The 71,657-nt window shown below is 47.3% G+C and overlaps 2 protein-coding genes across 2 annotated transcripts; one reads left to right on the top strand and one right to left on the bottom strand.

The window, feature by feature from the left end:
* The first annotated feature begins 30,876 nt into the window (after positions 1 to 30,876).
* On the top strand, positions 30,877 to 43,909 carry CAV3 (caveolin 3). Its single transcript, XM_054595774.1, has 2 exons — positions 30,877 to 31,114; positions 43,164 to 43,909. Exons 1-2 carry the CDS (start codon positions 31,001 to 31,003, stop codon positions 43,503 to 43,505), a joined length of 456 nt encoding a protein of 151 aa, XP_054451749.1. The 5' UTR covers positions 30,877 to 31,000; the 3' UTR covers positions 43,506 to 43,909.
* Positions 43,910 to 50,602: 6,693 nt separating this feature from the next.
* OXTR (oxytocin receptor) lies at positions 50,603 to 70,397 on the bottom strand. Its single transcript, XM_054594911.1, has 2 exons — positions 69,337 to 70,397; positions 50,603 to 50,948 (listed from the first exon to the last, which is right to left on the bottom strand). Exons 1-2 carry the CDS (start codon positions 70,253 to 70,255, stop codon positions 50,701 to 50,703), a joined length of 1,167 nt encoding a protein of 388 aa, XP_054450886.1. The 5' UTR covers positions 70,256 to 70,397; the 3' UTR covers positions 50,603 to 50,700.
* Between the last annotated feature and the right edge of the window lie 1,260 nt (positions 70,398 to 71,657).

Genomic DNA, 71,657 nt, shown 5'->3' with positions numbered 1-71,657 from the left:
GACCTCTCCAAGAACACTCTCAACCTTCCAGTCCCTGTTCCCTCCCCATTAGCTCCAAACACAAACCAGCAAAAACTCCTGCTTCACTTGAAATGTCTCAACAAATTAAATACCATTACTATTAATGAAGCAAGGCTACAGAGATTTTAGATGACAATAATTTCTTTTTCCCTGCAAGGGAAATTGAATCTTTATTTTATTCAATTTATTTGTTTGCCCCAGTTTTTCTCTCATGGGCTAGAAGTGGTAACCAAAAGGTAATCAAGATCATTTTTGACACCAAGGCCATTGCGTGCCATTTTTATGGGACAAAAATGTGAAATGATGTACAAGGGATACTTACGTGTTTTCAGGAAAATTAGAGGGATAACTTACTCCCCCAAATATTTAAAGTCAATCTGCTATAAGTTGTCTTGGCCACTAAGTCAAGCTTGAGTTCCAAAGCACTTCTGGAACATCTGGAAAAGATAGAGCACTGGAGAGACAAGGGTCCTAACAGAGTTTTAAATGTGCTTTTCTGCCACAATATCAGGAAAAAAAGTTTATATCCTGAATTCCCCCTGCAGACACATTCAATGAAATGATTTTTTTAAAGCAAGAACATCACCAAATCTAAACACTAATAAGAAAATTTTAACATGGATACAATGCATCTATAGATACATTTTGGTTATAATTTATTGACATATGAAATACTAAGAAATGAGACCGATATTTATTTCACAAAGTTGCACAATCAACGTACTCAAAGTTTCAAATATATATGCTAAGTATGCCAAGTATCTTAGGTCAGACTCCCAAGAAGCAGACCCTAGGTGAGGGCTCATGTGCAAGGGATTTATTAAGGAGAAACTAATGGAGTGAGGAAAAGCAGGAGGGGCAAAGGGGAAAAGCAGGGTGAAGGGGCCATTTAAGCAGGTCCTGGCCTTGTGCTGGTCCCCCGGGGATCCCTGGAGGATAAGTTATAGCTTGGAACTTATTCCTCCACCCTAAAGTGGGGCCTGGACCTTCATACCCAGCCCAACAGTCACTGGCCTCAGCCACCTCTAGGTGCTACAAACTCCCAGAAGGCACTTCTCTCTGCACCTGTGCAGAGGGCCCCAGACACACAAGGCTGGTCCTAGAAGAAACAACAGGTGCAAATTATGGAGGCAAAGCACACAGAACCTGTGACACAAATATTCGAACCCAGAGAAGAGATCCAGAGTCTCCAAGACAAGCACTGAGAGCATCCACTACACCAACCTATGTGGAAAGTTAACACTTTAGAAAAGGTCTTTCCCTGAGTATTCCAAAGAAAGATGACTGACCTTCACTGATTCCAGCCAAGGTAATTTCCCTTTGGCAATAAACAAACCAGTATGCTAGGATTAGCACTCAACTCTTCACACAAAAAGGTAAATGATCTGATGTTTAAACACACTACTTTTTATGTATTGGCTATCTTGTTAGCTAGCTCAAGCTCCCCACACAGATTTTCACTCTGATGTTTGACAATGATAACACATCCTTAAAAAATTCATCTTCTCTTGGATTTTTTGTTGCAAATGCTGACCTTGAACATGGCATTGCTGAAATAGCATCAGTAGACTGCCAATCTTACTTTTTCTAATTAAGGTCTTTCCCTCAAAGAATTTTGACAGTACTTCAAAGACATCTTCTTTAATGTAGCCTAAGTAAACAAGCATCAAGCACAATTTTTCTTTAAGGGTGACGAATTAACCTTGAAATTTGATTTTCTCAGCTAAGTCATCTTTTCAGCCATTGACTGTAAAAGCAAACAAAACAATACTCTGGGATTTATTTTTAATTTTCTCTCCAAGTGAAGTTTTGTCAGTGCTCAGAGTTCATGGTTTTCATGAGTCTCTTCAACAATATGAAATTCTTGTCACTCTTTGTGATTTTTTTTTTAAATAGCTATTTCAGATGTTCATTACCTCAGGTGATTCATGGTTTTATATTCTAGTTCAATACAGCCTCATATGCCGAAGAGAATTGTCGCTTATATTTTTTTAAAAAAGAAAGAAATCTGTCAGTTTTTTAAGGTTTGTCTCTGTAACTCAAAGCTGAGCCGCCTCCTCTTGTCAGTGTTCAGTGGGGTCATGAATAAAGTGATCACAGTGGCGAGTACGGAGGTTATGCCTGGAGTCTGCATCAATGGGCCGCCATCCTTCACACTTGACTCCCAGAGGCGCCACTGAGTGCCACATCTTCCAGGAGCCTAGACAAAAGAAGGGTCCCTCATATGGCGCTACTCCCCAGGGTGATCAGGCAGTTACCTCATACCAGGTGATTATATTAGATACCAACTGTAATGGGAGGGGCAGTGTTTTGTTTTTAATCGTTTAGACTCCAACTCTGGATACAGATTTGCCTTCCCTTTGCACAGTGTTTTGGTGAACTACCATCTGTAGACTAGCAGAATCCTTTATCCACCATCAGAATATTCCATTCAGCATGGCTTCTAATCAAAGAGCTCACTGCAGAGAAATTAAGTGTGGCTATGGCCCATGCTCATGGATGGAATTCACTGGTCTTTCCCTGTTCCTCATCATCCTGAAGCAGCAGACTTGATGGAATAGAATGGGCTTATGAGGACTAAGTTACTAGCACTATGTAGGTGGCAATACTCTACAGGGTTGGGGCAGCATTTGCCAGGAAGCTGCTGAGGCTCTAACCCAGCATCCATTATACAGCACAGATTTTCCCATAGCCAGGATTTACAAGTTCAGCAATCAAGGGTGGAGGGGGTGTGGCACCGTTCACCATCACCAAAGTTACCCTGTTGATCCACAAGCACAATTTATGCTTCATGTCCATGTGACCTCATGGTGAGCTAGTCTAGGAGTCATCACTCCAAAGGGAAGAAAACATCCACCCAGGAGACACATTAATTTCACTGGAGTGGAAATTAAGACGGCGCCCCCAGGGCTTACAGCTCCTCAGGACTCCGAATCAGCAGGCAACAAGGGAGTTTGTGAGCCGTCCATGGTGATCGATCCTGATTCCCATGGGGTAACTGGACCGTTGTTTCCCAGTGGATGTACGGAATACAGGAGATTCCATAGGACTTTCTTAGTATTACCATGGCCTGTGATGACCGTCAGCGCAAAGTTTCAAGAAGGAAATCCAGGCATGATTAGTGATGACCCTGACCCTTAGGAAAGAGAGTCAGGGTCAGTCATCCAGCCAAGCAAAAGCCACAGCCAGCTCAGGGGCTTCCAAAGAGCAAAGGGCAATGGATGAAAGCAGTTCTAAATACAAGCTCCAAAAGAGTGACAAGCTACAAAAGTATAAATTTGGTTGCTACAAATCTTTCTTATTCAGTTATGAATAAATGTGTTTGCATATATTTTACATGTTTGTCAAATTTGCATAAGTGTAAAAAAAGGTTGTGTGACACGTGAAGAAAAAGAAAGCTGACCCTCCTCATGTCAGTCTCCACGTCCCCTTCCACTCAAATGAAACTCCAGTTTAACATAATAAAAAACAGTGAAAAGCAATTTTAATTATTTATACTTTGTTGTATTGTTTAAGTTATAAAAGTAATATATCACATCCAAGGGATACAAGAGTCAACATGAAAGAGCTTGTACTAGGCAAGGCTGGAATAATTGGAGCAATAATATGAGTAATGAGTAGCTATAATACTTATTTTAACCCCCCAAAAATATATAAATAAATTAATTAATTAATATCTGCCCATCCTGATGTAAAAACACTGAATAAATAAATAAATGAGGGGAAAGTGATAACTGCCTTACAGAAGAATTCCAATTAAATGGAGAAGGAACGGGGGGAAATAGAAAGCAGCCGTCAGAGCACCACAGCAAAAATGGCTGCAAGATGTGCTGATGAAAACTAAAATTAGTGGGCGAAAGTTTAGGAGAAACAGGATGTCTGATAGCCTCAGAGAACAGCACCCCCGCTCCCACCCCGCCACCATATTTATTAATTATAAAACGGGAGATGGCAACTTCGCAGTGAAGAGGGCTGGCAGATACCACATGATCAAAGTTATCCTCAACAGTAATAGACATACGAGTACCATGTACCCCAGTATTACGCCCTGAAAAGGGCTCCTCACCCCTGTGGCATTCCTTCCCCAAATCCATAACCTCAATTTGTCTAATCATGAGAAAATATTACACAAATCCACATTAAGGAACAGTCTACAAATACCTGATCAGTGCTCTTCAAAACTACCAAGGTCATAAAAGAGAAGACTGAGAAACCATCACATGTTGAGAGGAGACCACAGAGACACGATGATGAAATGTAATGTGGGATCCCGGATGGGGTCCTGGAACAGAACGTGGGCTTCGGTGGGAAAACTGGGGAGATCTGAATAAGGTTTGTAGTCTACTTCATCGTCTTGTACCAGTATTAATTCTCACTTTTGATCTATGTACCACATTAACATTATGGGAGGCTGAGTGAAGGGTATATGAGAGCTCTCTTTTCAACTCTCCTGTAAGTCTACAATTATTTTAAACAATTTTTAAAAAATAGTATATGCTTATTGTAACAAGTCAAGCCAAATGGGAAGTATAAAGAAAAACTTCACCCTCCTTTCCCTACCCATTCCACCTCTTGACTGGACAATTTAGTGTTAATTTTATGGTTCCTTTTGCATATAAAAATATATACAGGCGTATATATAAACCTATACATATGCCTGTATTGAGGTTTGTTCCCCCTCTGCTTTTTATTTGTGTGTTTTTAAAAATTGGTTGTTCTGAAAAGCAAAGTAAATATTTTCTGATTTAACTTTTACAGAAATCCCTTTAAAAGGCTCCTACGGTGAAGGAGTTAAGAAGTACTAATTGGCAGTCATAAAATAGTCACAGGGATGTAAAGTACAGCATAGGAAATATAGTCAACAATGTCGTAATAATTACAGACGGTGCCAGGTGGGTGCTGGAAATACCAGGGGACGGGGGAGAGCACTTAGTTAAGTACATGATTGTCTAACTACGATGCGGTACACCTGAAACTAATACAAAATAATGTTGAATGCAAACTGTAATTGAAAAGTAAAATTTAAAAAAGAAAGGGGTCCACAGGGACCTTCTGTTGTAGGATGCCCATCAACACAGGTGGGATTCCCCACTCCGCCCCACACTCTGGATTTATTTCTGGGGCTTTTACAGTCCCTGCTCAACAACCTTTTCTCTATCTCCTCTGTATTCCTTACCTCCATGGTTCTAACCGAAAGTGATTTCCTTGCCTGTTTATTCATCTCAGCACTGCCCTCCATCCCCAGCCTTCTAAACCTACGCTGTTTCGTCCATTCTTCCGCGACTGCCTCCCTACCCTTCCAGTGGAAACCCATTCAACCTTCTCCGTTCCTGCACATGCCCCAGTCTACTTCTTAGCATGAGCTCCATCAACCGAGTCAGCTTCCTTCAAAATATCTGGCAGAGAAGCTGTAAATACATCAATATCTTTGTTTCTGCCACACTATAATTGATTCAAATGTTTCTTAAGTCAAGAGGGCTATGTGGTGGCATTGCTCAGGATTTCTAGAAATAACTCATCCCCCCAAAATTATATTTTAGTCTTTGCAATCAGCATGGATTCATATTTGACATGAGCCTTAGAAATCTGGGAGAAAAGGGTGGTTGCTGCCATAATCAGCATGAAGGAGGAGGGGGCGCACAGCAATGAAGGGTGGGGCTGGTCACTCTTTCAGGGTGAAGGATGGTGTCGGTGATGGCCTGTTGGTGGCAGAGCGGTCCCAGGAATCCCCTTATCCTCAGGACCACTCTTGCTTGCCTCCCTCCCAGTAGGTACTGTATGATCCCCTCTCTCTGTCTAATGGAATGAAAAAGCAGATCTGTGTGCCCTTACTCTGATTTCTTTTGGGCAAAAGTAGTGGGGAAGACGGGATTCTAACTCATGGGAGGATGTCATAAAATAATTGTTCTTGAAATTTAACTGTAGCAACCACAAACAAATCTAATTTTATTTGACACCAGCCAGGCCTGGCACTGAATCTCAGTCTTCCAATTAGCTTGCTGTGTGACCCTGGGAAAATTATTTTCCCTCTCTGAGTCTAATTTCCTCATATGCAAAAAGATAATATTATTCGTCTTACATGGTTGCTGTGAGAGTTAAAGACAGAATGTATGTAAAGTACCTATGTTAGAGCTTAGCATTTAAACCACCCCCCCCCCCCCATCTTTAAAGGATAAGTTACACGAACCACTCATTGAAATAGAGAAAGAGAAAGAGATGTGTATATGACAGTTAGAGACATCTTGGTTATCCGACAAGGTCATATATATATGGAAGTGCCCACCCACTCAGTTTTGCTAGAAACATGAGCAGACACCACACTCCTAAAAAAGCCTCTCGACGCGCCCGCAGGTGCCAAGCCCTGGCCGTTGGCCGCTGCGGTGACTGGGGCTGCGTTGTTCTCAGGCGATAACTGGGGCAATTTTCCAAAGACAATGTGAGTCAGATTTTACTTCCTATTTGTAAATCATCTCAGTGAGTTCAATGAGCTTCCTTTCTTTAAGAAACCAAAACAGAAAAAAAAAAAAAAACCACATATTTTGAATAAGTAATGGAAAGGGGGAAATTCCATATTTTGAAAAAGTAATTCACTGCACTCATATTCACCACCCACTGCTCCTTGAATTAGTGGGAACAGGTGAAATTAAATAGGTTCTACCAGTGGTGAAACCCAGCCCAGGTCTGTTTTATACATGATATCTAGATTATCTGAATGAATCCTCACAAGGACACTTCAAAAGGAGGACTGTGATTATCCCATTTTTCTTGAGGAATTAGGCTCACAAAGTTATAATGCACACAATGTGCTTAGCAGAGCATTAGCACAGAGTAAATGTGCAACATGTCATAGTTACTGATAATAATAATGATTATTTACTAAGATGTCGCACCTCGTTATTGGCAAAGCCAGGGTATTTTAAATATACACATTTGACTCCTAAAACCATGTGCTTTCCAGTACTTTGCACAGACTTGACAATTTACCTCATTCATTTTTTTCCTGCATTCAAATGGCAAATCTTTTCTGGGCGCCTACTTTCATCTTCCTCTGCAACAGCGCCTTACCATTTGCAAGGTCTCCTCGGTTTGACACCTCCTTTGAGTTCCAATCTTGTAAGGTAAGCGGAGGAGAAATTGTCCTCCTCATTTTTCAAATGAGGACACTGAAGCTCAGGAAGTCTTCACAGAATTCCTAAAAACACCTTTTCCTCAGCATTCATGCACATGCACGCGCGCACACACAAACACACACACACGCACCCGACGCCCTGGGGTTAACATCATTCTTTTTTTTTCTTTAATTACAGAATTACTATATATTGACTTATGAAACTGGAAAATTACAAAAGCTATGATAAAGTTCAATTTTCCAGTAAGCGCGCTCATCAAAGGTAGCAGATTGGTGGACCAAGTGCTAAAGCCAAACCACCAAAAAAAAAAAAAAAAAAAAAAAGTTTGGGCCCAAACAATGTTTTAAAGAGTGTAAATTAGTTGCTAATGTTTAAAAGTTGGAGGATTTCATATTAATACATGATTTCCAGCTTCTCTCTTAAAATGTGAAAGGCTACCGATACATGGCAACGTCTGGCACCTCACCAGAGGGCACGTTCTCTCCAATCTGTCTCGGTCCCCACCCCTTCCTATTGTTACATCTGGTCTGAACCCCAAGTTTCCATCCACCATCGGCTCCTGTAGTCATCAGTCATAATCATCGAGCAAATCTTTCCTGTCCTTTGTCTATACAAATAACTTTTGTACATTTGAGATCATCCTGTAGTAACAATTTTCACTTGCGTTTTTTATCATCAACAATTTCCCACATTGTTAGAAATTCTCTAAAAACTACCATTGTTATACAGTATTCCATGCAGTTTAACGTATTTTTGACTTTTTGCCATTACAAATGACTGTGATGATCTCTTTTAGATTTCTCAGATTGGGACATGTCTATGTATGTGAGCCTCAGATGACTGGAATAGCTCCGCTCATCCGAGTCTCCAGTTCTGGGACTGATCCTGTCTCCCTCCAATGCTATCCATGACCTATGACCTTGGCTACAGTGGCTACTGCTTCTTAATAACCGACCAACAAGTCTCAGGACTCCGAGTTCAGGTTCTGAAGTGGTTCTCCCTGGAGTCCGCATATTTACCTGTCTTCAGACATGAAAGAAGGGGTCACCTGGGTGCGATGCCACATGGAAGGGAGCCAGCAGGAGCCTCCCGGGCCACCAGCTCCCATTCCCCACGCTGCCCCTTAACACGGGGCGATCCTGCAGTGATCTAGCCCATCTGCCGTTCCCTCCACCCTTTGGAGTCAGACTTTTACACTTACCCACTGTGGAAAATGTCACTTAATCTGGGAATTTCACCTTTCAGAACATGACTCAGAATAAAGAAAAAAGCCAAAAGGAACTTGGCGAAGTCAAAGCTATTGTCGTCACCAAGTACATGCCGCAAAGCGTTTGCTCACAGCCATGACTCATACTTGAGACAGATTTTAACAAGGTTAGTTATCTGGCATCCCAGATCACAGCTGATTAGAAATTGTGAACTTAGAGGCATCAGAAATTAGAGAGGTGGCTGATAGGGGTGTGGGGGAGTGCCCGTTGACAGTGAGGAAAGAAATGAAAAAGCTGTTAGAAAGAAGCCAAAAGGAAAAAAAAGACCCACAGCAATCTTGAGGCCAGTGATAAGAGACATCATCTGGATGAGAAAGGGTAGTAAGTAATGCCAAAAAGAGAAGGCCACCAATGAGCCAGAACGCAATTTCATTTAGCTCAGGACTGAGCTGGATCTGGACTGCCCAAGGCTTTGAGGGGTAGAATGACCTCTCTGAGGACACACAGTAAGTAGCACCATGGACTAGAGGCAGATCCCTGAGACTCCACACTGGCTGCAGCCCCCGATCCTTCCCTGCACTCAGGGTTATGTTCGGAGGTGCACACGGGCTGGGGCAGCCTCAGAGTGCGGAGCATGTGAAAACTGGGGCTGGCATTCCAACCAGATGCCCCTGTGGCTTCTGCAGAAGCTGAACGTGACCCAGCAATGGTGAAACAGCTTGGACTGACTTCTCACTCAGTCCCAAGCTCCACCTGCACCCTGACTGGCTGGAATTTATTAACCCCCTAAACCCCACTCAGTTATCATGTGGAGATATTTGTCCCTGTTTTACCTGCCTTGTGGGCAATCTCAATGACTAAATTTAACACATGAGCAATTTCAAAGCTGTTGTTGCTGTGTGGGGAGACAGCACAACAGTGGGAAAAGGATCGGACCTGCTGGCTTATAAATGGGAGATAATGCTCCATATTGCACTCGATCATCTAGCCAGCCTGCGGGATTATACGGAACGTTTGCTCTGTGACAAATGCGTGTTCGAGGGGCTTTGTTCTAAAACAGTGCAAAGGGACAATTATAAAAGAGACATGAGCCAGTCACTCTATCAAATAGTAATCCTGGAGTTATCCTTTTGGCCAAGCAATATTTATGATAAATATATAATTTTTGCACTTAATGCATCTTTTCTGAGAATTACAATGCCAATGTGCCTGTTGTGGTGACTTTTGCTTTAATCCTGAGGAGGTTTGCCTGTCAACACCACTCCATCTCTATTAAGGCAGGCCAACTGGAGACTGGGTAAGAAAACTGAGGCCAAAATGGTAAAGGGATTTGCCCAGCCGGGTGACTGAACAGCAAAGACGAGATTTAGATCCAAACTCTCTCTGCTTCAAAGGCTTTGTCAGCATAATGATGGCTCTAAGAGACAGAGGCTGAGAGAAGACCAGGGCCCCAAAGCCATGGGCATTTTAAATGATGCTGTCCATCTAAAATGGGGTTGAACATGTTATCCTCTTAATGAGCACCTAACTTTATTTGGGAAAATATCTTGATGAGACATTTGGGGAGAAGAAGGATCACATGAGGCCATGTAGACAGAAGCAGCAAATTGCTATTTCTTGGAATTGCCCAAGAATGTGCAGATAAGGAAGGAAGGGGGAAAGAAATGGAGAGAAGATGCCCAGAAATCTGACATTAGAATCACACTGTATGAAATGCCTGCAGGGGGCTGTCCTGGGGCTCACGCAGAGATGGCCCACAGTTCAGCCAGGATGCAGCCACCCCATCCCTCCCCTCTCCTTCTACATCCTCACAGTGAAAAGCCTAACACATTTGTAAGTTTCCCTTTGTGCTTCGGATTTGATCATGAGAGAAATTCAAGTTCCATGTCTGGGCCCATTAAGTGCAAAATAGAGTAAACAGCATGACCGATAAGTTAAGAGAAGTCACCCAAAAAAGGAATCTCTCCCAGGAACTCACTGAGGCTTTGGGGAGGGGTTTAGACTTCCATGGAGAATGGTTAAGATGGGGCTCCATGTTAATATTACCTCCATGGCAAGGGACAAGGGACCCCTCCTGGCATCTGGTTACAAGGCATTTTGAAAAAAATGTGATTGTCTACTCCCTGGACTTTTTCAACATGTAGTAGAGGAAGCAAACACAGAAACCACCAAGTCCAGCAGTCGCCCTAAGCAGCCCTAACGCGCAGCAGCCCCACCGGTCAACGTGACTCCCCTTCCGTTCTGCACTCCAACACTTGGGATGGAGTATTATCTCAGGGACCTATATTGGAGTTAATTCGAAATAAGAGTTCCATCTGCAAGAGAAACAGGAATTTAAGAGTGTAGCTCCGAAAATGGAGCACCAGCTCCTGGGTCCATCGGTGAGTGATGGGATGGTCTCTTTAAAGAGGTGAGAAGGGGGCAGGGAACAGGGCTTCGGAAAGCAGGGACAGTGCTTTAGCAGCATTGCCGCTGCCGTGGGAGAGCCCCGGCCGGCCGGGGCGTCAGCGGCCTGGGCTCTCGTCCTGCCCCTGCCTCCTCGCCTTCGCTGAGTCACCTTGGGAAAGTCATTTTGGGCCAGTGTCTTCTTCTGTAAAATAACTACAATGACATCTTCTCTCCCAGTTTTAAAGCAAATTCAAAATGAATGTGCAGTGTAGAATGGCGGCACATTCCGAAGTAGCAAGCAGGCAGGCTTGAAAAGCGTGCCCACCCTGCTCATCTCCCCCGTGGCAGCTAGAACGGGAGAAAAGTCAGAGAAAGCCCCGGGCCTTTGTTCTAAAGGCCACCCCCACCATGTGCCAGGGACAGGTATAAAGCATGACGTGGAATAACCATGCTCCAGGCTGAGTGGGACCTTTAAAGCAACAAGAATGATGGTGGCAATAGCGACAAGAGAAACTAAATGTGTACATGAGCCAGTCGCCGTTAAAATGCGTGTTGCGTGTATTATCTCATTTAAGCCTGCCAGCAATCCGAAGAGGTTGGTACTATGATTATTAGTGCCATTTTTGCAGCGAAGGAAACTGAGGATCTTGCTCAAAGTCATGCAGCTCGTAAATGTCAGAGCCACGATCTGAACCTGGATGCCCTGCCCCCAGAATCCATGTTCTTAGGCACTATGCTACAAAAATGGTTATTATAAATGATAATGTTGTATCATAGTTATTAATACAATTACACCATCATAATAAAATAACAATAATTATTATTATCCATGGCATTAGTTCCCCCCACAGCTCAATGAGGAGGGCATTTTATCAATAGGGAAACTGAGGCTCAGGGAACCACTCGGAGTCCAAGGGTCAAAGTTAAGATGTAACCTCCTGAACACACATACTTCCAGAGGTGTAGTCAGCAGACACAAGCTCAAAGAAGATTTTAAAACAATAATAAAAATGATCACCTTAAGATACCACCTGACTCAGGGCGACCCACCCGCAGCTGGTACATGTCTTGTGGACTTAAAGTCCAAATGTAGAAAGGCAGGTTACTCCTAGCTTCCATGGCATACATAGTGACAGGAAGCGCAAGTAGGCTTCTCTGGCCCCCTGAATCCAGGTGCAGATGGCTGGGTTGAGGTAAAATTTACAAAGCAAAAGTGGTGAGAATAAAAGAAGGTTTCAGCTTTCTTCAGATAAATTCCCAGAAGCAGAATCACTGGGTAATAAGGCAGTTCCATTTTTAATTTTTTCAGGTAATGCCATTCTGTTTTCCACAGTGGCTGCATCCAATCTTCATTCCTACCAACAATGCGCAAGGTATAAAGCATGACGTGGTTCCTCCACATCTTCACACATCCTCACCAGCACTTGTTGTTTGTCTATTTATTGATGACAGCCATTCTGACAGGTGTGAAGTGATATCTCATTGTGGCTTTAATTTGCATTACACAATGGAATACTACTCAGCCATAAAAAAGAAGAAAAAATTTGCCCTTTGCAACAGCATGGATGGACCTGGAGAACATTATGCTAAGTGAAATAAGACAGTCAGAGAAAGGCAAATACCATATGATTTCACTCATGTGTGGAATCTAATGGACAAACCGAACTAACCAGCAAAATAGAGACAGACCCAGGGAGAGAGAGCAGGCTGACCACTCTGGGGGTGGTCCATCAGGAGGGTGGAGGGATCGAGCCTAAAAAGAAAAGGACTCATGGACGCGGGCGTCTGTGTGGCAACTGCAGAGGGGAGGGGTAGAGGTGGAGAAAGGAATTGGGGGGATAAATGGTAATGGGAAAAAACACAATAAAAAATGAAGCATTAAAAAAAGGTTTCAGTCCAATAAGGAAAATTAATATAATCTGAAAGGTGAAAAGGGAAGAATAAAGAATATCTTCAGTTGTGAACACAATTTTTTTAATAGAAAAGATGCTGGCCAATTGTTTTCTCCAGGTATCTAGAAAGGTACAAGAATGGAAAAGATTTTAGCTGGGAAGAAAAAAAGCATGTCTCCCATGTAAGCTGATAAAATACTAGCAAAACAACCAAACTAGCAGATTTAAGCAGAGAATAAAAATGAAAAGGTTATTCAGTAGCTCACAGAATCTTCAGGGAGGGGTCAGACAACTAGGTTTGCCCAGCCAGGATCAGTGTTGTAAATCATGTCACAAAACTGGGCCGATGAAGGTGCTACTGCAGCTGCCACTGGCCACGGACACTACTACTACACCCCACCACTCCCGCATGGGGTGGGCATTGCCCCGAGAATTGGTGCCGCTGGCAACTGAGTGTGGCCACCGCTGCCTGCCTCACTTCTCCCATCACCAGCATCCAAATCAAAGGTGTGGTTGCATTTGATTGGAGGGTTCCAGGTCACGTGCCCACACCTCAGCTGCAAAGGTGGCTGGGAAGAGAGTGGCTGACATTTTAGCATAGGGTGACCAACTCATCCTGATTTGCCTGGGACAGCTCCAGTGTTTAAACTGCAAGCTCCATATCCTGGGACTCCCTCTGTCCCAGTTAGGACAACTGATGACCCTTTGATGGGATGGTGAGCTCCAGCGGGTGAGGTAGGGAGGACACGATGCTCCAACACGCCGGAAGTCCACATCCTGAGAGGCCAAAAAGAATGGGAAATACCCCCAACATTCTCCAAAAGATGCCAGAAAGATTCCAGTCCTGATGGATTTCAGGAAGAAAGGACATCTGCCTGAAGGCAGGGAAGTAGGCTGAGTGAACTCTTACACATTTCCTCAGCTACAGAATTCTAGAATTCTGGCGTACCATGAACTTGTAATGCTGCAATGATTCTTTCCAATGATGACTTTTGCAGGCACTGGAACCATCACACAGAACTGTTACACAGAGCTCCAGTGCTGCTAGGGGCCCAACCAAAGTGAATTTAATAACCCGAAACACAACATTGTTTTTCATTCCACTGGGCTAAACAGGATGATTCAGGATAAAAATCACTTCCCAAAAGTAAGCCTCACCCTGCAAGTCTTCCTAGAGTCTAGATTGCTACCCACCGAGGACATGAAGCAGGTACAGGGGCTGGATTGTGAGTATATTGATTGCTCATCTGCCCAGCAAGCATTCTTTCCCTAATCCTCCTCCTCTCCTGAGGGGGTTAGGGAGTCCCACCTCACACCGAGCCCCATGGCTAGGACCCCAATGCGGCCATTCATAGAACCCCATTGCCCAGACCCAGCTAGCATGACCCAAGCCAGGTCAATCAGGCCCTCCCCTGAGGTTTGCTCATTTTGACCTGGGACAGAGAAGCCCCGCCTTGGGCTCTTAGCATCAGAAGAACTTGAAGCTAAGATCTAGACAGCCATCGGTCCTATTCTGTGGAGAAAGCCTGTTGGCAGCAAGAAATGGAGCCCTTGGGAGATTAGCAGAGATCCGAGAGGTGGGGAGTGAGACACAGCAAATGTCCTAGTGACATCAAACCCCTGCTCTGGTCCCTGAGGTCCTGGTTCCTGCAAGATACTCCCCATTCCTTTCTAGCCTGTGAACCCACAAGGTCTCCTTGCTTCTAGTAAAGCCCTTGAATAACATGCAAGCCGAAAGTATGGGAGTTATAGAGTCGCTGATAGTCAATAACTGGAATGGTTACACTCTATAAATTGCTCTGGGCATGTTGGTGCAAAGGCAGCCACATCAAATGGAAGGCAAAGCCAAAGTTCAACCAGTTTATACTAACACTCTCATCTATTTAAAAAATACATATGTTTATTGATTTTAGAGAATGAGGAAGGGGGGGGAGAGAGAGAGAGGAAGAAAGAGAGCAAGAGAGAAACATCGATTGGTTGCTTCCTATACCTGCCCTGATCAGTGATTGAACCTGCGACCTCGGTATGTGCCATGATCAGGAACCGAACCCCCCAGCCTTTTGGTTTACAGGCCGACATTCCCACCAGCCGAGCCACCCAGCCAGGGCAACACTCCCATCTCAACAACCTCTCTGAAACTGAGTCAACTCCACTAAAAACGGGCTAATAAATAGAGCCACCTTCAGAGGGTTGTTGTGTGACTCAGATGAGATAACACACAGAAAACCCTTCCATTTTGAAGATTTGATAACTTTGGGTTATAATCCAAACTCTTGATGTGAGGCAGCTGAGGTCCAATGAAGTGAGCTGTGACCCTCTCAGGTTACACAGCTGGTAAGGACAGGTTGCAGTCTCAGCCAGGCTACAGACTCCAAGTCCAGTGCTCCTTCTGCACCGGCACCAGCTCATGAAGGAAGGAGTTGCCCAGGTGATCTGGTACCGATGGAAGAAGAAATCAATGAACTGACAAGAGGCACAGATGAGGGAGTGATGGCAACCAATTCATTTCATTGCAAATTAAACTTCCAATATTCTAAGTGCTCAGCCTCCGGTAACACCATGAATTTTTCAGCCATCGCGAGTTAGAGGTACAGAGAGTAACATCATTATAGCCTTCAGTTTAAAAACTAGATTGAGCTGGGAGAAAAACATTAGCCACGTGGGAGCAAACAAATATATCAGAGAGTTAGTATCTACATAAAGAGCTGATACAAATAATTAAAATGTGGGAAAAAATGAGAAGAAAATTTCCCCAGGAGAGAAAAGAAGCGTCGACTAACATAGAAAAAATGTTTGGCATGGCATTTATTATGCTCAGTGAAATAAGTCAGGCAGAGAAAGACAAATACCATATGATCTCACTTATGTGTGAAATCTAATCAAAATAATTAAACAAACAAAATGGAAACAGAAGCATAGATACATAGTATAGGCTAAGAGTTGTGAGCCGGGCAGGGGTTGAGGGGCTGGGCGAAAAAAGGTGAGCGGATTAAGCAAAAACTATATATGATACGTTGACATGGACAACAGTATGGTGATAGCCAGAGAGAAAGGGATTTGGGGGAGGTGAAAGGGCGCAAAGGAGGGACAAATAGGAAAGAAATGAGACTTGACCTTGGGTAGTGAGCACACAGTGCAGTGTGCAGATAGATGATGTTTGATTGAGGTGTACCCTTGAAACCTGTATGGTTTTATTATCAATGTCGCCCTAATAGACTCAATAAAAAACAAATAAATAAATCATTTTTAAAATGTTTGGCATCACAAATTACCAAAGAAATGTAAGTAGAATCCATGATGTACCAACATGATACATATTAAGTTAGCAAAAATCATAAATAATGATGAAGCCGAATGATGACAAAGTTGTAGGAAAATTGGTAAGTTCAAATGATGCTAATGGCAGGATATGTTGGAAAGCAACTTGGAAGTGTTTCTTGAACCATAAAATTATAGGTACCCTATAACCCGGTGACCACGCTCCCCAGAATTTTCTCTAAAAGAATCTGAACACCCAATGTCCAGAGATGTTGGCACTGCAGCATAATTTAATGAGGCACCAAGAAAAGTTTAAAAAACAATCTAGTTTTGTTTTTTAACACAAAAAAAAAATAGAGTTCAACAAATTATAATATGCCCTCCTAATGGAATGTTTTGGAGCCATTTAAAATGACAATAGGATTATGTAACAACTTAGGAAATGTTTTTAATATGCCTGGCGAAAAAGGAAAAAAAAATGTATAGAGGTGAGTTACAATTATGGGAAGTTTTAATTGTCAGGGGGTGCAAGAATAAAAGGAGCTCAAAATAATGCTGTAAGCCGGTTGGGTAGTGGGGAGCGGGTGATTCTCAGCTTCTCATCAAGGAATTGGAGTCGGTGTCTGTCTCCCGCTCCCTCAGCAGTTAGGGGGGTAAATGAGATTCTCTGTGAGAAGAACTGTGCGCAGGGCAGGCCCCGGCCAGGCTCCTCCTCCCTTCTCCCGGCGGCGCAGGGTTCCAGGCGGGTGAGACCTGCAGGGGCAGGGAGCCCGCAGTGAAAGGAAAATGCCTTGGTGGAAGTCAGATGTGGACAGTGCCTTCTGGCCTGCACAGCCCACACCCAGTTTATCAAAAGGCCCTGCATCCTTTTCCCCCAGGAGACCCAGACTTTCACCCAGAGATTTGTCCAGAAGACAGAGCCACAGGAGCCCCCTGCAGAGAGGGAGCCTGAGGGTCATGCACTAACCCCGTAGTCCCCGGGGGTTTCAGTCTGTAAAGGACCTCTGAGTCTTTGGTTTCCTCTGAGGCTCACAAGAGCTGTGGAAGGAGGTGGAATGGAGCGTATCCCCTGAGGAGGAAACTGAGGCTCAGAGAAGCGAACCACCCTCCCCAGGGTTGCACAGCCTGTAAGCGGCAGAGATGGCAGAAGCCAGGCTGGTGACTCCGAAGCCCACATTCTGTTGCTGAAGAGGGAAGTTACTAGCAGAAGCTGAGTTGCTCCCTCAAAGCCCAATTCCCTTTGAAACCTCCATAGCAAGGAGACATCTGGATTCACCAGAAATTTCCCAAGGGAAAGAACACTTGCTGTCTAGACCTGAGCTTTCCAGACTTGAACATAATACTCACCTTGAGGTCCCTGGGCTCCATCCCTGAGTTTCCACGTCAGTAGGCCCAGGGCGGGGCCTAAGACTTTGCCTGTCTGACAAGCTTCCAGAGGACGCTGCCAGCCTGAGGACCACACTCTGAGAACCAGTGGGCTGGAAGTCTTGATCTTGATAAGTGTTTGAGCTTAAAGATGGACTTGGGACAGAAAGGAGGAGCGGTCTTCATGGAAACCAAGGAGAAAATGCACCCTTTTGGTTCCAGTGCAGGGAAGTGAATGAGAGCAGAGGATGGAGCAGAGGGAGGAAGAACGTGGCCTTGAGAAGGAACCTCTCCCGCACCTGAGCACCAACTTGCATTAAAGCCATTAGAATCGCGAGTGCTCAGTGTGAGTGGTTTGGAGAATGTGGGGATTGAGGGGGTGAGTGATTGAGTGTCATGTGAGAATATGGGTGGGACACACAGCCAACAGTGGGCAGATGGACAGGCTAGCGATCTGGACTCCAGCTACCTGGTAATTAGTGGGATGGGCTTTGGAGGTCCAAGGCTGTGTTATCAGGGGACGGAGGATATGCCACAAAGCTCCTGTGGGCAGAGCCAGCTGACATACAAATCAGGTGAATGGCTGGAGAGGGCAGTCTTTCGTGGCACCTCTCATGTACTGGCACAATGTCATTGTCATGCTTTAATGAATATGGTGTGAATGAAATGACCTCATTCCATGGCTGCACTGCCCTCTGGGCACAGGGCAGTGAGGCTGCAGACCTGGGCCAGAACCCTGAACTGCGGCAGCCTGAGGTCCTACCAGGGGAGACAAATTCCTTCAGAGAGGGCTTTAGCATCTTCCGGAACTGTCTGTTGAAATGTCCTCAGAAAGTTGCTTTACCCATGCACTCAACAAATATTTACAGAGCATCAGCCAGGTAGTTAGAACTTTTGACAGTCATGAGCTAATGTTTTAGTGGGTTTTAATTGACAACCGGCCTCTCTTGTTTTAATTTAAGATGGTCAGCAGAGTGAAGAAGCAGGGAGCTGAATTAATAACTTGAGAAACTGGGAATTCCATTCAAGTTGTTAGAAGGCTAAAGCTGTTATGACGGGTGGAGGTACTTGTCAGAGAGGCCAGCATGGCTCAGAAATGTCCGTCTGCGATGTGGCTCTGCGGAGCCGGAGTCCTCGCGCCAAGTGTCGAAGGAGTGTATCAGGGTGTGAGTTTGGGGGAAGGGGAGCGGCAGCACGGAACACAGGAAAGATGGGGACTCAGGTGGCCTAGGTGTTCTGCAAATGGTCTCTCTGACAGGCGCTGCGAAGAACAAACCCCTGGAGATCCTGGTGGGAGCGGTGAGGAGCTAGGGTCGGTTCTTCCGGAAGCCCACCCCAGACGTCCCGGAGGCCTCCATTGCTAAGAAAAGCGTGTCTGCAGTCAGCTTGAGAGTGGTCTTGCATGTCCCGTTGGGCTAGAAAGTTTTCAAAAGCACAAATGGCAACAGAAAGGGGTGAGGAAAGCTCTCTAACAAATAAACCTGGTGTTCAGGTTTACCTGGTCTCCAGATTCATGAAAATGCAGAGGCTGGAGCTCCTGAGTGGGAGCACCTGGGTGGTGGGGGTGTTATGGCTGTGGATTCTCTAATAACCATGTTTCTTTTTCCATTCCAGACAAGAAAATGCTGTTTTCTTTCCATACCTTGCAATTTCTCGAGTTTGTCACCCCCGCCTGTGCAATCAGGCAACCAAGACTTAGCGGTTCTGCTGCTACTTCTCTGAGGTTCCTTCAGCTGATTCATTAGCACCTTGAAACGCTGGCATATCCTCAAAAACGACTCACCTCCTTCTTTCCCAGGGGCCTTACTGTGTGCCGACAGGTGAGTTTCCAAGGCTGCATTTGCTCTGGAGGGTCTGCCCTGGGGGATGGGACTCCTTCCTGACAAATGATCGTGCCAGGGTGACAAGGTGTCATCGTCTGAAACAGGGTTTGTGAACCCTGGCACTGCTGACTTTTGGACCATATAGTCCTTTGTTGGGGGACTGTCTTGTGCATTGTAGGATGTTCAGCAGCATCCCTGTCTACCTGATGCAAGGCAGTTTTGCTCAGTTTGGGTTCCCCAGAAGAAGACCCTGAGGCAAGTATTTCAGCACAAGGAGCCTATGTGGGAGATGCAAGAAAAGCCAATAGGGCACTATGTGTGGAAGTTATATAACAAAAAAACAGATGCCATAGAAAGTGTGTTACCAAGCTGCCACTGTGGATGACTAGTGTGTAATCCTGCTGGAGACCTCTAGGAGGCAGTGTTGACATAATCCTCCCAGGCCTCTCTGAAGGCAGGGATATTGAACTTCCTGTCTATCAGTGCTTTCTGGCTTCTCCCACTCACCAGGACCTCTCCCCAGCACCTTCTCACCCAGCTGTATCCCAAAGTATTCCCTAGGATTCCATCCCCAAAGTATACCTTAGAATGTCACTTTCATAATGTGAAAGTCTAGAGATTGCTCACATGATCAGACCCAGAATCTCTCATCTCACACTTCATGCAAGGACCCTACAACCCTCCTTTGCAAAAATAGTCCCAGAGTTCCTGTGTAGCATCTCTGCCCTCTCCACCAAAAGGCCATCTGCAGCTGCAAACCATAGGTCATCCTGTTTTCTTTCAGAACCACCCTGTGGCCCGAGGGGAAGCTTGGGCATTGCTGAGTTCACAGCACAACCACTTAGCAGCTGTGTGACCTCTAGCAAATTAGTGTACCTCTGGAAACTCAGTAGCTCCCACCTTCTTCTGAGAGTTATGCTGGAAATCCGATGCGAGTGGATACAGTGCACCAGCACAGTGCCTGGTGTCGAATCATCAGTCTACTCACTCAACAAATACATAACTAACAAATGGCACTCCCTCCATTTGAAAAAACATTACTGTCCTTAATTAACAACAATGACTAATGCATTGCGCTCTTGCCATGTATGGGGCACTGCTGTGCTTTCTATGCATTAATTCATGTGTTCACTCACTCAGTCCTGGGAGTGAGGAAACATCGTCACCCACTTAACAGAGGAGGAAATTGAGACATGGCAAGATTAAATCACTTGCCTGAAGTCACACTGAATATGTGGCAGAGCCTGGATGAATCTGGATTTATACGGCCCAAATTATATCTCATTGTCTCAGAAACACACATCTCAAGATTCCCTGTGTTTAACAGAAATGTATGACCCATTGTATGGGTCAATTCAAAAGCACTCAGAATCCAGCGGAAAGCTGCCCTGTCTCTTGACTCAGCTCTGACATGAGTCATTCTTGTGCACTACGGCAGCCACCCCTACTCCTTTCCAGAAGCTAAGAGCAAGCAGATACTGTCAGCTGCCTCCCTCCTGGTGGAGCAGACATTGAATTTGACTGGAGCTGGACCCACATTCACAATCCTTGCCTTGTGCCCATGGGAAACAAGCCCAGAGAGGCCAGGGGCCCAGACCTGTATAGCTCACGGGGACCTATGCAGCGGCTGGCAGAAGTAACGGCTGCTTGAGTGTAGTTGGTAGGGTAATGATAGTGGTGTAATAATTGATAGTTTTAATTTGGGCATTTCACCTAAAATGTCATATGGTATGTTTGAGTGTTATATCGTTATGTTACAGAATTACATCCTTCTGATTTTGTAATAACAGAGTTTGTAATTAAAAAAAAAAAAAATAGGGGCCTTATTTGTGCGGGACCTGTATAACAAAGCACAACTTTTTTCTATCATTCTCCATTCACAGAATTTTCTGGCTGAGCATTTCTACTCTTATTTCCTTCCCAGACATGAATCGATATGATATTACCTCCACATTGTATGGGGTAATTTATTCACTTAACAAATATGTAGAGAGCCCCTGAGAGTGCCAGACACTAGTCTCCAAAAAGCTAAATGCAAAGAAACAACTTAGCCTCAGTTCTTATTCATTTTTCCTGAATCAATTTCTTCCCAAAATCTCTTTTGTTCTCCTAACGGGTCAGTACAGTTAATTCCTCAGAACGTACTGTCAGAAACCTTGAAAGGCTGAGTAACTCCCCAGCTAACTTGACTTTTTTAAAAAGAAAGAGTCTCCTCCTGTTCGGATCCCTTTAGATAAATCCACCCCCACCCACCAAGCCCGCCCTGGGGCAGCACAAAAGGCCACTAGTTTTCCCTCCACATGTCCTCTCCTTTAATGGTCTGTCCTCCTCTCGTGGTTTGCAAGCTGTCTTTCTCCAGCCTCCCCTGGTCTCCTTGCCCCAAGCCCAAAGCTGCTTTCTCCCCAGCACCTCTCCAGGGCAGGGTGCCTACTGCCTGCCTCCGATGTGCTTTCCCCACACCACCAAGCAATTCTGTGACACCAGCTGAGTGTCTTATAATTTAACTGAATTCTGACACTAACTACCTGGAATTAGCCTCAGACCCCACAGGTTAAGGGCTCAGTCCCACAAGACTGTCCCCCCACATACATTTCAGATGCCAGTCACAAATCTGGGTTGTCACCTGGGCTTCTGACCAACTGACTATAGATTGCAGGTCCCCACAACCCCCTCCTTGGGTTCCATTAATTTTCTAGAGCAACTCACAGAACTCAAAAAAAGCAGTTTACTTACTAGATCACCAGTATATTATGAAAGGATATCACTCAGGAACAACCTGATGGAAAAGATGCATTGAGCGGGGTACAGAGGAAGTGAATGGAGCGTCCTGGACCTCTCTAAATACCCCACCCTCCCTGAGTCCCCACATGTTCACCAACCAGGAAGCTCTCAGATCTTTGTCCTTTGGGGTTTTTATGAAGGTTTCGTTACATACGCAAGGTTATTAAATCGCTGGCCACTGGTGACAGAACTCAATATCCAGGATGTTGGGGGTGTGGGAATATGCCAGGAAAGGGGACAAAGACCGAATTACTTGTTATTATACATCACAGTGTCACGCTGCCCCTTTCCCCCATCCATGGCCCATCCTTCTTCCCCAACTTCCTTGGCTGCAGGGAACCAGCCAACCAGACCACTCTTTGCCTGGACCACTTAATGCGGATAAAATCAAGGTCTGTCCACAGGGTATCTTCTTTGCCCTAATAAAATTAATTCCCACAACATGAAAGTACACAAACAGCAGATGTATATATGCATGTTGGTAACAATGAAAACAACTTAATGCCAGCTCAGCAGCATATTAAAATGAAATATTACATGATACCCTCACATATCTGAGCAAAACAAAGTCTTCCCATATATCTGAACACAATAATGACCAACTATAAACCACAAAAATCCTATTTCAATAAGAATGGCTTTTATTTATTGTGCAGAAGTGCCAAGTCCATCAGATAAATGCAACCTAAGGGATCAGTCTCCTTTGCTGCCTCAGTTTAATGATACCACAGAATGTCTCAAAATGTTTCTTCCTGGCTGCACAAGGACTCTTTTTTTCCTAAAACACTCTACTAAACTTCTGACAGTGATTTCCTACACATCCTATTATCTTTGTTTCCTTTTAGCTGGGGTTAAATTTAAACTAGTAATGGTTAGGACATCTTATTTCCTTCCAGTCCCTCTGCAGCGAACCCTCACTTCTCGTCCTGACACCGGCCAGGGTAACTTCCAAAGGCCGTCTCCCTAATTTCCAATCTGTCAAGCTTCTTTCTCATTATAAATATATAGCTTGTAACTCTTCTGGTCTGAGTTTGGAAAAGGATGTGCTGTTCCCCATGAAAGAACTACATCTACGCAATTTCATAAAAATATTGGCCTTTTTGTTCTTGGGAAGTCAGCTGTTCTTCTTACTCACACTGTTTTAGCCTCTGTCATTTTTATACTAAATACAGCCCCCTCCTCCCCATGACAACAGGCACATTGGGACATGTGAAGCTTTATGAAGATGATGAGGGGTCACAGAGAGGAGTCACATTGCATAGCAGATGGCACTCACCTCAAATCTCCACCATGAATGCCTTTACTCCCTCAGTTGGTCTCCTGGGCCCAAATCACCACAGGGCCCCATGGCCTTGCCCTCCCTTTCCCCACTGCTGGACTGCCGGTGCTAAGACGGGGAATCTTTGAGAGGAGGAGCTTTCAAAAGTACTGGTGCCGGGTTCCAACCTGGAGATGCTGCTGTCCATCACTGATCTGGAGTGTGGCCTGGGCATGGAGATTCTTCAAGCCCCTGAGGACTACAGCCCTGTATGCCTGCTCTGCCCCTCCTCACTTAGGCCGAGCCATTTGGCAACATCCCCAAGCCTGCAACCCAGCTTCTCTCGGGGGTAATAGGGCACATGACTCCCTCAGACCCCGCCACTTCTAATTGTCTCCCACATTAAGACTGAGCATCCCTTGCTACCATCGTTACTGTTTGCTCTGTTAGTTTTCCCACAGCTAAGAGGAAAGGGATATGTTTCTTTTTTCCAGGCCTATCAAGAGAGAATTAGCCACCAACACCCTGTGTTTCTCCCATCTGGCCTACTTCATTCCCTTCCCCTAAGGCCATGTAGGCTTCTGACTTTGGAATTGTACTCATGCCATCATATTAGTTTCATTCCTATGTTACAGGTCAGAACACTCACGCTCTAAGTCATAAATTCATAACTGGTAGATCCGCTCAGGTCAGTTTGACTAGGAAGCCCACGCTCTTAAGACCTACAGAATTCTGCATTCTCTACTGAGCTACCTACACTATTCTACTCTCCAAGAGCTCTGGCTGTTGGAAAGTCCCTCCTTATGTGAAGTCCAAAATCTGCTTTTCATCCACAAACATAGCATTCATGTGAAAGGAGGAGGAGGGAGGGAGGGTCTGAGGACTGGATGCATTTCAGCTGCCCAGTAGGCTCTGCTCAGCTGGGGGCCAGCAGTGTCTTTCTTTGCTGTTTGGACAGACTGCCCTGGCACAAGAGGCCCCAGAACTCCTGCAGAGCCAGAGGCTGCGGGTTTGAAAGGAATCAGGTACTCATATGCAAGCAGGCAAAAAACAAAATATCCCTGGAGACCAGAAGTGTGGAGTTTGAGAGAGCCTGCATGGGCAGAAGCAAGGCAAGAGCCTAGAGCACAGCCCTGATGTGGAACAGAGGCTGAAGGGATGCACTTTGAAGACAGAGGCAGGCACCACGAACCAGAGAACACATGTGGCCTCTATAAGATAGAAAGGCAGGGAAATGGATTCTGCTGGCCTGCCAACTCCAGAAATATAAGATGGACATGCCTTATTATTTTACAATAAGTTTTCATTCACTACAGCAGCAAAAGGAAACCAAGAGTTAGAAGTTTGTGTCCACCTTGTATTTGTTTTGCAGGGTTGTAACAAAGTGGCTCAAACAACAGAAATATATTCTGTTATGGTTCTAGAGGTTACAAGTCCAAGATCAAGGCATCTGAAGGGCTGTGCTCCCTCTGAAGGCACTAATGAAGGGTCTCTTCCAGGTGTTTCTCTAAACTTCTGGTGTTCCTTGGCTATGGCAGCAGAACTCGAATCTTCACCTGCTTTTCCCCCTGTGTGGGTGGCTATCTGTGTGTCAACATTTCCGCCTTTTTGCAAGGGCACAGTCATATGGGATGAAGGTCCACCCTAATGAACTCCTCTTAACTTGATCATCTACAAAGACTCTAGTTCTAAATAAGGTCATCTTCAAAGATATTGGTGGATAGGACTTCAATATCTTCTGGAATAAATGCAGTTCAACCCATACACAATGTTACTCATTGGTAACAATTAAAACAACTTAATGAAAGTTACTCATGAAAGTTCCTCACCTTTACAAAACTGGGGAGAGGAAGCCAATAATTCCTTCCCTGTCAAATCCAGCAACCCTACCATCTCCCTACTGCTCTTGCCTCACTCAGGTAATGGGGTCCACCCAGCTGTTCACTGGGCCTTCATCACACTTTGAGGGGTCTGTGGGTGCTGGAGTGTCCCTCTCACCTCCTACAAGGCAGTGAAATGCTTCCAGGCAGGAATCATGTTGGTCCCTCCTCCTGTGGCTTTCTTCCAATCTTTGCTTCCTGCCTACCATGTGCAGACAGTGATGGGTGGGCCCTCTGTTGGTCACTGTCTTTTGTTGGCTGCCTCCCCCACAGAACTGTGCAATCTGCCAGATCAGGGCCCCAGTCATCTTTTCCATCGTACCCTCAGCACCTGTGATGTGTCCACACCCGGGAAGTGTGCATTGAAATAATGCCTTGTTTATCTTTGCTTCCCATCCGCTGAGCCCAGCAAAAACAGCAGCACTCGGTTGCTCCGTATTGAATGGAAAAACAGCCCCAGGAAAGCTTCCTTGACACAGAGAAGCTGAGCTCAACCTGCTTTCAAACCAGGCATTGTTCATGAAGTGTGGGCATTCTCAGAATCACCAGCACTTCACCAGAAGTTCAGCTCCACAGCTCAGGGGGGATTATATTGGAGCCGATTCTTTCTGAAGCCAAGATATAGGTCCTACAGGAGACAAAGTAGACAATCACAGGAACATCTTAGCCCCTGTGTAAACTCAGCAAAATGATGTTTCAGACCAAAATGTCACCTCCAGGGCACCATGTCTCTGGGACCCCAGTGAGCATCTGGATCAGCCACCATACAGCTCAAAGAGAAATGCAGAAATCCAGCCTGCCCAACCCCTTTCAGACATCAGGTCTCTATGAATGAATGAAGACTGTGCTGAACGCAGAAGCTCCTGCTGTTCTCAGAGATCAAGCAGAAAGAAAAAAAGCCAGTGTTTTTCCCATCCATGCACGTGCACAGCCCCTTCCCTTCCCAGGAGCCTGCTCCAGTGTGGTCTCAACAATGTGGTCACTCTGGGTCCTTGCAGTTGGCAAAGTTTCCACCTCTTTTCTCTCACCCAGGAGGCAAATTAGACTCCATCTGAGCAGCGCCAGAGCCAGTCTTCCCTGTTTTGGCAACTACCTTTGAGGGGAAGAGGGCAAGTTGGGTTCATTCCCTCCAAAGAGACGTAAGGATTCAAGGCATCCTGATGAGGTACAGGACTCAAGGCAGAGGTATTCTTCCCCCAGCTTGGAGAAGGCAGGAGAGCAAAGGTGTGGTGGCTCAACCATGGCCTGCAGCTGGCAGACATGACCCCGAGCGGCTCCGTCCTAGGGTGGCCCTGATGACCCATCTCAGGACTCTAAAGCAGGGTCGGCAAACGGCAGCCCACAGGCCAAAATCTGGCAGCCACTTACGTTTATAAATAAAGTTTTACTGGAACACAACCTTGCCCCTTGATTTCCATCCTGCCCGTGACTGCTCATGTGCTACAATGGTAGAGTTGAATCACTGTGACAGGGACAGCATGGCCTGCAGAGCCTAGAACTTGGGTCAATTTCATGGTCATGGAACCCACCGGCCCCCCCGGCTTAGAAGAGGCCCACAAGCATGGTTTAACACTCTGCTGTTGCTGTCTTGAAATTCTCAATCCCTTTTTGAACAAGGACCCTGCATTTTTGTTTTTCACCAGGTCCTGTATATTATGTAGCCAGATCTGCCTAAAATATTTACTCTCTGTCACCAAAGTTTGCCTCTCCCTTGGCTTTTCCAATCCTAGACTGCCTTTCACTCTCTGCCTCAATAATTTTGGCCTCAGGAAGCTCACCCTTTTCTGAAGCAACCCGTTACACTTCTGGAAAACTGAGGGTCAGTTTCTCTGATACCTTTAACGGTACTCCAATGAGCTATCATTACCAAGAGGGCCTACTATGAGCCAGGCACTGGGTGAGTGAAGCTAAAGACTTCCATTTAATCACCAGTCCTTGGAACCATCCAGAATAAATCTCATCCCTTAAATCTTCAGGGATTTGAGTTAAGTTCTTCTGTCCCTCCTCCCTGAATCTTCTCTTTCCAGCCCAAAGTTCTGTTTCTCAGAAGATGTTTCAAGCTCCTGCCTCATCTTACCCTCTTTCATTAAGATCTAGTTTCTCAAGTCCCCTGTTAAATCATGGAGCTCAAACAAGCCTCCAAGCCTAGTATGACCAGTGCAGAGTTAAGTAAAAGAGTCACCTCCACTCTCTTAATGCATCCTGAGATCACAATGTCCTTTTGGGAAGCGTTCCAAAAATCTCCAAAATATCTGGTAGAAATCAGGTACCAAAGTCCAGTAAGAAGAGATGATTTTCTTACCCTGATTATATAGATGAGTAAAGCAAAGCTTGGGGGAGAATCACCTGCGGACTGGCATGTGGCCAGTTTCTCCCAGTTCCCTCCCCAAATCCCCAGCTCCCCCCTCTACCAACCAAGACTCTTTAACTGTCAGCATCTGCATCTGTAAAATGCAGAACATGGGTCTCTTCCAGCTCTGTAATGCTGAGACTTATCTTCTAAGTGCATACTCTGAAAGCCAAGTAGTGAATAGAAAATAGAAGTTCTCTGCCTAGATCTAAAACTCGTAGGGGGACAAAACACATCTTTTTACAGGTTAGAACAGGAGGCACAGAGAAGGTAAATACCTGAGCCAGGGTCACCGAGCTGGTTAGTCATGAGGCCAAGAAAAGACCTCAAGACTAACAGTTCCTGGATGAAGTGATCTTTGCACTCCATCATTTTTGGATTCTCATAATGAAATGAGAGACAGCTCTGCCTCTCTGACTCTAATCATTCTTCTGGTCCAGCTGAAGCTCCACCGCCTTCGGAAAGCACTCCAGGATCACCTCAGGCCACCGCAGCCCCATCCTCTGAAATTCAAATCCGCATGGGCCATCCCACAGCCACGGCCCTCATCATCGAGCATCCGCTCAAAGCTGCAACGCTTCCCCCGACAAATGAACCAACTCACACGCACCATGGGGTTTGAGCATAACACCAGCACTTGGTGAACCTCGACAAGCAGTAGTAGCTTTGACTTCTAGTGTCTCTCATGGTCCGTTATTGTGACAGTGAAAAAAGGTACCTCCAAATTTAGTGACATTAAAAAAAAGTCTTATGCTCATGGATACTGTGATACATATTTTCAAAAGACACAAGAAAAAACAAACAGTTTGTCTCTGTTCCATGATGTCTGGGCTGCAGCTGGAAAATGGAAAGGTCTAGGAGTGACCTGAAGACAGGACTGGAAGCATCCAAAGCCTCATTCACTCACACGCCTGAAGGGTGATGTTGGACGACAGCCGGGGGCCTCAGTTCCTCTCCTGTGGTCTCTCCACATGGGCTAGTTTGGGCCTCCTCGCAATGTGGCAGCTGAGTCCCAAAGACAAGGATCCTGAGAGGACAGAGCAGGAAGCTGTATCTTTCTATGCCCTAGCCCAGTCACGTCACATCAGTTGTGCTGCACTCTGCGAGTCAGAGTAATCTAAACCCCTGCCCAGATTAAAGGGGAGGAGCACAGACCCATCTCTTGGTGGAAGGAGTGTCGGTCCCATTGTAAGAGCATCGATGCAACCATCTTTGAAAAATACAATCTTCCATAATCATTACTATCCTCTGCTACCATCACTTCTCCTTTAGGATGAGCCTCTTCCAGGTGGCTCCCCAATCCTTGTGACGATACTGTTGCCCCAGCAGCAGCTCCAGATTTGGCTGCCCCAGCGTTTCACCGCAGGTCTGATCCGTGTCTTGACAAAGCTCAAGCTCAGGTCAGATCCCTGCCATATTCCACATGAACACAAGAAATAACATTCTTTCTTTGTCCAACTGCTTTGCAGAAGGAAGTACATATCCCTAGGACAGGGCCCAGAGAGAGGGATTGAAAAAAAACAACCACAACAGGCAATTCCTAAAAGATTTAGCAACAGAGTTTTCTAGTTGCCAATCATTTATCCCTAGTGAGACTGTGGGGACTGACAATGTGCTCAGGTAAAGGTCTACACAGCTTCCTTTGCCAAGAGGGGTGACCAATGAGAAATAAACAGAAGTTGTCAAGTGGGACCTCTGGAAAAGCTTTCTACTGGCGCTGATGCTGCTGACAGATGTCTTTTTCTTCCGCTGACCTTTCCTTTATTCTCATCTAGACTCAGATATGATGGCTGGAAGAACATCAGTTATCTTGTACCTATGAGGTGGCTCTGAGAATAGCAGGACAGAAAGATGGAAGTCTGGGTGCCTAATGATATCATGTAGCCACCGTAACAGTTCTGAACTACCTATTTGTATTATGAAAGGGGAGGGAGACGGGGGCGGGGGGAAGAGAGAGACAGAGAGAGAGAGAGAGAGAGAGATCCTACCTTGTATAAGCCACTGTTATTTTGCACCATTTGTTAGTAAGTGGTCAAGCACAATTACTGATAAAGCACTTATTGCCTCCAAAATTTGATCACTCTTCCTGCCTCAAAACTCACCCACTTTCAATCGCCAGTGATGTTCCTCACACACAAATCTGATAAAGACATTCTTCTGTGCTGAAGTCTTCAACGGCTTCCCAACACCTCTAGATAAAACCCATACTCTTTGGTTTGACATTCAGGATCCTTCACCCTCAGGCCCCAGTGGAACCGTATCTCCTGCTCTACCTCCCAGACAACCCGTGCTCCAGCCACCACACACTTATCAGCATTCTAGTTCACACCAGTCCTCTGATGTCTATAGCCTTTTTATGTGATGAACTCCTGCTTGTTCTTAACATCGAATTATAAGGTCACCTCCTCCAGGAAGCCTTCCCTGATGAACTCAGAGTAAGCCATTGTCTCTTATGGACTTCTAAGGCAAGCTCTTTGTAAAGTATCTCTTATCTGTAGCACTTGCCATACTGTATTATAATTACTTATTTTGGATCAGTCTGTTTCCCTAGACTATGATGAGTTCCTTAAGGCAGGGACAGAGCCTGAAGGGTCTGCTTAGCTCCGGCTGTTAGCAAATCCTGAATGAATGCATAGGTGGGTGGATAAATGGATGCATAGACCCTGGAAACTGGGCATGCAGTCTTCGTTCTTCATGTCATGGATGCTTTGAGTGATGGCTGAGTTGGAAGAGGATACAGAAAAACTGAGCAGACAGCTAAGAGAGGTGCACCTGAGTGTTGCCCATGGCCCATGTATATCTTGGAAGTTATCACTAGAGGTAGTAGAAAGGGCAGCTTAAACATGGAATTCACATCTTCTCCATGTGGTGCAAAGAAGGCAGAGGAGGGTGGGCAACCCCATTAGTGGTCTCCTTCGCTGTATCATCCCTGGCTCCACCACATGCCACAGCCTATCAACTCTCTGTCCCGGAGAAAACCCCAGAAGTGGGAAAATCTCAGCTCTGCTCCAGGCCACCAAATAGTGGGGCCAGGTACAAACTACTCTAACACAGGTTCCTCCCAGACCTTTCAGTTCCTTTGTAAAGCCCTTTCTCACACATGAACTTGTCTCCTCCTTTCCACAAGGGTAAGCAGAGCCCCAGTTATTATTATTAGGGCCCATTTTATAGGTGGGGGCATATGGTGGCTCAGAGAGGGGAGGTATGTCCAGCTCACACAGCCAGCAAGAAGCAGAACTGGGGCCCTACCCCCAGACCCCACCCCCAGGAGCTCAAATGCTGACGCAGTGGGACAAATTCCAGGACCTCACATTCACAGCGGAGCTATGCTGCCCGGTGGCAGCAGCGGATGCCAGGCCCCCTGCTCCTTGCATGAGGCCCAGTGCCCACAACAGCCCCCTTTAAGGGGTGCTGGGCCATCCAGCAGAGCTCCAGTCTTAATTTTAGCCTGGAGGCCTGCCACAGAGGCTTTAGTGAGAGGCAGGCTGAAGTTATGTGGGACAGCTGTCAGCTGGCATGCTGGGTGGGGCCTATTTAGCCAGCAGGGGCACAAGGCTGGGGACACTGAACTGGTGTCCCTGCCCCGAGCCTTTCCACCCACCCAGCCGCACGGCGCACATCTCCGGCGGGTCCCCCCAGCTCCAAGATGATGGCCGAAGACCACACAGACCTGGAGGCCCAGATCGTCAAGGACATTCACTGCAAGGAGATCGACCTGGTGAACCGAGACCCCAAGAACATTAATGAGGACATAGTGAAGGTAGGCTCAGCGGGCCTGCCCAGGCGCCGCCCGTCCACAGTGGGTCAGGTTTGCAGAGCCTCGGGCACTGGACGAGGGAGGGCTCTGCTCCCCACACAGCCAGCTTCTTCTGTCTTCTCCAATCCCTCCCTGACAATCCAGCTTGTACAGCCCCCAAAGATCCTGTACATAAACAAGACCAAAGAGTTAGCCGCACATGCATGACCCAGGCATTGACTGGGGCAGGGAAGGCACGTCACAGAGTCCTTACTACTCTGAAGCTCTTCCCATTAGCTCCTGGCCCTTGTCCCAGGATGAAGACGAGGCAGCCAGCTTGGGCTCTTTGCCGTGCCAGGGGGCATTTCTGTGGTCTCCACCGTAGGCACAAGGCTAATCCCTGGAGGACAGCTTCCCACAGGGCTGGTGCCCCTCCCAGGGGCACTCTGCACCGCCAGCCCTGTAGCACTGCCCGATGATTAGCCCCCTGGTGTGGGGGCCATGCCCAGGGCTGATGCCAGCTCCCTGCCTGACCCCTGGTCCACTGGCCGGGCCAGAGCAGAAGCCTCTCAGAGGGCACCCACGCACCTGCAAGGAAATGCTCAGATGGGGCGGGGAGCAGCCTTCAGGGAGTCTCCCCCACCCACAGGCACTGAGTCAGGCCCCTCCCCTCGCCTGGCTGCCTGCAGGCCCACACCCGCACTCCAGCCTCCACTTGGTACCCACAGGGATCTTCCTACAGCAGAATTGCTGGAAGCACGGTGCCCGCCACCAGCATCACTGGAGGAGCCGTTAGAGGGGCAGGTGCCTGGGGCCTCCCGGGTCCTACTGACTGCATCAGGCTTCAGACAAGCACGATCCCAGGGAAACATAGAGCAACCCATTATACAGTCATCCAACGTAGCCATACATTTTCTAGCAGCCATGATTTTAAAAAGGAAAAACAGACGGGGGACATTAATTTTCATATTTATTATTAACCCAATACATCCAAAATAATATCGTTTCAACATGAAATCGATATAAAACAATTATCAATGAAATACTGCCCAGCCTTCCTTCCTCTTCAAAACCCAGTGTGTATCTTAGACTTCGATTACATCTCAGTTCAGACCCTAAATTTTTATCAGGAATCCTTGTTATGTATTTAAGTGCATAAAATGCAGTTAAAATGTCCATTTTGATTCACTTGCCCAAAATGTTTCGAACTTTCTTAAAAGTTTGCCAATCCTCAAACTGACTATCAGTTTTCACATGGCCACTGACTACGCGGTGTGGTTAAGGGCTTGCGCTGGAGCAGCTCTGCGTTGCTGTCCTTCCGTGGGGCGCCTCCCCTGCTGGAGGAAGTCTGACTTCCCCCATGGCTTTCAGATCGCAACGCGATCTTGGCCCGAGCCTTCTTCTCCCACCTTACAGCCCCCATGTTAGGAGCCAACTACACCATCCAGAACACGCTCCTGTGTCTATGCCAGGAGCGCCTGCCTCCTCACCTCCCTATGGTAAAGGCCCTGCTGAGCCTTCAAGACCCAACTCAACTGTCACCTCGCCAGGGAGCCTTCCCCAACTCTTCAGGCAGCAGTTGGTAGCTGGCTCTTCTGTGCCCCACTTTAACTCAGGGCACGTCTCCAGAACAGCATATAGTTCTATAGACACGCACGCACTCACACACACGCATATCATTATATATAATATTTTTTAATGTATTATAATATATATATCATTAATGGTGGAAATAGGATAATTACAGCACAATGTGAAAAGTGCTACAAAGGGGAAGATTAGGGAACAAACTCTGCAAGCTGAAAAGCACTATGTAAATGGAAAATAGTATTTGTCATGGTTTATACAGTGTGGTCTAGAAGAAATAATCCTGGACTTGACTTTTACAGATCTTGTGTCAAATCTAGGCTCTTCTACCTAAAAACAATGACACTGGGCAAGTCATCTAGGTTTTCTGAGTCTGAGTTGCCTCTGTAAAATGGGCATAATATCATTTGCCTCCACCTGATAAATGACCTATAGAGCAGCTCTGTGCAATAGAAATATACTGTGAGGACTAAATGAAGCAAGAAATTCGAAAGTGTCTGACACAGTCCTCAGCTCAAAGCAAAAATGTGATCAATGTGAGCTGAGTGGGAGCCTGGAGGAGCTACAGGATAAGAGAACTAAGCCAGAACCAGCTTTTACACCCAGACTCTCCTCTGCTGGTCCCTAGCTGGCTGCTGGGAATGGAGAATAGGACCCCAGGGGGAACGCAATTTCCAAAGGGGACCCACAATAGGTGACAGGTGGAGAGGAGCTGCTGGGTCCAACTGAGCCAGAAGTGAGCCCACTCCAGGCTCTAGGTCCAGATTATAACCTGAAGGAGGGATGGGGGACCCCACAGATGCAGTGCTCATGCACCCTCCCGGGGGGTGAGCCCCAGAAATATGTCTCTCACAGGTGAAGAAAGAGGCCCCGCAAATAATCTTGTCAGTATTATCTGGTATAGTTATTGGACATTCCCTGGTTTGGGCAGTTATTTAACTTTTTCTTTCTTTGGCTTTTAATGAGAAATGAAAATGTTTTGAAATTTAGAATGGGGATCTTAAAACGAAGTCACATAAGTACCACAAACAGGCTCAATCACACTCCAGGGCGGTGCAGTGGTCTGGGAAAGAGTCCAGAGAGAAAAGGAGGAAAGAGGAGACCGTGGATCCCCTGGGCGCCTCTCGTCAACTGGGAAAAAGGCAAGCGGGGAGGAGGAGAAAGGAAAAGGGAGTGAGGGGGTGAGGGAGACAGAGGCTGAGATGAAGGCTCAGAAGGCACCTTTCAGAGGTGGTTTCATGAGATGTAACAGGCTCCATGTGGCCTACGATGAGTGATACAATAAGATGGTGAAAGAAGACTAGGCCACTGAGACCCACGTTCTGGTCCCAGCCCTGACACTAACTTGCTGTGTGATTCTGGGCAAACTCCTTTCCCTCTCTGGGCCTGAGTCCTTGGTGTAGATAGAGGTTGGGTGGAAAGGAGGGAGACCCATCCCCCTCTACCAGCTGCTGAGGTTTCATACGGAAAAGCCAAAAAATGAAAAGTAGGGGATAGATCCAATGTGTCTGTGGATTTGTTCCCCAGCAGATGAAAGACGCTCCCTTTTGATTTCCCAGAGTTAAAACCTCCTCGGGCTTCCCCGAGCAAGGCCTGGTGCTGCCCTTGAACCAGGCTGGAAAATAAGTGCTAAAGACCTGGGAGCCCTGTACAGCCTAACAGACTTGAACTGTGGTCTCCGAGGTTCAGGGCTAGGCCTAGGGCAGAAGGTAGGCTGATAAGGGACCAGAGCTGAGGAGCTGGGAAAGCACACCCCATTCCTTTTGCTCTCTCACCTTCACCACCATTCCACGGATCGAACACTGAGTAGATGGATCAGTAGATGGAACACTGATTCCACGGATCGTTACTGAGTGCCTGCTCTGTGCCAGGCACTGCGCTGTCTCAGAGGAGACGATGGTGAGCAGGACGGCCCCCACACCAGGCTCTGGGGGCTGGTGAATGTGTGCCGGTGGCCCTAGGGCTCTCCAGCTCACCAGTGAGGACACCTTTCCCTTGGGACCCAAGTTGTAAAGCCTCCAGCCCTCTTCCCCATGCATTCCTGCAGGACCCCAGCCCCACCCGAAGGTCCGGAGCTATTTCTGAGAGGGCTCAGGGCTGTCTTGTCCACACCGTGCTCTCTCCCTACCTCACCCACTGGCAGCTCCCAGGTGCTACTGCAGCGATGCTTGAGCCCAGAGGGTCACACAGGCCCTTCAGTTTCTAGTGCTAACCTGTCTCTCTTAAGGGACTCAAAGCCAGTTCTTCCCACAGAGGAGGGCACAGACATGACCCCTGCCCACCTCCAACCCACATATGCCACCAAACACCCTCCTCTTGCAGGAAAAACGCACAACAGCCTTTGCTGCAAACACCCAGGAGACCCAGCAGCCCAGCAGTTTTACAAGCTCTGCTTCCAGTGTGGGCCCATATGGACATTCCATTTCTGGAACCCATTTGGTTCCAGAAAGACCAAACTGACCTGTACTTCCTCCTCCTTGAGAAGAATCCAACCCAGCAGATGAGATGAGACTGAACTCATGAAAATACAGGGGAGGTGCTAAATGCCATAAATTAGTGCCAGCTGAAGTGTCATGGGAGGGTACGAGAGAACGACATTACTTTTATTGGGGAAAATCAGGAACTAGCCACGTGGGGTTATGGGGGAGTGTTATCCAGATGCATTTAAAAAATGGGAAAAATTTTAAATGTGGAATGGGGAAATAAGGCTTTCTCAGAAGAGGAAACAAAATAAGCACAGACCACCTCACTGAGAAGATCGTTGGGCAGAGTCAGCACATGTGAGGAATGGGCCCCTCCCCAACCTGTGTTCATGGCAGACATGACTAATGGATCGCAGCACTTTTCTAGGAAGCCATGGGCCATAAGCTAGGCAGAATTGGCACATAGATGGAACCTCTTTGCTACCGTATCTGCAGGAGAAAAAGGGTACTAAGACAAAGCATTTGAAAGGGAATTTGTAGGAGAAAATGAGGAAGAGGCAGGTTGAATTACCGGCGAATTATGGAAGGTCACCCAACCTGCCAGTCATTCCATGTTGGCAATTCTTTCTTTTCAGAAACGCCTTGCCCTCTCTCAAGTACCTCTAGGAAGGGCTACATTGGACTAACTCGAACTGAGGTATTTATAATTTAGTGTTATGGGGAGTTCTGGGTATCAAGTAGTCTAGAGTTCTTCAAAATATGGTCCACTTTCTTAGGGAGCTTGTTAAAATGCAGATTTCTGGGACCTGCCATCAGAAATGCTTACTCAACAGGACTGCTGAATGATTTGCATTTTCAAGTGCAAACAAGTTCCCCTTACCCTATAAAAGGTAAACATGGAGTCCAGCATATCAACAGTTTTCCCTAAAGACACACTGTATCAGTTATCTACTGCTGTGTAACAATCACCTCAAAACTTGATAGCTGAAAGCAACCAGCATCTGATGACCTCTCACAGTTCTGTGGGTTGACTAGACTCAGCTGGGCAGTCTGCTGGTCTTACTGGCAGCAGCTCCTGCAGCTGTAGTCAGATGCTGTCTGGGGCTGCAATCACCTGGGGCATCCACTCAGTTGGGACACCTGAGATGGCTCACTCCGATGTGGGGCGCCTTGGCGGGTACGACTGGGAGATGGGCTCAGCTCTCATGCTGGGATGGCTGGGCCTCTGTCTCCATGTAGTTATGGGCCTCTGTCTTAATATGGCCTCTCCACCAGTCTCTAGAACAGGGTATAATAATGAACTTATAACCCCACTGGTCTCTAGATTAGGGTAAAAAAGTGAACTTCTAACATGGTGGCTCAGAGTGCCCCAAAGCAGAAGCTGCCAGACCTTCTTAGGGCTTCGTTCTGGAAATGGCATGGCATCCCTTCTACCTCATTCTGAGGGTTAAAGCACATCACAGGGCAAGCCCAGATTCAATAAGGATGAGGCTATGTGAGAACATAAATGCTCAGAGGCATGACCTAATGGGGAGTCTCATCTTTGTAGACTAGCTAACCACCCTCCCAAAGCTGGTGCATAGCCAAGCCTAGAACTCAGCCCAGGGCTACTTCTACGGCTCTCGGTTCTACCTGCACCAGCTTTTCTGAAGGCAGAGACTGGGAGGGCAGGAGAAATACAATAGGAAGATGTGGGCAGGAGGGAAAGGACAAGGCTCATGAGATCTGGTGGGAGCTCTTCTGACACTGCCCTTTCTGTTGCCCTGAAGCCCTCTCTTATCTCAGTCTCTTCACAGCTCTTTTACGGGAACCCAGGTATCTTTACGACCCAGCCCAGGTGCCCCAGATTCCCCCTATAGGGCGCTCTGGACCTCTAGCTCCATTGAATCCCTAACCCCTCCTCCTGCCCTCAGAACTAGCCTGTGCTGCGTTCTGAGCCTCAGCTCCTACTGGTGTGCCCAGTCCTGCGATGGCTGTGGTCAGGGGGATGGCTGAGGAAATTCAGGGTTTGATGTCAGGCCAACTTGGGCTCCACCCCTGCTTGTCCCTTACATGCTGGGTGAAATACTGCATATAAGATACATGGCCAGGAACTGCCATCTACATGGGCCAAATTGTGAGTGTTGCTATGGTTATCCCAGATTGTACAGAATTCTATAATTGTTAGTACCAATTATAACACAAGAGGCAAAGTTTTGCCATTTTTCAGCTGTTTTGCTGCATTCACCTCATTTTAGCTTTCTACTCTATAGGCTGGTGTTTCTCAAACTATCTCGGTGAGGGCTGGTTTTATTACTATTATTCCAAAATGTTTATACACCAATACTTCTGGAGAATTTAATAGAAGTTAATTACTAGAAAAAATCAGATGAAAAAGGCATCCACAGTGTAAACTCCAATTTTTAGTATTATTAGAGTCAACAGACAAAATTACTGGGTCAAATTGCGGTGAATATTTCTGTATGTTTACTGTCAACTTTTGCACCTGCCTTGTTGTGAAGGGTGACTGACCGAGGACCACCCTTTAAGTAGCAAAGTAATGAGTGAGAAAACTAAGACCCAGCAAAGCTAAGCCACCCTCCTGGGTCTTCTGACTCCAAAACTAACTCTGTGTCACAAGGGAGTTTGGCCCAATCCTCTATGTGTAGAGTTAAAAACAAAAACAAAAAAATCCCAGAGGCCCAGAAAGGGAAAGCCCCATGCCCCAAATCACGCAATAGTAACTCAGTGGTCAGTGGAGCCTTGAACCAGATGTCTATCCTCCGGCCAGGAGCTGTTTCCCCCACCGCAAATATCCCATCTGAACTGTGCAGTGCCCTGGGTGCCCAAGGCTGAGTCATGTGGGAATGTGGGGGAGGTATTTTTGACAGGGGTGGCTGCTGGCCTCCCCCACATCCTCCTGCGTGCCTGGCCCTGCTGTCCTGCACCACCCCTGCCCTCTTAGAGGCTGCGGGGGCTGTGCTGGCCGGTTCCCGTTAATCAACTGGCTCTCTTGCTGTTCCAAAAATAAATAAGCCAAAGAAGGGGACACCAACTGAATGGGCAGCCACATTCTCCCCCTCCCACCGTCATCCCCTCCCTCCAGCTGCACATCCAGCCCTGGGGCTCTGCCGACGCATCCAGCCCCCCATCCAACCACCCTCCCCGAAAAAGCCATCTCCCCGTCTGCTTCTGAAAACAGATTAAGAAATGAAGTCACTGTGTGCTTCTGATACACTGGCTCGACTGCCTTGAGCTGCCTGAGCCAGGCCTTATAAATACCTCCCCAAACTAGCCCACTATGACCAACGCTGCCTCCGTGCTTAATCCCAGTTAGGGGAACAACTGCCTCCTCCCAATACAGCCCACCCAATGAGGGCACATCTTCTGATTCACAGAAAACAGGTTAGTTGTCCCATGCATCGTGCCCAAAGGCAATTACTGGAAATAATTCAAATATCAGCACCAATGGCTTCTGCAATAAGATGATGACTGAAAGACACAACAGAGAGATCCTTGGGGGTAGAATCATTACCATAAGCAGAACATGAGGGAAAAGAGGACCCATCCATTTTATCAGTGCAGGCTGAGGTCCATGAACGCACACACACATTTATGGCTAGGTAGGCTGAAGAATTGTACTTAGGATCTCAGGTATCAACAGATTTTCTGAAATGAGTTTTCATAGGAACTTCAGAGCACTTGATCAAATAATTCCTATCACTGAGCACCTACCTTATGCCAGGTATTGTACTAAGCACTGCCCAAGAAGTGATATGCCTGGCACAAACTGGATGCTGAATAACTGCTTGTTGTGATGGATGGATGGATGGATGGATGGATAGATGGATGGATGATTGAATGGGTATAAAGTTGTTTCTATTCCTCATAGCAAGGTTGTAAGTAGAAAACCCATTTTATGGATGAGAAAATAAGCTTAAAGGGGCTGTTATTTGCCAAACTCATTCATCAGATCAGCACCGCACTGGTGTGCAAACCCAGGTTTGGGACCCCAGCTTCCTGTTGAGGAAAGCACTCTGTAACAACTGCCACCAACAGCAGCTAACAGTTCTTAATCAGGTGTTCTCTGCCAGGCAGTGTTCTGATGGTTTACATGTGGTTCAAAGATGCGGGGAGCATGGGGCTCCTGGATTTGAGGGTGACTGTCTGGAGCCAGCTGAAGTGGGAGAGAGGGCTCTGATCCCGCAGAGCCTGTCCGGGGCTGTCACGGATTGGGGCAAACAAAATGAGTCATCGTAGAAAATTTCTGTCTGCCAGGAGAGGGAAAAGAACTCTTCTCTCTAGTGGAGGAAATCTCTGAGCCCATGTCCAAAGGCTTTTTTTGAGAACCATACACATAGGGCTATACAACGAAGCTCATCAATCAATGTCCAAAGGCTATGTTTACAGAAAACAGAGATCATAGACAATAACTGAAGGAACACAAGAGATCTGCCTCCATCAGGGTCTATGAATAATGTAAATCTCCTTCCCAGTGTGAGCCGGTTATCATCGCCTTTGAGGGAAGAACCAAGCATGTCTAGAGGAACTTACTTCTAGGCCTGATTATCCCCGGAACCACCCGATCCAGTTTAGGGCTGTTCCTGCCTTTAGTGTTGTTTCAAGCCTGAGCCAGGCGGGCAGGGCAGAGCCACCAAGAGATAAGGAGGCCTCTTTCAGATAGAACGAGGACTCTGGCCAAGTCCAAGCCAAGCCGAGGGGTGCAGGCCTTTCCCTCCTTTTTCCATGTACCCCAAGTCCCTGTCTGCTGCCCCTACCGGCCCAGGTCTGGCTTAGGTCGTCCCTCCTCTTGAGAGAATGTGCCCGTTATCAACATGCAACCATCACAGGGTCAAGCAGGGAGATGCAAGGGGGGCAGGGGCTACACCCTTTCCAGGGGCACAGGTTTCATCTCCTCAGTGGCCTGTTTTCCCAAGGCCTCCTTGATTAGCACAGCCTTGGTGTTCTCTTGCCTGTCATCAAGGCTACGGTCCCTGAAACCAGACGGGGCATTTCCCAACAGTTCAGCTTATTGAATTCACATGGTTTAACTTATTGAATCCTCTGACAAACTTTTAGGTCTATGAGAATGAGGCACAGAAAAGTTCAGCCACTTGCTGAAGGTCACAGAGCCAATAAATAGCAGAGCTGGACTCAAACCTTAGTAGAGTGGCTTGAGTCAGGGCTCTTTTCCACTGTCGCCTCTTAGAGGCCAGACACAAATAATCCAGCGTGTTGAATGGAGGACTGTGCTGGGGTAAATGAACAAAGCCCCCTGGGGACATTGCTGACTGCTGGGAGCAGGGCTTGTAGCTGGGAAGAAGGGGTCAGGGCGCTGTCCTGGGGCAGGTCTGCAGCTGACAAGGACCAGGCCCCAGAGGGGGCAGTCACCCTCCCTGACAGCCAGCACCTACCTCAGGCTCTGACCCTGGCTGGAGCAGTGTGAGGCTCTTCGATTAGAATCAGGGCCCTGGGATTCAATCCAGGCCCTCTGGGCCTGTCCCACCTGCCCACCTGTGAGGGAAGGAGGCGGGGCTGGGTAATCTGTGAGTTAGGAGGCATCCCCCTAAGGAACAGCCACAAGAAAGGCAGGAGAGGTCACAGGTGCTCAGTGGGTGAGAGAAGGAAGGAGGGAGTGGCGGCGGGGGCACAGGCAGGGAGGCGCGTCTGCCCAAGTGCCTCCCTCTGCTGGCAAAGTTCCTGGGGCCATAGCACAGCTCCAGAGGCCAGCCTGGGAGCTCAGAGGCATGAGGCGTAGGCTGGGCATTGGCCACAATGGAGGAGGGGCAGGCAGCAGAGAGCAGAGCACCTCAGTCAGCAGGTTCCAGGCCCCAGCGGTTTGAGCCTCAGTAATCGTGGTGGGTGTACCCAGGTCAAGGCTGGACTGGTCCCCTGGCCCATACTCCCCAGCTCCCCTAAAAAGGAGCAACTGGATTTTTGCCCCATATAAAGCAGATGTAGAAGATTCTAGCACATTCTATTCACTCTTCAAAACCATGAGACATTCCCCAACCAACTTGGGCTTTCTTTTCCAAATATCCAGCACCCCACTTTTCCATCTCTGCCTCCTAACCTCATAGTCCCCCCGAATCCCAAACAGCCATCACCTACTAGAAGTCCTCCAAGAATAAGTGGCCTCCTTCCAATGACATGAGGACCTTATGCATAGTCGTCCCCTTCCATCCAGGGGGCCTTGAGGCTGAGACTTACAGCGGGGTCCTGGCAGGCCTTCCTGACTCCCTGAGTCAGCCTTTCCACTTTGCCCACAGCTTGAAATCTCACCTTTTAAACTTTGCTCCCTGTTAACATGCCACTCTACGTGGGGCCTCATCCAGCAGTGTCCCCAGGGGGATCCAGGGACCTGAGGCATGGCCCAGGGGCCCAGAATCTAGTCACGTGAGAAAATCAGGACTCAAGCTTGTATGTACAACATGGTTATGTCTACTCCCTCTGCCCAAAAATATTACACTGGAAAGAAACACACCAAAGCAATAGCATTTTTTGTACCAGAGAAATACAAATTGGAGATGCTTTTTTTTCCCCTTTTTTTGCTATTCCCCTAATTTTCTACAATGTGGCTATGTTATTTTATAATGAGAAGTAATTGTAATAATACTATTGTGCATACGGAGAGAATTCCCTCCCCCCAGCAAAAGTGGGGAAAGGGACCTACCCCGGAAGACTGAAGTTTGAGCTCAGGCCCCACCAGTCCCCATGGGGGTCCTCCTCCCGTTAGTCTGTGTATTCAGGCAACCAACTTTTATTAAACTCACCCAGGAACACTGAACATGGTCACCACCCCTATTTTACAGACAAGACAGCTAAGACTTAGTGACACTAAATGACATCACATATGAGAAAACAGAACAGTGCTAGGTGCATAGCAGAGACTCAAGAACTGTTAGTTAAGTGACCTAGTGGGGAGTCACCTTTTTTTTTAAGTCCACTGATTATGTTCCCACTTCCCAAATGAGTTCTTAGTCACCATTTCAGCAGGATGTGTGAATCAGATTCCCTGAGCGCCCATGTTCCTTCCAGCTGTAAAGAAGGGGGACATTGTGGGCTATGGGGGAGGAAATCTGAGGTTCCTGCAGAACTAGGTCAAGGAAAACAGTTCTGCCATCTTTACAAGGCCGACTTGGCCGCAGTCAGGTACCAGACTCCCTTACCAGCCAGAACTGCGTGGCCCTCGCTTCGCCACGTGCCAGATCCTAAAATAGCTCTCAGACCCATGCACCGCTCTCTAACTCATCACCCCCACCCCAAGCCAGGCCACCGCCTGGTCCTGCCTGGACTATTGCAATGGTTCCCAGCTAGTTTCCATGTACATTTCCACCACGCCTTCAACCTCAGCAGCCAGAGCTAACTGTTCTCTGCACAAGAGCCTTCAGAGGCTGCCCACCATATGGATGCCTGTCTGCTACCTTTCCAGCCTCACTCTAGTCGTCTACGCTTGTACTCAGCCTTCTGGAAGCACCTGCATCTCCCCAAGGGCACACACTGTCCCACCAGGTCCTAGCTCCTAGCTCCTAGCAATTACTCTCCTTCTGCCCAAAATACTCTTTTCAGCCCACAATCTTTCTCTCTACCTGACTACTTCAGCTATCAGCCTTGTTAGATGTCTCTTCCTCCAGGAAGCTTCCCTTTCCCCAGCTTCTGAGTTCATTGTCCTCTGGTGGAGCCGCACAGCCCCTGTCCTTCCTTTACCAAAGCACTTGTCACTGTGGTACAACTGCCTGCCGTGACCTCTAGCACAGCAAGAACCTTTTCCTGTCCATCATCTTACCAGCAGGTACCCAGTGAGTCTTTTCAGCATGGCTATGACTATCTAGCTCCCTAGGACCACAAAATAATAGCATTTGAGAGCAGTGTCTCTAGGCCCGCCTCTGACTTACCTTTGGCTTGAAGCACGCCCCTCAGCTCCTTCAGCCTGCTTACCCACCCCCGAGGTGAGGGGTCAAGTCTCCATAGGGACCTGCAGGGTCAGGAGCCATCCAGGGGGTTCTGATGCTCACACGCCAAAGCGCCAAAGCTTGAGAAGCGGGTGGGTACTGTGATTGAGGATCCCCTTCCCGCCCCTGCAGGTGGATTTCGAGGATGTGATTGCGGAGCCCGTGGGCACTTACAGCTTTGACGGAGTGTGGAAAGTAAGCTACACCACCTTCACTGTCTCCAAGTACTGGTGCTATCGCCTGCTGACAACACTGCTGGGTGTCCCGCTGGCCCTGCTCTGGGGTTTCCTGTTTGCCTGCATCTCCTTCTGCCACATCTGGGCAGTGGTGCCGTGCATTAAGAGCTACCTGATCGAGATCCAGTGCATCAGCCACATCTACTCACTCTGCATCCGCACCTTCTGCAACCCGCTCTTCGCTGCTCTGGGCCAGATGTGCAGCAACATCAAGGTGATGCTGCGGAAGGAAGTGTAAAGCCAGGTGAAGCAAGGGGGTGGAGGTGGCCAGGCAGGGGGAGTCAGGCCAGGCTGGCCCCAAGGTACTGCTCCACGGGAACTGCTGGCAAGCTCTTTCTCCGAAGGGACTGCTATTCCCCCCCGCCACCCCCCGAGATGGGAGCATAGAGCTTAGGGAAATCAGAAAGAAAAGACAGCCCTGCCACAGAAGCTCAGTGGCCCCACCACGATATCCCCATGACCAGGCATGTGGGAAGATCGTTTGCAAAGAGGCAGCTACTGCAAGTCTTTGTGTTCATGTGTACTGTAACAGCACAAACCAGCACTCAGTTCCCACCTGGGGTCCACCTGTCCACATGTGCTACCCAGAAAGTCCACCAGTGACTGTCGGTGTTGGGACGGTGGCTCCAATAAAGGGTTTTGGCTGCATTCGGAGAATGCTGTGTTTTGTGTGTGTCCATAAAGTGTGGGCATATCCTGGTCAGTTCCAAAAATATATTTCGTTGCACTGAGAAACAGATGCAAGACAAATTGGTTGGCCCTTCTCTTAGCCAAATCCAACAACCAGAATGGAGTTCAGTTTCTATGGGGGTTCTTCTTGTTAGCTGGGTATCTGCTCCCCCATGTTCCTTAGGAGATTATTTCCCACTGATTTCTGTTGCTTCAGGGCCAGTGAGTGGTCAACAACAGAGGAAAATAGCCTCTGAGCTAGAAGGGGCAGGGGACCCTCCCTGGCATCACTGTGTTGAGGGCCTGTGTTCAAACCTTCAATAACCTCCCCCATGGCTTCCCAGACAAGCCACCGGCATTGCCAGGTGTGATGAGGGCATAATGTCTAATGTGTGCAGGGTGGACACACAGTGTATATAAGAAGCAATAGAAAGGGCATGTCTCACCTCCTCCCCAGCTCCCAAAAGGAAAAAAAAAAAACAACACTCAGCAATCTTATATTCTTTAGGGATGTTTTTACCAAATGTGTTACCAGAACTTAGTATTCAAAAAAAAAAAAGGGGGGGGGGATGGCTCTTGTGGTTAAATTTGTTTAAAAAATGCTATGTATTTCTCTTAAAGATTTTCAATAGACATTAGCAAGTTAAAGGCTCTGTGAAGTCCTGCAGCAAAGAATCTTGGTTAGGCCAGTATCTCCCAATCCTATGTGACTTTTTTATTTTTAATGCAACACCCATGTAAGTCTCATAAAATTAAGGTCCCAGGGCACTTTTCAAGTTTTCAGAGACATGAAAACTTGGTGCCTGGCCATGACGCAAGGGGTCAGGGGCAGCCGGGTAGAGTGGACGGCACGTGGCCTGGGAGGCGGGGCACGGGCAGCCCTGTTCTGGTCCTGCCTCGCCCCCAGTTGCCTTCTCTGGCCTCAGTTTTATCATCCACAAAATGATCTAATGTCTATTTCAGCTCTAAAATTTTACCTATTTTTGTTTTTCCTAATAGCTTATGAAATTCTCAGACAGAGGAAATTTGGAAGGCTTTGTGGTGTCACCTACGTACCCACCACTTAGGCTCCACGATGAACATGCCACGGCACCTGTTCTGTCACATCGCCACCTACCTACCAAACTCATCTTTCTCTATGCATTTTTAAATAAGCTGCTGGTATCAGTGTGTTTTGCTCCTAAACACTTTATAATCAATCCCTTAGTTTTTTCCAGATGAGAAAGTTACGGCCCAGAGAGGTCAGCAGACTCGCCGAAATGGCACAGCCAGCCAGCCTCGGTGCTGCACTCCCAGCCCACTGCTGTTTGCTCTGCCCGGGGGCTCTGTGCATTCACAAGTGGGCTCAGGCTTGGTGCCCCAGGCTCCCCCTGCTGAAAAGGACTGAAGCCAATATTACTGACATCCTCCCCAAAGGGCCGGCCCTTCCAAATGCCTCTCGAAATCATTAGGCCATTAGTTTCAGACTTGGAATCTTGGGTTACACAGAGATTTTTCATCATCTCGTCATTTGCTGAAACCTGATTAGACTACACCTCCAGTTTTTCAAGCTTGCTCTCTTTCGCTGGGAGCAGAGTGTGGCAGGTGCTCAATTACCAGTAAAGTTCACAGAACTAAAAAAGGACTCACACTCTGACACATGTGTGTCTGAGGATTTCTGCTCCTTCCAGGAATCCCCTTGAGAAATAGAACGCAGAACTGCATAGGGGGGTGAGAAGTGAATGGGCCAGGGCAGGGAGGTGGAGTTCCACTCCTCTGTATGCTGCATTCAGGTAATGAGGGACTCTTGCTTAAAATGAAGGTCTGCAGCCCCAGCTCCAGAATGTGTGTGCTTCAGTGGTGGTGCCCAGGAATGAACACAAACCCATTTGTGATTTCACAGTCGGCCCCTTTATCCCACTTGAGGAAACACTTGTTAGGGTCCTTTCAAGGTGACAATCTAGAATCCTATTAACTCCAGAGTTATACTGTAGCACCCAGTGAGTGTGGCTGCATCATACAAGAGGTTTGTTTCTGGGATTTAGAGCATTTTCTGACAGAATTCTGACTAATGAGAGTACTTGTGCCAAAGACAATGGGACCAGGGCCATCCCCACCCTCACTGCCTCCTGTCCCCCGCCACAGCCCAGATGCAACCCTACAAGAGAATTCAAGTCTGCAAGCACCAGGTGTGGTGGCTGTTCTTGGAAAGGAGAAAAAAGTCAAAACAATGAAAGAAAAAGTTTATTAAGTGCACCTTTTATAAAGCAGCTAATGAAGCAGACATCTCATTACTGGCCACACTATTCACCAACTGGCACAGTACACGAGGGTCACAGAAAGTCACCATAGTAGGACAAAATCAAGGGATTCACATTTTGTGTTTAGTATTTCATTGCAATTAAATTCAAAAAGGGTAAGTGCTTTGAAACCAGGATCTTCATAAAAGGCAGCCTCCTAAAGTCTCAACCCATAGACCTGTCTCAAAAGACATCAAAATTGTGTGACAGATTTTTTTTTTTTTAGGGCAAGAAGAAATTAGGCTCAGAGTCTTTAAGTATTCACATTTTACTTTTGACCATCAGAACAATAAAACATTCCAGAAGAAAATCAGCACACTCCAATTTATTGGTACCTCCAGCCACACATTCAGTTTGTAAACTGGAGGATGGAAACGACTGAGCTCCAGGTAGCATTTTGGACCCCACAGTCTTTCTTCCAGGCTTTTTTTTTTTTAAAGAAAGACAGTGAAAATATTCTGCTGGATGAGTCTAGAACAGGAGGGGTGTATGTCCAGGTGTGGTGCTGAAATCAAATGTCACTGATTTGCTACAAAACAGATGCCTGTACCATAACAAGACCCAAGGTACCACCCACAGCTCTCACAGAACTAGTAAAGTACCCCAGCTGGTTCTGGTGCCCAAGAACCTTGCTACTCTAGTATTCTCAGGAAGGTTGTGCCTGGTCAGAAAAATCTACTATAAGTCACTGTCTCCTTGATTCCCAGTGGCTTCTGCAGGCTGCTAGGATGGCAACTTCCCTGGGAACAGCAGAGACAGGGGCAACTCTGGCTGGTCAGTAGACAGGCTCAAATGCCAACAGAGCCCACAGTTGCTACATTTGCAGCCAGAATGCCCCCATGGTCCTGCATGTGGACAATTAGACCCCCCAGCCAGCACCCTGTTAGCCTCTCAAAGAGCTAGGACTGGCTGGTGCTGACACTAAGTGCACATCACAGCAACACTGTGCAGTATCTCTGGGCCCACGGATAATATTCATTGTCTTCAGTCTCCAGTTAGTACTGCAGATCTTGAACTAAACGCTGAGACATTGAATATTGGCATATCAGTGCATATGTCTCTTCTCCCTGAACATCTAGACCCTGCTATCCCCATACTGTGTACATGCATGTGTGTGCACGCGCGTGTGTGTGTGTGTGCAAGTATGAGTGTATACTGCAGCGTGGAGAGGAAGAGGAAAGCATGGAGGGAGAGGGCAGTCTTTGGGCAATGCTCTTACTGGATCACGAGTCCAAAAATATGTGTAGAAATTGAAAGTTTTTCAAGTGCCCCAGAGTGGCACTGAGCTGGCCAGTCTGTCCAAAAACATCTGATTTATAATGTCCTCTATTTAACAACTTGAAGGTATTTTCTGGACACAGTCATGTCCTACCTCAAGGCTGAAAAAACATTTGAGAACATGTTTACCAGGCCTGTGAGACCCTTTGGTATTGTTCTTCTACATAAAACACACCACTTGCAGCCATGAGGCATCACTTGTGCCTCTACGAGACCAGGGTCGGCATATTATCACGGCTGGTCCTTTTGGCTAAACCGGAAACACCATCTCTTGTAGAACAACTAAGTAAGAAAACCATGGGAGTCCTCATAATGGTGAGTCATGTGAGAGAAACAAAAGTGCTGGGAGGTAAGAGATTCTAAGGAATGCATCCTTCAAGCTGAAAGCAGCTGTTAAACATTTTCTGTTTGAAGTGTTCAATGCAGTGCTCTTTGGAACATTCTCAAAATTGTGCACAATTCACCACTAATTCCAGGAAATTTTAACCACTGAAAAAAGAAACCCTGTATCTATTAGCAGTCGTTCCCCATTCACCCCCAGCCTCCAGTTCCCGGCCACCACTATGCCATAGTCTCTCTTTATAGATTTGCCTTTTCTGGGCATTTCACATAAATGGAATCATACAAGTATGTGGTTATTTGCAATGGCTTCTTTCACTTAATACAATGTGTTCAAGGTTCATCCATACTGTAGCATGTATCAGTGCTTCATTTCTTTTTATTCTGAATAACATGCCATTTTTATATAGATATACCACGTTTTACTTATCCATTCACAGTTGATATTTAGGTTATTGCCATTTTTTGGCAATTATAAATTATGGTGCTCTGAACATTTATGTACAAATTTTTGTGTGTATGTATGCTTTTATTTCTCTTGAGTAAATACTATTTCTGGTGTTTTAACTTTTTGAGGAATTGCCAAACTATTTTCCAAAGTGACTGCACTATTTTGCATTCACTCCTATAAGCAATGTACAAACATTCCAGTTTTCCCATGTCTTCGCCAACACCTGTTATTGACCATCTCTTTTATTATAGCCATCTTAACAGGTAAGAAGTGGTATTTCACTGTGGGTTTGATTTATATTTCCTTAATGAGTAATACTATTGAGCATCTTTTCTTGTGCTTATTGGCCAATTATATTATCTTCTTTGGAGAAGATATAAAAATATGTCTATTTATGTGTTTATTTGAATACATATTTTGTTCATTTTAAAAAATTGGCTAATTTGTCATTTTATTGTTAAGTTGTAAGAGCTCTTGATGTATTCTGGATACAAGTACAAGATTTGCAAATATTTTCTTTCATTCTGTGTGTTGTCTTTCCACTTCCTTGACAGTGTCCTTTGAAGCATAAAAGTCCTGTGCCCCATTTTCACATGGTCCAGTTTATCTATTTTTCCTTCCTTTGTGCTTTGGTGTTGTATCTGAGAAACCGTTGCCTAATCCAAGGTCACAAAGATTTATGCCTGTGTTTTCTTCTCACACTTCTGTAGTTTAAGCTCTTACATTTAGGCCTTTGGTGCCTTTTCAGTTAATTTTTACGTAGTGTGTGAGGCAGGGGTCTAACTTCACTCATTTGCATGTGGCTGGCTAGCTGTCCTAGCACCATTTGTTGAAAAGACTATCTTCCCTACTAAATTCTCTTCTCACACTTGTTAAAAATCAATTGGCCATAAATGTAAGGATTTATAGCTGTACTCTCTATTCTATTTCATTGGTCTATATGTTTATCCTTATGCTTGTACCAGACTGTCCTTATTACGGTAGCTTTGTAGTAAGTTTTGGAAGCAGGAAGTATGGATCTTCTTTTTCAAGGTTTATTTAGTTATTCTGGATTCCTTGCATTTTCATATGAATTTTAGGATCAGCTTATCAATTTGTACAAAGAAGCCAGCTAGATTTTTATAGGAAATATAATAAATCTGTAGAGCAATTTATATAGTATTGTTATCTTAACAATACTTAAGTCTCTGACACATGAACACAAGGATGTTCCTTGATTTATTTATCTTCTTCAATTTCTTTCAATGATATTTTGTAGTTTTCAGGGTATAAGTCTTGTACTTCTTGTAACTTATTTTATGCTTTCTGATACTATTATAAATTAAGTTATTTATTAAAAAAAAAACTTGACCCAAGGATATATATATTAATTTTAGAGAGGGAGGAAAAGAGAGAGAAAGAGAAAGAAAAACATCAGTCATCATCCATTCCCTGCACATGTCCCAACCAAGGATCAAACAAAACCCACAGCCTAGGTATGTGCCCTGACTAGGAATTGAACCCGCAACATTTTGGCGTATGGGCTGATATTCCAACCAACTGAGCCACCCAGCCATGGCTAAATTAAATTATTTCTTAATTTTATTTGTATATTGTTCATTGCTAGTATAAAGAAATGCAATAAATGCAATTGATTTTTGCATATTGACCTTGTACTCTGCAATTTTGCTGAACTCATTAATTAGTTCTAGTGTGTGCGTGTGTGTGTGTGTGTGTGTGTGTGTGTGTGTGTACAAATTTCTTTGTATTTTCCATATATAAAATTGTGTCATCTACAAAGAGTTTTACTTTTTTCCAATTTGGATGCCTTTTCTTTCTTTCCATCTTGCTACTTAAACATTAGCTTGTTAAACATTTTTAACCCAAGTTTTTATCGACATCTGTGCCAAATCATCTCATAAGAGAACCCCCTGCTCTTTGGGCCAGCCTCTGACAAGCGGGTACCCACAGACGCTGGGATAGATCCGCTCAAAGGCAAACACACTCTGAGGGGTCAGGAGGACACGAGCACCACCTCTCCATTTGAGCTTCCAAACACAATTGGTCACAAATCCTATACTTATTACCTTTCACAAAATTATAGAATATTGGAGAAAAAAAGATAATGAATTGAAATTACAGGTCCAGGGAACATAAACAACCCATCCAGCAGCTGGAGCAGCAGTGGAGTCAGGGGAGCAGAAGTACCTGCAGGAACTCACGGGAGATTCAAGGACGGTCTGGTGGCTGAGTCACCGTATCATCTTCCCCCATGGAGACCACTCCCCCCCACCATGTCAGCATCCCCCACCCCACGAAAGCTGCTCCAAGGTATGGCGCTGTACAAATGGAAAGGTACCTTATACACGTATGTACACAACCACCAAGGGGCATGTCACACAACCAGATAGAAGGGAGACAGTCCAGACCCAGGCTGGTCACACGGAGGACAACTGCGAGCAACTCCTCTGGCTGGAGCTGTGCCGGCTCAGGAAAAAGGTGGATGAGTTGCTCTTTTTGCTTACACTTGTCTCTCCTGGCTGGGATCCCCTTAGGAAGCTGGAGAAGCAGCAGAGGAAACGCTGTACCAGCTCATGGAAGAGGTGGCCCGTGAAGAGCATGTAGATCCAGGGGTTGCAGCAGCTGTTGAGGCTGGCCAGAAGCATAGCGATGATGAAAGCCGAAGCTGCAGGGAGGAAGGAGAACAGGGCATGAGGACTGGAGTGTTAACCCCCATTTCCTGAGAGCAGCCTTCGTCCAGTACCAGGAGCCAGGCCACAACACCGAGCACTCGAGAGACGAAGTCTGTCTTCCTCCCACATCCTTGCTCTGGTTGTGCACTCAGCTTGCCCCAATCCCTCCCAGGCTCAGCCAGCTCTGGGATGCTCCTGATCCTTCCTCTCGTCAACACTTCCTCACTGTGTGCTTCCAGTAGCAGGAGCTGTCCTCCTCTCAGCCATTTATCCATTCATGGCTCACCTAGCAAGTGGGGGTGCCTGCTGCTCGGAGTCGAAGAGGACGGGGCCAGTCGAAATCATCTGGCCCCATCAGGAAGCAAATGATTTAACTCCCCCCAAATTGCTGTTTCCTAATATCTAAATGGGGACAAGAGTAGGCAAACCTCACAGGAATGCTGCAAAGACTAAGGAGTGCCTGGAACACAGTGAATTCACAATACATTGGCAACTGCCATCACGGCCACGAGCCAGACACCAGGCTAGGCACTGAGAACACAAAAGTAGAATGAGTAGCACCATGAGGTGGGCATGACATGGTTCAGGTGAGCACACCAAGGAGGGGTGCAGCTCTCTAAGAGCAAGTCACGGCCGGCCCCACAGAACCCAGCAATGAAGCTGCCACCGGAAGGATGCTCATGAATTTTCCAGGCTGAGAAGGGAGGAAGGGTTCTTCAGGTGGAAGGAATGGCACAGGCAAAGAATTGGTGGCCAAAAGTGGATGCTATCTTCATAGCTGAGATCATTGCAGACATTTCTCTGAAGATGCCCCTGAGAGCACAGCTTCAATATGACAACAGGTTTGCACAAACAAACAGAGCAGTGGCACTAAATCTGACTGGTGTGGGTCAGTGCATTGGGTGTCATTCGACAAACCGAAATGTCACCTTTTGATTCCCGGTCAGGGCACATGCCTGGGTTGCGGGCCAGGGCCAACCCAGGTTGAGGTGTGTATAAGAGGCAAGATCGATGCCTCGCTCACATATTTATGTTTCTCTGCTTCTCTTTCTGTCTCCCTTGTCCTATCTCTAAAAAATTAAATAAATAAAATCTTTTTTTTTTTAAGTGACACTAAAATTTTAAGAGGCACTATGTAGAAGCCATTATACTGAGAACGTGCTGAGTATCAGGCAGAATTAATGATCAAAAATCGGCTTCAAAACATAGCTTGTCACAAATTTAAGCTTCAAAGACAAAGAAAATTCCTAACCCTAAATACTTCTAATTAGAAGGAAAAAAGTCTAGTTTTCTTTCAATGGACTTAAATCGGACAAACTTCAGACATCTCCCACCAACAGAGGACAGGCAACACCTCCGGAAACCCAAGGAAAACAATATTCCCATGAATTCTGTTCACAACCATATCCTCATGAGTGCCAGCAACTGCAGAGGCTCAAAAATTCCACTAGTCTTCAGCGTTTTCCGCAAAAAAAAATTTCAAAAATTAACTCCAGAATTCTAAAGCTAAATCCAGGGAAGGATTTTTCATGGGAGCACTGGAGTTGCGAGATCTACTTGCCACTGTGGACAAAAAAGGGACCACATACTAAACCTGACAACCTCGGGGAGGCCTGCCTGGTACGCCTTACAAACTCAGACCACAAGGAAACACACGGGCTGGTCTGAATATAGAAACTCCTAACTAAAAGTGTGTCATGGCGGGTACTCACATCCTAGGCCTGTAGCTTCTGTGACAAAGGTCAATCTTTACCTTAAGTGAGCCTATGTACCGTCTTTTGTATCTAAGACAATGTACCTTTGAAATGTCAGAGTAACCTCCCTTTCCAGACGCCTCAGGGCACAACCTCCCATCAGAGCACAAGACCACAGAACCCCTCACTGCTACCTCATTCCCTGAATGCTGTCTCTGTGAGCTGTACATTTAACTATCCTGTGCCCAACAATGTAAAATAAGTATGTGTCCATTTTGCTTTTTATCTAACACTAGAGATTTCCCCGCTTTACTTTCCCTCACCCCCTTAATCTACCAGCAGCGGAATTCACATATGTCTCTTCCTTTGATTCTAATGTATAAAAGAAACCATAAAACTGCCATTTTCTGGAGTATTTCTGCAATCTGTTGAGAATTTGCTTCCTAGCAACTGTGGTCAGTTTGGTTCAAATAAACTCATAATTCTTCTCTATAGGTTTGGATGTTTCCTACATCAACAGCACCATCAATGCACAGCAGAGCTGTTTGTCTGCAAAGTGTCCCAGCACCAAAGGGAGGAGGGTGAATTTGTGAGACAAATTCAGTGGTTCTCAAAGTGCGGGCCCCAGATCACCTGGAACTTGTTAGAAAAGCCTGCTCTCAGGCCCCAACCTAAAACTATTAAATCAGGCTCCTGGGGGCATGGCTGAGTGATTTGTTGTAAACAGTCCTCCAGGGGATTCTGATGCGCACCCCAGTCTGAGAACTACAGGTCTGATTAGTTGGTATACCTGGACCCAAAACAAATTATAACAGACCAAAAAATAAAAAAATCTTGCAAAAGAAAAAGTTTAGAGAATGAAAGAGAGAAACCTAATCCATAGACTAAAATAATGTTTTAAAAGAAGAAAAGATCCCTGGCTGGTGGGGTTCAGTTGGTTGGAGTGTCATCTGGTGCACCAAAGGGTTGCAGGTTCGATTCCTGGTCAGGGCACAGCCCCAGGTTTCCGGTTTGATGCCCTCAGTGGTGCACACAGGAGGCAACCAATGAATGTTTTTCTCTCACATCAATGTTTCTCTTTCTCCCTCCCCCACCCCCCCACCCATCTCTACAAAACAATGAAAAAATGTCCTTGGGTGAGGATTAAAAAAAAAAAAATTAAAAGAGAAAGAGTGAAGAGGGGAAAAAGCCAGTATTGAATTCTTCACTTTTTATAAAACTGAATGAAAAAAAATTTTGTTCTGATTTGAATGAGCAAGGAAAAGATGAATTTAAGTTTAGAAATCTGGTGAAAAATCACCAAGACTAAGAATAGGATGTGTTCAACATCATAATTAAACATATAAAATGAAAGAGACAAAATCAACACATAAAAATCAAAAACTTAAAAGGCATTGGAAAGTAAACTATCAGACACCAGGGGAAGAAAGCAGATATATAAGGCTGTAAAATGTAAGGACAGAAAGGCACTATGTTTTACCTAGCTGGGCAGTTATATGGTATAATCTTCGTTGTTCATTTAAGCTACTTGCCTCAGTCTTTACATTTGGATCTGTAAAATTTGTATATCCTACTTAAAAAAAAAACTTACATAAACAACAACAAAAAAATAAACAGCAAATTCCCGAGTGGCTGGCCAGCCTGAGTGGGAGGAGCTGGGACCATGGCCAGCACCTCCGCCCCCACCTGGTGGCCACAGACACAAATAACCTGCCGGGCCTGGCTCCTGGGGACCGGACGACCTCTAAGTTGAACTTGCTCACTTCAAGTTGCCAATGCTAAGGGCACATCTGGACTTTTTTTATTTGACAAATATCCTAATCACCCAAGACATGAGTCCCTAATGGGGGAATTTCAAGCCATGAGCAGGGAAAAGAACTAGTTAGGAATAAAAGCAGGGGGAATGGAGGACATTTCAAAGGGAAAAAGCAGCAGGAATAAAGCAGCAGTAAGTGAGAATGTCCAAGAGCATTCAGAGGCTGCCAGAGTTGGGGAAGGGAAGCTTCATGGGAGAAGAGACTGGAAAGAGCCAGGCTAAGGAGGACACTGAATCCAGGCTGAGTCTGAACTTTAATCTGTAGGCACTGGGGAGCCATTGACGGTTTCCAAGCAGATGAGTGACTGCACCTCGCATGCTCTCTGCACTTACTGTATCTTGTTTAGGCCACAACACTGATATTTCATAGGATCACAGAGGAGCAGGGATTGAACAGGGCATGGAAAATATTGTCCTTGCATTTCACAATGATGTTTCCAGGGAGCACATGACAATGTAGCAATGCTGCTCATTTGAATTACCACTGAAGCTCACGCAGAACAGGGCAGTTTTCAAAGCGGCCTTATCCCTGTTTTATAGATAAGGAAAGGGAAGCTCAGAGAAGTGAAGTGTTTTCCCCAAGGACACATAGTCAATCTCTCTTCGATCCTGCCTGAACTTAACGGAAGTCTGATTCCCCTTAAAACTAGGTCAGCATTCACACATGTCAGGTTGAATCCGGGTAGCAAATCCTCTCAGTCCCAATGCAAAGACACAGACTCGATGGGCCATCATCCTCAAGGTGTGATTTGAGAAACGGAGTCAGAGGACAACTTCCCTGTTCCCACAACAGATGTAGGCCCCTTCAGAAGCCAAGCGTTTCCCACTCCTCCAAGATGGTCTTTTAAAGTCAAAGTGTAATTAGGAAGAGAAACAATTGCCTCTCATCGGAGCACCATCCTTCCTGGCAGAAGTTATCTCCTGGTCTAGACCAGGGGCCAGCAAAATACAGGCCAGGGGCCAAACCCCACCTGAAGCTTATTTTTGTAAATAAAGTTTTTTTTTTTATTCATTCATATATTTTCTATGGCAGCTTTTGCACTACATAGGCAAGGCTAAGTAGCTGTTATATAGATAGACCTTATACCTGCAAGCCTAAAATATTTACTGTTTGGCCTTTTACAGAAAAAGTTAGCCAGTCTTGATACCTGTAGGAGGGGCAGATGTTTAAAGGCATAGAAAAAGGCTCAGGAAGCGGAGGGGCAGACCCAAATGGCAAACTCAGCCCACTTCTCCCCGTATTACCAGGAGCAGAACTGATTTCAAGCTACCCAGGCCTGGCTCTGCCACTTTGCAACTGAGCGTTCTTGGACAAATTACCTATTGTCCATCTATCTGTGAAACGAAAATAATAAAAAGAACCTCTTTACAGCATCATTGCCAAGTTTAATTAGGCAGGGTTCCAAGTGCTCACCATGATTCCTGCACTCAACACTAGTAAATACTTAATAAAGCTTAGTTGTTGTCATTATTACTACAATGATGTGTATGTGCACAATAAATGTTATTTTTCTGATCAATAGCAGGGTTAGTGCCAATACATACATGTGAAACAATGGGGAAGGCTGCTCCCTGGGCTGGTCTGTGTCTTGGAATATGAGGCAGCCCAGGATGGGACACAGAACGCAGGATACTCACAAGGACTTTGGGAAAATTGAAAAAAAAAAAAAGTGTAAAAAGGGCTTCATGAATAGCACAGTGTTTATTCAAGTAATTAGCATTATTATTATTAATGGATATGAGATATGATTAACTGCATCGCTTTTTTATTGATTTGAGAGGGAGGCATGGGGGGGTGAGAGAAAATCATCAATGTGAGAAACATCAATTAGTTGCCTCCCACATGTGACCTGTCCAGGAATCTAACCCGCAACCTAGGTATGTTTTCTGACCAGGAATCAAACCAGGGACTCTTTTTTGGTGCATGGGACAATGGTCCATCCAACTGAGCTACACCATCCAAGGCTGATTAACTGCACAATATTTCAAAGCCCAAGGTCTCAGGACTCCTGATCCCAAGCCAATTAAAGAAGTTGTCCTTTGCCCTTTTTTCCATGACTTCAAAAAATAAATCAAAAATCAGAGCCCTTGGATTGGGTTAAATGACACCAAAAGAACTTTAGATTTTGGGAAAATCTTACTCTACCCGTGATGTAAGAGACCCAAACAGGAAGGTGGCAGTATCTCTCCAACTGACCCTCTATGAAAATAACCTTTCCCCCAGGATCAGCCCTGAATGTTTGTGCACTGCTCTCTGGTTCCTGCTGAGAAAGGGGGGCAAGTGGCAGGCACTCATCCAGGGATTGGCCCTCACACCTGCCTGCCCTCAAGCTCAGAGGAGGAGGTAGAGGAGGAGAAGAAGGGGGAAGAGGAGGGAGATTATGAGACAAGCATCCTTTCATGCTGCTTTACTGGGCACCAGCCACTGAGCCAGCCCCGGGGACCTGCCCTCAAGGAATTTACAAACGCCAGTGGGAAAGAGAGAGAATACAAGACAGGCACTCTATCAAACAGGGAGTTGCAGCATCTGGAGGAGGGGCTGGTGGGCTCAATACTTGGGACCACAAGTGATCTTCAAGTAAGGAAATCCAAGTAGGAAAGGTGAGCAGAAATGGCCACACACCAAAAGCAGACACCCCATGCTGGGCAACTATATCCCAGGAGAAGGAAACAACTCTATATGGTCACTCAGCACCATGACTCATAGAGGGGTGGGCGGCTGAGGGCCACCCAGGACTGTGTGCCCACGCCTTCAATCCGCCTACCAGCCCGGCTTTACTCAAGCCCCAAGAACTCCCCTGTTCAGCTCTCTGGGCACTCCCTCCACTCAAATTTCCAGTCAACACCCAAATTAGCCCAGAACAGCTGACTTGCAGCTGCCCAAGACCTCTCTGGGCTGTGTTATTCCTGAGGCATTTCACATACAACTCAAAAACATGACTCCTCTGATATCTCTCATCTAAAGCAAATCAAGTTCATTAAATTTTATACTCCAGAAGCTAATCACTAGGTTCAAGGCCTCCCCACCTCTCCCAAATCAACACTCTCCCCTCTTTCCCGCAACTCCCACTTCAGGAGATCAAGAATTCAGATCTAAGTCCCTTATTCCTATAAGAGCTGTACAGAATTTAGGAGTTGTGGCCTAAAGAAGACTTTTTTTTTAAATGTACATATATATAAATATTAAAGACCAATATGGATTACAGAGTGCCTCTCTGAAAAGATCCCTGAGGACTTCCAGTCTAGATGGCGGCATAGGCAGACATGGCTCACCACTTTGCACAACCACGTCAAAATTATAACTAAAACATAGAATAACCATCATTCAGAACCATCAGAAATCAAGATGAATGGAAGTCTGACAGCTACATAATTAAAGAAACCACATCCATCCAGACTGGTAGCAGGGGCACAAATGCAGAACAAGCTGGTCCCATACCTACATGTGGTGGATAAAAATTCAGGAGGGATGTCTTGGAAGTGAGCAGTCCCAGCCCCACACCAAGCCCCACAGCCCAGGGTTCTGGTGCCAGAACGATAAGTCCCCAACAGCTTCTGGCTGCAAAACCAGCAAGAATTGAGTCAATGTAAGAAACTTCTGGAGCCCCAAGTAGTTCCTCTTAAAGAACCCACACACAGACTCACCTACTCAGACTCACTCCCTTTGAGCTAAGCATCAGGGTAGCAGCTTGAAAGGCAACAATGGCATACAGGGAGGAACTGAAGAGTCTGGCATGAAGGTAAGCAGAGGCCATGGTCCCTTTTCTAAACCCTCCCCCCACAAAGCCACAGAGCCAGCAAGCTGGTACCATATCTGAGACTCCATCAACCTGGCTAACAGTGTTTGACCCACCTTGGAGATCCCAGGAGACTTCACCCCACCCAACTACAGGCCCACCCAAGCTGCTTTTCCATATGAATAGCTGGATGGGTTTGGCTGAGGCTTCACAACTTCCTAAATCCTCTCAAACAAGCAATAATTGGCCTCAGTGAGCCCCAGGCCTGGCACTAGCAGCAGCCAGCCTAGATTCACAGCTTGGCTTCACCTGGGAATCTCCACGCCCAGCACAAGTAGCAGCCATCTCATATTCCTTTATAGGTCAGGCAGGGTGGCCTGGGGCAAAACACAGGTCAGGGCTGATATTGGTCTGCACCACTCAGGAAGCCTGGGGGCCAGCTCACCCAGTGGACAGCTACAGACCATATCAGAGCACCACCACCCCGCCCCTGAACAAATGATCCTCCATGGAGGGCAGAGGCTGGTGTTAAGTGGTCACAGCCAACCCTTGCAGCTGACTGGCCAGGGTAAATCACTCCCAATGATCTGCCAATAGCAACCAAGGCTCAACTGCAAGAGGAAGGTGTACTCAGCCCACACGAAGGGTGCACCTCAAGTACCCAGCTTGGGTGATAGGGGAGGCTGTGCCACTGGACCCTCCAGGACACCTACTACATTAGACCACACTACCAAGACACAGTGTCAAAGTAGCTCTACCTAATACAAAGAAACAAACACAGAGAGGTTGCCAAAATGAGGAGACAAAGAAACATGGTCCAAATGAAAAGACAAATCAAAACTCCAGAAAAAGAACAAAATGGAGATAAGCAACCTATCAGATGCAGAATTCAAAACACTGGTTATAAGGATGCTCAAGGAATTTAGTGAGGACCTCACCAGCATAAAGGAGGTCCAGCCAGAAACGAAGGATACACTAACTGAAATAAGGAACAATTTATAGGCAAACAACAGTAGAGTGGATGAAGCCGAGAATCAAATCAATGATTTGGAATATAAAGAAGCAAAAAATAGCCAGTCAGAACAACAAGAAGGAAAAAGAATACAAAGAAATGACAGCAGGTTAAGCAGCCTCTAGGACAACTTCAAGCATTCCAATATTTGCATCATAGAGGTGCTAGAAGGAAAAGGGAAAGACCAAGAAATTGGAAATCTATTTTAAAAAATAATGAAAGGAAACTTCTCTAATTTGGTGAAGGAAACAGACACGCAAGTCCAGGAAGCATAGAGAGTAACAAACAAAATGGATAAAAAGAGGCCTACTCCAAAACACATCATAATTAAAATGCCAAAGGTTAAAGATAAAGAAAGAATCTTAAAAACAGGGAGAGAAAAGAAGTTAGTTACCTAAGGGGGAGTTCCCATAAAACTTTCAGTTGATTTAAAAAGAAACTTTGCAGGCTAGAAAGGATTGGCAAGAAACATTCAAAGTCATGAAAAGCAGAGACCTGCAGCCAAGATTGCTACACCCATCAAAGCTGTCATTTAGAATTGAAGGGCAGAAAAAGAGTTTCCCAGATGAGAAAAAACTAAAGGTGTCATCATCACCCAACCATTATTATATAAAATGTTAAAGGGAATTATTTAAGAAAAAGAAGAAGATCAAAACTAGGAACAAGAAAATGTTAAAAATACCTATCTATCAACAATTGAATCTAAAAAACAAACTAAGCAAAGAAGAACAAAGGCAGAATCATGGATACGGAGAGTGTTTTGATGGTTGCTGGATGGGATGGGGTGTGGAGGACTGAGTGAAGAACTGAGGGAATTAAGAACTACAAGCAGGTAGTCAGAGAATAGCCATGGGGATGTAAAGTACCGTATAGGAAATGGAGCAGCCAAAGAACTTATACGCATGACCCACGGACATGAACAATGGTGTGGGGAGTGGGGGGTGCTGGGTGGAGGAGGGCAAAGAGGGAAAAACCAAGACAACTGTAATACCGTAATCAATAATAAATTGATAAATAAATAAATAAGATCACAATTTTACAGCATAGGAATTGTTTTAAAAATCACGTTTGTGATATTCCCATGTATCGTAAAGTAAAGATTAACAGCCAAATTTGTGACCTACAGGGTGCTAAATGCGTTTCTATTATGTCACTTCTCAAACCTAGGGAACATGGTGGGTTCACTGGACTGAACCTAAGGAATAACCACATTCTGAAAACAGAGAAGCAGGAGCCTGTTTGCAAACCACCAGCCTTTCTCTACCCTATGAGGACACTATGGCTCTACAGCAAACTTGTGCCATATGTGTAAAGGCAAACTGCACATTTTGGTAAAAGAAATAAGATATTAAAGACTTACTACTCAATGTGTTGTCAATGGGCCAGCTGCATGGGCATTGCATAGATATCCCCTGGATGTTTGTTCAAAATGAAAACCCATCCAGACTTCCTGAATCAGAATCTACATTTTAACAAGATCCCCTACATGACCTGTGGGCACATTGAAGACTGAGAAGTATCCCCCCAATAGAGGTAAAGATAATAAAGTAACTGTCCACTGATCTTAACATGGAATTTACATCTGCTTCTTTGCATAGTCAGCTCCTACTCATCCTTCAAACCCCTTTCCAAATCCTGCTTCCTCTCTGAAGCCCTCCTGATTTTTTTTTCCCCGAGAATCAACGAATCCCTCTTAGGGCACTCACAGTACTTGATAAATAAATCTCTCTTTTACAGCATCATCCTTTCATACCGTCGTTATTTATGTTTATAACCTGTGACCAGAGACAGTCTCATCTGTGGCTCTATCCCTGGCCACCAAAGGCTGGGAAGTAGGAAGAGTTCAATAACAGGTTGAATTCAACTAAGCATGAAATTAGCAGACAGAAGTCCTACTAAATCAGCCACCTCCACTAGCACATTGGAAAGGCAAAAAGACAATTTCCCTGCCTGACAATACGAGATGGCCTCCTAATAAGATGACTGACCGAAATGCAATTCCCTCTAGAAAAGTTCAGTGCACACTCAGATATCAGGGTCAGATGGGGAGGAAGAGAAAGAAACAGGATGTGCAAGAGTGACCGTGACACTGCGAGCAGGGGCCCTGGAGGGCAGAGGCACATGGTGCTAGAGCATCCGGCAGACGAGCAGGCAGCTCCCAGCGGAGCACGAAGGGAGGCTCCGGCAGAGGCTGCCCCTCGGTGGATCCCAGGAATCAGGGGCTGGGACACTGAAGACTGCCCGGTTGCACCCCGCTCCTGCCCACCTGTCTCACTGGGGTCTCCTTGGATTTTCAAAACCCAGAGCTAGAACCTCCCCGCTCACCTCCTGCTGCCTCCTCCAGCGAGGCCTTTGTTCTTCTTAACTTGTGACACTCTTGCTCCCAGCTTCGCTGGACTTGCCACCACTCCTCAGCTGAGACTAGGACCCTGGCCTGTTTTGAAATTTCTCTCTTTAAAAGGAAACATTTATTGAGTACTTACCATAGGCCAGGCAGTATGGCACTGGCACATTCCACCCACCCCTCAACCTCAACTATATTCTTAAGCCCAGAAAACTGAGCTCCAGGCAGGTTTGGTCAACTGCCCAGGGTCACTGCTGCCACTCCATCTGGCTACCCCTTAGGGACAAGACCCCGACACGAGCTTGGCAACAACTGGGGGTGTCCCTCCCAGAGGTCTGTGGTATACCCAGAACTCTTGACCAACCCTGGCCTGACTCCCATGTTTATGAATATGGCAGCTGTTGGCCACGAGAGGGCAGGCGAAGGCCTGAGGAGGGCTCCCTGCAAACTCTCCTCACTTGAGGATGGACAGACCCAAGCAAAGGCTGCGTGGACAGGACACTTGGGAGGCACTGAATAACTGTTTGCGTAATAGATGCACTGGCCTTCAGAGGAAGAAGACCCCCCAGCTGGGGGAGACAGACAGTGTCATGAAAGGGGCACTGGAAGAGGCTGCCAGGTCCCATGCTGGGGTTGTCCTTGCACAGCTCCCGAGAGCATCTTTCTCGCAGAGCCTGAGGTAAATGGCACCCCCTGGAGTTGTGCACAAAGCAGCCCACACATTGAACCTGGGCTCTGAAAGGTGGGTCTCCACAGAAGAGACTGGGATGGGCACTCCGGTGGTGAGAACAGTGTACGCACAAGCGCACAGCAAAAGGACCTGCGGGAAGTGGCAAGTCGGCCGGCCTGGCAGGGGATGCAAGGCCGACTGGCCAGAGCCCAGAGTGAAGGTGAAAGGGTGCACTCAGCTGCTGGAGGTTAGTTCAGGGCAGGCCTACACATGGCTCTAAACCAGTGCTCCTCCACCAAGGACAGCTCTGCCCCTTAGGGGACCCTGAGCATTGTCTGGAGACGTTTTTGGTGGTCACCACTGAGGGGGTGGCATCTAGTAGGTAGGGCCAGGGACGCTGCTAAATCCTGCAGGGCACACTCCCCACGCCACACTCAAAACAGAGATTACTTGGCCCAAAATGTCAGCAGCCAAAGTTAAAAATGGCTGCTCTCAACCGAGAAGGTGGTAATAAAAAGGAAAAGGGAAGTGCTGACATGAGAGGTGTGCAGCTAAGACGGTGGGGTCCCAGGACCGAGGGGGAGGTCAGGCGACACAGGCTTAGAGCCCAGACTGCTGACAGGGCAGTGCCGTTAGCAGCCTTGAAGCTGGGTGTTGCTGGAAAGAACCCAGGAGCTGGGGTGTCTGGGCCACAGAGAGGGTGCAAGGCTCTGGTACATTGGTTCTGAGCAGAGTCAGGAAGAGGCTTTTATAACAATTGCCCAGGGGTCCAGACACTGAGGGGAATAGAACACCCTGAACATGTGGGCCTGAGGACCGAGGTGGTGCAGCCTGGCAGTGCCTGACGTGGGATGACTGGGTTCAAATCCCAGCTCCACCGCTTACTCAGCGTGCTCTTGAGAAGCTCATACCTCCCTGAGCCTCAGTCCCCTCATCTGTAAAATGGGAATAATGCCCCCTTCCCTTGCTGTTTGTGTGAGGATGAAAGATGAAGCCAAGCACAGGGTCTGGCATTAATGAGAAGTGGTACTGATATCAGCTAATCCAACTCCTCAATTCACTGATGCCAGAGAGAGCATCGTGTTCCGTGGGGAGATGCTTTCTCCATTGCTCAGATGGGAATGGCAGAGCTCACAGGCTACACACAGACATGCCCCAAGGGGACTCTCATCACTTCCTTGTGCTATGTTGGGGTCCAGGGGCTCTGGCTGATGGGGACTGATATATGGGGTCTGGCAGAGCACAGGTCAGCTCCCATCCAGCCCCCAGGAGTGAGCCTTATGGACCTGCCTTTGTCTCCAACAGTGGTCAGGGCAAGGTGGTGGGGTCATCAAATGGGCCAGCATCTCAGGCAGCTGACAGGCCCCTGACCCCAGGCCCAGCCCAGTCTTTCCAAAGAGCTGATCTCCTCTCATAGCCCCTGCCACAACCCTGCTCCCCCTTCCCACCCTCTCCCCAATCCACTCTGACATCCATCAAATAGGAAAAAATATGCAGTAAAGCCTCATCCACTAGATTTTTTTTTTTTTTTTTTTTTGCTGTTATTAATCAAACCTTTAAAAAAAAAAGTAAAGTCACTGTGGGTCAAAAACCCAAAGGGAAAACATTAGTACTAGTCAAGAACATACAAGAGGCCCTGGCTGGTGTAGTTCAGTGGATTGAGTGCTGGCCTGCAAACCAAAAGGTCGCCGGTTTGATTCCCAGTCAGGGCACATGCCTGGGTTGCAGGCCAGGTCCCCAGTGGGGGGCATGTGAGAGGCAACTAATCAGATGTATCTCTTGCACCCTGATGTTTCTCTTTCTCTCTCCCTTCCCCTCACTCTAAAAGTAAATAAATAAAATCTTTACAAAAAAAGAACATAAAAGAAGTCTCAATTGCTTAAGCAGACAAGAGTATGGTTCTTAAATGGCCTTCTAACTACAATTTATGCCCAGAAGGGTCAAGCTGGGAGCTCTCCCTGGGCAAGAATGATCTGTTCAACCTCCCCCTGCCCACCTTCTCCCGCTGCTCTCCATATCCACGTTCACCCGAAGAGAAGACCCCTCTCCAAGTTGCCAGCCCACCCACACCTTGGGGAGTGTCCTCATAAGGTGGGCAGGCCACACTGGAGGGACTGCAGTTCCACAGAAACAGGGAGGGGCTGGGAAGCTCATTTTCAGATGAGAAAACACTTAAAACCAAGCATCCTGTGCATTTCAACCTTCCTCCTGGTACAACACCCCTGACAAACATTTGGTTGCCCCCCAGTGATGGGGCACTCACTTCACCAGGTAGCCAGTTCTACTGTTGGAAGACTGTTTAGAAAGTCCTTCTTTTTCTGAGTCCAACTCTATGTGCTCATCCCTGTCTTTTCTCATGCACCTCCCTCCTCCTATATCTCACATATTTGTTCAACAAGCATTGGTTGAGATCCCAATGGGTGTCCAGCCTGTGCTAGGCACCAGGCACATACCAGTGAACAGGACAGGCAGTGTCCCTGTTGTGACAAGGCTCCCAGTCCACCTCTCTGGCCTTAGCAAGGGTCTCCTCCATATGCCAGCTGCCTGGACACAGAGCCCGCTGTCCAGCAGGCTCGGCTTGCATCCCCATCTTTCTCCACCCAGTCGCTCAAGAGAGAAATGTCCGTCTCCTCCCTCAGGAATAACTGCCAAAATCTCAAAGTGAACCCCAAGAATGCAAAAAAGACTTTTAGCATGTAGAGTTGGGGGAAGGGGAGGAGAAGAGCGACTCTGATCACGTGGCCCCCACAGGCCACAGGTCACACCATGTCACCCTCATACCAACTCCAGGAGTAGGCTTTTCTATCTTCATTATACACAGGAAGAAACAGTGACTCACAGAGATGGAACAACTTGCTCAAGAACACACAGGAGAAGATGGCTGAGCAGCCTCCAAAAACAGGCCAGCCGTGTAGCCCTCTGCCTGCACCATGGAGTCTAGGATCCTGCAGTGCCCGCCTGCGGTCCTGGCCTAGGCAGTGGAGGTCCCTGATCTGTTCTCTGGGTGCTTGCTTGCTCCTATGGAATGAGCAAGTTTGAGTGGATTATTCTGAAAGATGAATATGGCTCATCTACAAATGTGAGTGAGATTTTCTTTTCATTCAAAAGGTTCTCTTCTAGCTTCCCAGCACCTGAGAATGGTGATTAGACAGGAGCCACGCTGACCGCTTGGTATGTACAGGCAGCACATCCTCCCCTCCATGTGCCGACCTACCCTCCTCTCTCATCTCTACCCACTAGAATGGGCACTTCACAGGGAACACACTGGAAGGGGAAAACTAGACTCAAGGTCAGCTCACCATCCCTCAGCCCTAGAAAAACGCACATACCCCTCTCAACCTCCTCCCTCAGAACTACCCCAGGGCCAGAATTCTCAGGCCCAGCAGTAAAGCAAATTCTACTGAGTTCAAGAGGAAAAGTTGGTGCCAAATCTTTGGCTGTGGAATCTGATCCTGAAGGACACGTGTGGGGCTTGTCAAGCCTGCACGGGTGTCTGGTCTCAGCCCTCCTTCTGCCCTCTCACCAAGTCAGAACTCCACTAGCACCGGGCTGCTTTAAACAGGGGAGCTCATTCCATTACCGCTGTGCTCCTCCTGCTTTCAGGGCATTTGCCCAACACCTCAAGGTTCGACAGCGGCAGCCTGCTATCACTCCTATCACTCATTGTTCTTTTCTTCCAAACAGTGGAAATAATAGAAATTGAGAGCTTTCCCCTGCTTTGGCTCCTATGAAAAGGAAGCTCCATGTATACAGAAGCTCACCTCTACACAGAGACTTTATTTTTCTTACTACTATTATTGTATTATAAATATCTTATTCTTTCATCTCTCTTTATCTAAGTTTCCTTATATCTACTTCATCTTGCCCCAGTACCTGGATGTTAGTGCCCCAGCTCAAGTTATTTTTGGAATAAGGTGAACTCTAAGCCTCTAAAGGCAGCCCTTGGAGTGAATAAAGGTGTGGAGGGTTGGGGGGAGAAGTCGTTCAAAGGAGAGCAATGTAAAGGGGGCACTGAGTTTCGAGAGAAGACCAGACAGAGTGAGACCCCGCAGAAGCAGGGAATCGGCACACTGCAAGAGGCCACGGGACCAGCTGCCAAGGCTAGTGTGATTTCTCCATCCACTCTGATCTGTAGCCAGTGGTTAAAGAACTTCTGGTCCTGTTTTCCAGGGATTTTCGTGATGAAGCTATTTGCAGGAAGAGATCCCACGTCTGCCCTACTCCTGCCTCAAACTAGACCTATTTCCCCAGGCGCATCCCTGAAGAATGTCACGCTGTTTACAACAAGCTCCATGAGCTTCCAGTCTCCAATCCCTAGGAAATCAACAGAGCAAGGAGCCCTGATCTAGATATATTGCATCTCTTGTGAATCACTTTCCTCTTAGACAGAAAAGCAGGGGCTGTGCATTGATTCCACTTTGCTAACTAACATCTCCTGAGCTTGCTGATAGTTTCTAAATTGAGTCATATCTCCAAGGTGACTGTAAACATCATCATTTCTGTTGGCCCAACCTGCTACCTGCAATTATTCAGGTTAATGCCAAATGAGCACAGGACAAGCATTCTGGCTGGGCTCACAGCCACTTGGACTCCTCTATGCCTTGGACAGGCTGGTGGCCAGAGCCCTAGTCCCCTGTGCTCCACAGGCTTCTCACACGTGGACTGGCAACCTGCTCCTGGCAACATACGGGAGGTGGGGACAGAGGGGGTGCTGTCAGCAGCACAGCCAAGAACCCCCTGTGGTCTGCATTTGTACTCGTCTCAACGCACCCAGGACAGAACGCCCAGGAGGGCCAAGGGGACCTGGGCTTTTCATGTGAGACTGTCCTTTCCTCTGAACTAGGAAAAAGCAAAGGAACAGAGGGAAAGAAGACCTGAGGTTCCTAGAGTCTGCGTCTTTCCCTGTCCTGGAGTCTGAGCAGAAGCCCATCTCCCCTGCAGGCTTCAGCCCAGGATATCCTCGGGGGACCATATGGACCCAGAAGGCCTCTGGCCCTCACTTTCCCTAGGAGTACTCTCTACCTTCTCTTTTCCTTTGTCTTGGTTTTAAGACAGACAAATAAGTTGCTTTGTAAATTTTAAAGTGTAGAAAAGCTATCCCATTCACAAGTGATTATAACATGTGTTGACCCCATACTCTCAATCTCTGGGGAGGAAAATAAGAAAGAGAAGAACAGGTGAAGGCATGGACAACAGGAAGTCATATGGAATGGGGGAGAAAAATGGAAGGGAGAGATGGGGGGCTACAAAGAGAGAAGAGTCAGAGTACCTGCTGAATGAATGAACTGAATGCTGAAATGCCCTCACTCTAAAAGCAAGACACTAAGGGTCAAGAGGAAGGGGAGATGCCTCGCCCAAAGCCCCACAGCCAGTAACAGCTGGAGGGAGAACTGGATCCCAGGTCTCCTCAATAGCCACTCTAAGGGAGTATCAGTCTCACTTACTCAAGGTCTGGTTAGAGCTCTTGGGTCTAGCCTCTCTAGAACCTGCCCAGGAAACAGGGATGGCTTGGTGTCTTATTTTATTTAGAACCCTACCCCCCACCAATACTGGTTTTTGCCCAGCCTAACTCCTTCATCGTGTGCCCCTCATAAGAAACCTAGCTCAGGGAGAAATGGGGGGTGGACAGGAAACCTCAGCTCTAGTCACTGCTCTGCCTCCAACTTGCTGCGTGACCTAGACCAAGTGCCTTCCCCTCTCTGGATCCCTGAATCCTCTTGGTAAGGCGGGACCAGGGACTGTCTGATAAAGGCAGGCTGACTTTGCTGAGTCCTCACAGCAACCCTCACCCCTCACAGCTAGAGCGGCAGACTGCAGGTGCTCAATAAATATTGAATGACGATTGACCTAGGTAGTAACACAAACGCTAGGCTAATTGAGAGAGCTGGGACAGCCAGGAGCCTGTGGTTTGGGGAAGAGAGCAAAGCAAAGTTATCCAGCTGAATGAAGGAAGATTTCAGCATGCACGGGATGATTGTGTTCGAGACTGTTGGGAGCAGTAAGGATTATATCAGGAAACAGGACATGTTCGCTGTCTCAAAGGCAGACAGGTGAAAGCAAACTGCTTGGTCTCTCTTTGCAAACATTTGAGTCCCTGGCATCCCAGTGCAGTTTTATGTGCTTACCCTCAAACACAAAGGTGTGAGTTACTTACCACCACTGGTTACTACTCCAGCTCTTGGCAAATGGTGGGCAATGAGGTAGCAACTACCTGGAACTCCTGGCCACCCTGAGACAACTACAAACCCCCACCACAGGAGCCTGCCGCAGTCTGCGCTCCCCCAAACCCCCTCCCCGCAGATCTCCCCACTCTATCCTCTCCTACCAGTCACCCAGACACCAGCCAAGCTTGGACAATGGCCCCTGGTCACCCTCAGCCCTGAAGTTCCCTGCAGAAATCACCTAAACCTCAAGGTCAAATCAGAAAATTTGTATTCCTGCTCCCTTCCCTTCTCCCAAACCCCTAGCACAAGCCACATTACCCAGCTCCCATACCTGCCTGCAGCACCCCGTGTTACCTCTCTACCACCTCCATCAAGCCAGGATTCAGAGCCTCATCTTCGCCTGCCCACAATGCCTGGTCCAGCACCTTCTCAGAGCTTCATTGGACTAATCAAATCGTCTGTCTCCCACTGCCCTTATTCAAACAAGACTCCCTGGGTTAACAGGCTGACTTGAACTTAAAATGGATGGATCTTGGGCCTCAGTTTGAAAGTTACCTCCAACACTCACTAACCATGCATAAACACAAGTCATTTGAACCTCAGTTTCCTGGTCTGCAATAAGGAACCATAAACCATACACCCTATGGGAAGCCTAAGGACTGTGCTAAGGGCTTCATGTGCATTTTCTCATTTCATTCCCCTACTGCTTGATGAGAGAGCCGGTACTTTTATTATTATTGCAACTTTACAACAGAGAAAGTAGAAGCTCAAGGAGGTTATGCCCAAAATCACTTGGCCAGTGGTTGACAGAGCCATGACTGAAACCCAGCTCTGCAGGATTCTCCCCGCAAGACGCCCTCAGAACCCTGGACATATGCGGAGGCAGCAGGAGCAGGGCCCTGCCCTGTCGGGCGTGCTCCTCCCGGTCTCCCGCCCCGAGCTACCTTCGTTGGGCGCGTTGGCATCCCAGACGCTCCACATCTGAACGAAGAAATATGGCGTCCAGCACACGATGAAGGCCAGCACGATGATGAAGGTCATCTTGACTGTGCGGATCTTGGCCCTGGAGATGAGCTTGACGCTGCTGACGCGTGCCAGGGCCTCGTGTTCCCTGCTGCCCGCCACTGCACCCTGGGGTCCCTCGGCCGCCCCTACTGCCGTTGTCTTGATCCGAATGTTCTGCCAAATCTTAAAGCAGATGAGGCTGTAGCAGGTGGTAAGCACAATGACTGGCACAATGTAGACGGCGAGCGTGATCCACGTGACATAGGCCTTGGGTCCCCAGGGTTGGATGAAGCTGGCCCAGCAGTCGAAGACACCGTCGGTCACCTCGCGCATGGAGAATATGTGCACCTGTGGCGCGCTGGCCACCAGGCAGCCCAGCCACGTGATGAGTACGGCCAAGCGATCCGCCCGGCGGTGGAGGGTGCGCAGAGGCTGACAGATGGCCAGACAGCGGTCAAGCGACATGAGCAGCAGAAGGTAGGTGGAGGCGAACATGCCCACCACCTGTAGGTACTTTACCAGGCGGCACAGCAGATCGGGCCCGTAGAAGCGGAAGGTGATGTCCCACAGCAGCTGTGGCAGTACCTGGAACACCGCCACCACCAGGTCGGCGATACTCAGGTGCTTCATGAAAAAGAAGAGGCGCGAGTGCTTGTGGCGCGTGGTGCGCAGCGCTAGCAGCACGCAAGCGTTGCCGCTCAGCGCCAGGAACAGGATGAGGCCCAGCACCGCCACCTCCACTCGCGCCAGGGCCTCGTTGCGCTGCGGCGCGTGGGTGCGGTTGCCCTCCGCACAGAGCGGCGCCGCACTCCCATTGACCGCCTCGGTGCTCCAGTTGGCCTCTAGCGCGCCCTCCATGGCTGTGGCCACTGCTGTGAGACCCTGGCCTTGCTGCCCTTATAGGCGTGGCGCGAGAGGGCAGGGCCCGAAGCGGCGTCCCGGCGTGCCTGGCAGTGCGCCTCGGGTTCCACTCCCGGAGCTCCGCAGACGGATCTGCTGGTGGGGGACCCTGAAACAAACCCCAGGCCCTTGAAAAGACCGCCGCGTTCTTCTCCCGACGCCTGTGCAGCGCTGGTGTCCCCCTCCCCAGGAACCCAAAATCATCTGAGACTCGGGGCACAACTGCCTGCCCCGGGATTGCTCAGCCGCCACCCCAGAAATCCCCGTTTAAGGTACCTCCTCTGAGCCTCTGGAAATGGGCGCGAATCTACCGGACCGCCAGTTCCTTGAGGTATTCAGTCGCTTTGATTGAAGGAGAGGGGAGAGTCCTAATTAGCCACTTTGTTCCAGGACTGGGACGCCTCACCCTAACAGCTCGCCTTGGTGAGGATTAAGTAACCCTGAGCCTTTCTCAGGGATCCCTAAGTTAGCTACCCCCGGCCCAGGGCCCTCGGCACTGCCACCTCCCGCGATACCCCCCAAGCCAGTCACCTTCCCTAGTAAACTTTACTTCGATTATTTCCTCTGCAGATCCCCAGCAGCCCGTGCCTGGAAAACTCCAGCTCAGGACCATCCTCCAACCTCCTCTTTCTAAGACGCTTAATCATTATCCCCCAACCCCGAACTTCCACAGCAGCGGCTTCCGTGGAACCCCAGTCCAGCAGACCCTCGTAGAGGAGCTCCTGCCTCAGTACTACTCCTAGGATGTCCAACCGCTGTCCCCCATACCCCACCCGCGGGGATCCTCCCAGGCTCGGACACCTCCCGAAGGGAGCCTCCCCAGCCCAGCAGCCTTGAAGGTTCAGGAGCCCGAAGCGCATCTTGGTCCCGATGATCAAGGGCTCTGCATCTTGTTCCCAAGCAGTCGGTCACTTTACAATCTTTCGGAGCACCCCGAGCGCCTACAGGAACCAGGGGCGCGAGACACTCCACCACTTCCACTTGAGTCCGGATGGCCCCATCAGTCCCAGCCACCCCAGCCACCGGTGGGCAGGACCCAGCTACCTGCGCCGAGTCCACAGACTGGCCTTAAGTTGGCTCCCTGAGTTGCACCACCGCGGACGGCTCCAAAGAAGCGTGGGCCCCCAGCCCAGGTTGGGGTGGCTGCTCTTGGCACCGTCTGCCACTATGCTAAGGTCTCGGACTCTTGACCCTCGACTGGAATACCCTCTCCCGCAGCCTTGCTGGTCGCTGGACAGGGACAGACAGCCAACGAGGAGCGCCGCCGAGGCTGTGCGCGCCGAGGCTGTGCGCGCCGACAGCGTCAGCACGCGGCGTTGTCTGCAGGTGCCCCGCTTTTCTGCAGCGAGTGGCAGGAACT

The sequence above is a fragment of the Pteronotus mesoamericanus genome, unplaced genomic scaffold (assembly GCF_021234165.1).
Source record: "Pteronotus mesoamericanus isolate MK-2021 breed Mesoamerican mustached bat unplaced genomic scaffold, CSHL_Meso_final scaffold_54, whole genome shotgun sequence".
In the NCBI taxonomy this organism is placed as follows: domain Eukaryota; kingdom Metazoa; phylum Chordata; class Mammalia; order Chiroptera; family Mormoopidae; genus Pteronotus; species Pteronotus mesoamericanus.
Note: the sequence above shows the minus strand (reverse complement) of the source record. Positions and strands in the feature narration are given on the sequence as shown.

Coding starts and splice junctions, on each gene's coding strand:
- CAV3 (XM_054595774.1), top strand. CDS start 31,001: ATGATGGCCGAAGACCACACAGACCTGGAGGCCCAGATCGTCAAGGAC. Junction 31,115..43,163: donor TTAATGAGGACATAGTGAAG/GTAGGCTCAGCG, acceptor CCGCCCCTGCAG/GTGGATTTCGAGGATGTGAT.
- OXTR (XM_054594911.1), bottom strand. CDS start 70,255: ATGGAGGGCGCGCTAGAGGCCAACTGGAGCACCGAGGCGGTCAATGGG. Junction 50,949..69,336: donor TGCCAACGCGCCCAACGAAG/GTAGCTCGGGGC, acceptor TCCTCCCTGCAG/CTTCGGCTTTCATCATCGCT.